The 72,089-nt window shown below is 43.5% G+C and overlaps 1 protein-coding gene across 1 annotated transcript; it reads left to right on the top strand.

Annotated features, from left to right (window-relative positions):
- Positions 1–24,938: 24,938 nt before the first annotated feature.
- On the top strand, positions 24,939–60,180 carry gpr20 (G protein-coupled receptor 20). Its single transcript, XM_067978496.1, has 2 exons — positions 24,939–25,027; positions 56,097–60,180. Exon 2 carries the CDS (start codon positions 56,116–56,118, stop codon positions 57,169–57,171), a length of 1,056 nt encoding a protein of 351 aa, XP_067834597.1. The 5' UTR covers positions 24,939–25,027; positions 56,097–56,115; the 3' UTR covers positions 57,172–60,180.
- The last annotated feature ends 11,909 nt before the right edge of the window (positions 60,181–72,089 follow it).

The following is a 72,089-nucleotide window of genomic DNA, read 5'->3' as shown; positions in this document are numbered from 1 at the left end:
ACCCTCTGGGTGAAAAAATTTCTCCTCAGCTCCCCTCTAATCCTTCTACCAAATACTTTAAATCTATGCCCCCGGTCACTGACCCCTCTGCTAAGGGAAATAGATGCTCCCTATCCACTCTATCTAGTCCCGTCATATTTTTATATACCTCATTAAATCTCCCCTCAGCCTCCTTTGTTCCAAAGAAAACAATCCCAGCCTATCCAATCTTTTATAGAATCATAGAATCATAGAAGTTTACGACATGGAAACAGGCCCTTCGGCCCAACATGTCCATGTCGCCCAGTTTATACCACTAAGCTAGTCCCAATTGCCTGCACTTGGCCCATATCCCTCTATACCCATCTTACCCATTTAACTGTCCAAATGCTTTTGAAAAGACAAAATTGTACCCGCCTCTACTACTGCCTCTGGCAGCTCGTTCCAGACACTCACCACCCTTTGAGTGAAAAAATTTCCCCTCTGGACCCTTTCGTATCTCTCCCCTCTCACCTTAAATCTATGCCCCCTCGTTATAGACTCCCCTACCTTTGGGAAAAGATGACTATCTACTTTATCTATGCCCCTCATTATTTTATAGACTTCTATAAGATCACCCCTAAACCTCCTACTCTCCAGGGAAAAAAGTCTCAGTCTATCCAACCTCTCCCTATAAGTCAAACCATCAAGTCCCAGTAGCATCCTAGTAAATCATTTTTGCACTCTTTCTAGTTTAATAATATCCTTTCTATAATAGGGTGACCAAAACTGTACACAGTATTCCAAGTGTGGCCTTACTAATGTCTTGTACAACTTCCACAAGACATCCCAACTCCTGTATTCAATGTTCTGACCAATGAAACCAAGCATGCTGAATGCCTTCTTCACCACCCTATCCACCTGTGACTCCACTTTCAAGGAGCTATGAACCTGTACTCCTAGATCTCTTTGTTCTATAACTCTCCCCAACGCCCTACCATTAACGGAGTAGGTCCTGGCCCGATTCGATCTACCAAAATGCATCACCTCACATTTATCTAAATTAAACTCCATCTGCCATTCATCAGCCCACTGGCCCAATTTATCAAGATCCCGTTGCAATCCTAGATAACCTTCTTCACTGTCCACAATGCCACCAATCTCGGTGTCACCTGCAAACTTACTAACCATGCCTCCTAAATTCTCATCCAAATCATTAATATAAATAACAAATAACAGCGGACCCAGAACCGATCCCTGAGGCACACCGCTGGTCACAGGCCTCCAGTTTGAAACACAACCCTCTACAACCACCCTCTGTCTTCTGTTGTCAATCCAATTTTGTATCCAATTGGCTACCTCACCTTGGATCCCGTGAGATTTAACCTTATGTAACAACCTACCATGCGGTACCTTGTCAAAGGCTTTGCTAAAGTCCATGTAGACCACGTCTACTGCACAGCCCTCATCTATCTTCTTGGTTACCCCTTCAAAAAACTCAATCAAATTCGTGAGACATGATTTTCCACTCACAAAACCATGCTGACTGTTCCTAATCAGTCCCTGCCTCTCCAAATGCCTGTAGATCCTGTCTCTCAGAATACCCTCGAACAACTTACCCACTACAGATGTCAGGCTCACCGGTCTGTAGTTCCCAGGCTTTTCCCTGCCGCCCTTCTTAAACAAAGGCACAACATTTGCTACCCTCCAATCTTCAGGCACCTCACCTGTAGCTGTCGATGATTCAAATATCTCTGCTGGGGGACCCGCAATTTCCTCCCTAACCTCCCATAACATTTTATCAGGTCCCGGAGATTTATCTACCTTGATACGCGTTAAGACTTCCAGCACCTCCCTCTCTGTAATATGTACACTCCTCAAGACATCACTATTTATTTCCCCAAGTTCCCTAACATCCATGCCTTTCTCAACCGTAAATACCGATGTGAAATATTCATTTAGGATCTCATAACTAAAATTCTCCAGCCCTGGCAACATCCTCGTAAATCTCCTCTGCACCCTCTCTAGTGCAATCACATCTGTAATGTGGTGACCAGAACTGTATGTGGTACCCAAGCTGTGGCCTAACCAAAGTTTTATACAGTTCTACCATAACCTCTCTGCTCTTATATTCTATGCCTCGGCTAATAAAGGAAAGTATCCTGTATGCCTTCTACCTGCCCTGCTACCTTCAGAGATCTGCGGTCATGCACTCCAAGGTCCCTTTGTTCCTCTACGCCTCTCAGTATTCTCCCATTTATTGTGTCCTCCCTTGCCTTGTTTGCCCTCCCCAAATGCATTACCTCACACTTCTCTGGATTGAATTCTATTTGCCACTTTTTTGCCCATCTGATCAGTCCATTGATATCGTCCTGCAGTCTACAACTTTCCTCCTCACTATCAACCACACGGCCAATTTTTGTATCATCTGCAAAGTTCTTGATCAAGCCTCCCACATTCTAGTCCAAATCATTAATATATACCACAAAGCTAGCAATGACATACTTGTCACTACTTATCTCAGTGGCAGCTGGCCAGCGATGGACCTAGAATGTACATCATGAAGACAGAGCATTCTGGGAGGAGTATTCCATATTAAACGCACTTCTTTATGTCATCCTGTCTCCCTCATAGAATCATAAAGCACAGAAGGAGGCCATTCAGCCCATCATGTCTGTGCTGGCTCTTTGAAAGAGCTATCCAATTAGTCCCACTCTTTCCCCGTAGCCCTGCAAATTTCTCCTTTTTAATTATATATCCAATTCCCTTTTGAAAGTTACTATTGAATCTGCTTCCCCACCTTTTCAGGTAGTGCATCTCCCCAAAGATGTAACATTCCATATAAGCAGTGTCTTTTTTTACTTTTAGACCAGATTGGATCCTTTGCTCTTGGTTCAATGTACAGGAACAGAGCACGTGATCATCTCTGGGGCTCGCAATGCTGTGGTTAATAAAGCATCCCCTTTTATATTGCAGATCAGATTTTATAGCACCGCCGTTCCCCGTCCGGAACTGGTGGGAAGTCAGCCGGCAAGGTTTAAATAAGGCCCGGGAGTTAAAATACCCCGAGCCTCATTTCTGGAGCAGTGGGTGAGGTTCTAACTCACACCACTTCTCACCTGCCAAAAACTGGCCAAGAGTTAAAATTGGGACCTCACATAGTGACTGACATTGTGCTAATACGAACTAAATTTGTGGCATATCAGTGCATGATTGAAGCAATATGTGTATCTTTGCTCGTGAACTGTGTGTACTTGCACTGAAATGTGCATTCTAATGTTTCTTTACTTGTCCCATTACCACCCTCCTTGCCTTGCACCATCATCCCTTTTGTTGATTAATCACTCTTGCCCTTCAACCTATCACAGACCTTTCCCTTTTGTTCTTTCCTCCGCTTCATTTCCCTCCCCCCCCCCCCATCCCCCTTCTTTCCTTGGCCCTTTACTTGTTAAATCTTTAACTTTTTCCAGTTCTGACGAAAGGTCATCGACCAGAAACATTAACTCTGCTTCTCTCTCCGCAGATGCTGCCTGACCTGTTGAGTATTCCCAGCATTTTCTGTTTTTGATTGTGCATTCTAACTGTACACCTAACTGTTTTACAGTGTAAAAAGGGCAGTGTTATGATTCAGGGGACTTTTCAAACAGACTAGCAACAGTCAGGAACAACCTGTAAGTTTGCAAAGCATCGGATATTATATCTGCTGCTGTATATACGTTTTGCAACACAACTTCCCAATGTTCATTTTTTCTAAGTTTATACCTTTTTCTCCCACTTCTGAACACGATTCATGCCGGGTATGGTTTCTATGTTCTGATGTTGCTTTGTCTCTTTTTCTACTCTCTCCATTTTTCTATCTCCCTTTCTCGCTTCTCTACTTCTTTCCTCCGACTTTATTGTTTTCACTCTCTTCTATCTCTTCCTTTTTTCTCTTTCTCAGTCCTTTCTTCAGTGCTGTTATTTTTGTTTGCTTTTCTTCCTCTCATTTTCCAACATCTTCAGAGGACGCTTTCAGTTGTGATGGATGTTGGGATAACCCCATCTCTATAGCGTTCTCTTTTCCCTATGGAAAAAAAAGAAAGAAATAGATAGAGAGAAACTTATCCCATTGGCGGAAGGGTCAAGAACCGGAGGACGTAAATTTAAGGTGATTGGCAAAAGAACCAAAGGCGACATGAGGAAAAACTTTTTTACACAGCAGGTGGTTAGGAATGCACTGGCCGAGAGGGCGGTGGAGGCAGATTCAATCATGGCCTTCAAAAGGGAACTGGATAAGGACTTGAAAGGAAAAAATTTGCAGGGCTACAAGGATAGGGCGGGGGAGTGGGACCAGCTGGATTGCTCTTGCAGAGAGCCAACACAGACTCAATGGGCTGAATGGCCTCCTTCCGTGCTGTAACCATTCTATGATTCTATGATTCTATTCTATGAAAGATTAGCATTTATATAGTGCCTTGCATGACCTCAGGACAATGAAGTACTTTCAAAATATAGTCACTGTTGTAATGTAGGAAATGCAGCAGCCAATATGCATAGAGCAAGGTCACAAAAACAGTAATGTGCTAATGACCGGATAATCTGTTCTTTACTGATGTTGGTTAAGGGGTAAATATTGGCTAGGACACCGGGGAGAATTCCCCTGCCCTTCTTTGAAATAGTGCCACGGGATCTTTTATGTCCACCTGAGAGGGCAGATGGGGCCTTGCTTTAACATCTCATCCGAAAGACGGCACCTCCGACAATGCAGCACTCCCTCGGTACTGCACTGGAGTGTCAGCCTGGATTTTGTGCACAAGTCTCTGGAGTGGGACTTGAACCCACAACCTTCTGAGGCGAGACTGCTACCAGTGAGCCACAGCTGACAGTCCCAATTTCTTTCTATGGAGTTGTTACATAGTGTTCTCTTTTTTTCTTTCACTGGAGAGCGAGAGAAAGAAAGAAAAATACGTTGAAATGCCAAACTGGGCATTAGTGGTGAAGGCTGGACAAGAGCCTGTATGCTTGCTGGAACCAGAATGCTTTACACAGACACTTGGGAATTATGCTGGCAGTAACTGTAATACCTGCCTCATCATCATGAAGCTGCAGCTCTCACCGAAATGGATAAAATGTACATAATGTTTAAAGTTATCTCAATGCTACGTCTGCCATTATGTTGTATTTCTGTGTAAAAAAATATTGTAAAAGATAAAAAGTACTATTCACACAGCAGTAAACCTGTATCACTGTATGGGAGACGTCTTCTTTTAAAAAAAACTAATACACATGGTTTCTCTTTTAAGATTTAAAATGAAGTCGCTGTTGGGCTTTGCAGTCCTTATCCATTAAAGGAAGTTCCACAGAGATTCTACCCTGAATGGGGATTGCCCACAGGCAAAGTGTTACTAGCCTTAGCCCAGAAAGACATCCCTACGTTGCTTTGAATAGCTACATCCTGGAGCAAAGTAGAGAAGGATTGTTGCTTTTGCACCTGTATGATGAACAGGCTGCCTTGAAAGGTCACGCATAACATCAACTATGCCCTACCCAACTACATAATATTACCGTAGCTAAACAATGTCTGGTGCCCTTCTAGTTGTTGCCAGGTTCAGCAGATACATAACCTCCTCTTCAAGGCTCTAGTGCTGAGCTTGTGTAACAAGGCCAGTATCTGCCAACTGTGTCTGAGATGGCAACTTCCTGAAAGTTGGAGATGCAGCTGAGTAGGCCCTGGAGAGGATCCGATGACCACCAATGGGCTAGAAGCAGACTATGCACTCTCGTCCCTGAGTAGATACTGTCAGTGGCTGCAAATAGCAACTCCTCATCATTACATCACTCGTCCCAATGCCCTGTCAGTCCCCTCAGAAATAATGGTGGATTCAGCAATGGATAAATGGATATGTGCCCGAGTTCCTGACATGAGTCATAAGCCAGGCGGTGAGGGGATGCTACTTGGCCCCAAATAGCCAGCCTCTAGCCCGATGGTCCAGATGGAAGTATTGAGAACTGGCACAGGATGTAAGCGTCATGACTACTGTCAGGAAACCGGGCACAAACCTGCATAAATTCCTGCCTGTGGTTACAGGTGAGTTGAACATTCAAGGAATGGAAGCCTGTCCTGTTGTAGAACATTGCTAGTTGATGATAGGGAGCACGTAGGGCTACGTGAGTACAGTCTGTGATTCCCTGCGCCTGTGGAAATCCAGCAATTCTGGCAAATCCCACAGCTCTTTCCTCTTGCTTGGCAGCCTTCATGGGGAAGGAGAGGAATTTGTGCCGCTTTGCAAAGAGTGCATCTGTTACCTGCATGGTGGAAGTGTGCACAGCAAACTGACATAATGCTTATTCCCCCTGCTGGAGTCTGGAATGACTCAGAGACATGAACGTTGAAAGCAACAGTGACTGTTACCACCATAGGCCATGCTGTGCATAAACTGATGCTGGGCTCCATAGGCCGTGCTGCTCATGCACTGGTGCTAGGCTCCATAGGCCGTGCTGCTCATGCACTGGTGCTAGGCTCCATAGGCCGTGCTGTGCATGAACTGGTGCTGGGCTCCATAGGCTGTGCTGCTCATGCACTGGTGCTGGACACTGCCTCCCTGCTGAAGCAGAGAAGCCTGACACACTGCTCTTCAGACAGGTTCAAGTAAGATAGTCAATTCCCGAAGAACCGCATGCTGTAATACCTCATCCTGCGCCCTCCCTCCTTCACCCTCTTCTAACAACCAGGCCTTTGCTACCTTCCTTGTTGCTGCTGCTTTTCCTCCTCATTTGGCAGCTTCAAAGGCAACCCAAACAGCATAGCATCTACCACAATTGTGCTGAAGCCAAGATTGCAAAACCCACTCTCCAAACCCAGCCCAAATAATGGAAGAAAATTGCCCCAAAAGCACACCAGCAACCCATAAGGACTATCTAGAGACTTACCTTAATGGAGGTGAGTATTCCCTTAAATATCCGCCATATCCCACCATGATCTGCTGATACGAGGAACTGACAAATCAGGCGCTCCCAGACGCATTGATCGGAAACTGGAGTCAGACAGCTGTAGATGTCATTCTGGAAGAGACCTACAAAGACAGATGAAGTGCCAGTATGGATCATTATCCAAAACTTCTTTTTAAGCACATTAAAATCCTTAAACATTGGTGTTTTGTTTTCATTCCAGTAATACACAATACTTTTATCTACTCATTTGACTGTACTGAGAGATTACATGGAAGGAAAGATTGTAAAGTAAAATTAACAGACATTTTGCTCGGAATAATCTTGAACATCTTTCCAAATCTTTTCTTCTGGCCAAATTAGACTTATTTACGTATTTCACTTCGACAAAGTCCTTTCGACCTTCTGAGCAATGCACTTCAAGCCTTTTTATGTCATCGATTCTTTGCCAACAATCTTGTGATGTTCAACAAAGCTGTTAGGCTTTGTTTTTCAGGCCCCGAAGCAGATCCATTGATGGGTGATTGTGCACAACCTTCCTGTGGGTGTTGGTAACAACTTGACTGTTCCAAAGAATGTATTTAATATTTGACAAGCTGTTTGACAAGAATAAATAACTCGGGCTGGGAGAATCTGTGACCACCTTAATAACTCCATTTTGTGTCTTTACAACCAATAGCATATGATGTTGAATTCATTAGCATACATTTTATTATACAAACAACAACAACTTGCATTGATATTGTGTTTTTAATGTGGAAAAACATCCCAAGGCACTTCACAGGGGCACAATCAAAGAAAGGAGTGCCAAATCAAAGAAGGAAATATTAGGAGTGACCAAAAGCTTGTTCAAAAAGGTGGGGTTAAAGCAGCCTCTTAAAGGGGGAGAGGCAGGTGGAGAGATGGAGGAGTTTGGAGAAGGAATCCCAGAGCATGGAGCCTAGGCAGCTGAAGGCACAATTGCCAATAGTAGGGTGAAGGTGGGGGGAATGCTTAAGAGGCCACACTCAGAGGTCCAGAGTCCTGGGGGCGGGTGGGGGGGGTTGTAAGGCTGGAGAAGGTTACAGAGATTGGGAGGGGCAAGTCCATGAAGGGGTTTAAATATGAGGATAATCATTTTAAATTGGAGGCATTGGGGGACTGGGAGCAAATGTAGGTCAGCAAGGTTAGGTGTGATGGGTGAGCAGGACTTGGTGTGGGATAATATATGGGCAGCAGAGTATTGGATGTGCTGAAGTTTATGGAGGGTGGAAGATGGTAGACCAACCAGGAGAGCACTGGAACAGTCGACTCTGAAGATGACAAAGGCAAGGCTGAGGGTTTCAACAGCAGATGGGCCGAGGCACGGAGGCGGCTGAAGTTACAAAGGTGGAAGAAGCACACAGTCTTTGTGTTGGAGAGGCTTTGGGGTCAAATAGAACACTAAAGTTATATAACAGTCTGGTTCAGCCTGAGACAGTGGTCAGGGAAAAGGATAGATTTGATGACAAAGGTACAGATTTTGGGATAGGAGCCAAAGATGATGGCTTTGATCTTCCCAAAGTTTAAATGAAGGAAATTGCAGCTCATCCAAGACAGGATGTCGGACAAGAACAAGGCAGTGAAGGAGTCGAGAAAGGTAGAGTATCATCAGCGTATACATGGAAGCTGATCCTATGTTTTCAGATGATGTTGCCAAGGGGCGGCGTGTAGATGAGGAAGAGGAAGAGGCCAAGGAAGATCCTTGAGGAAACTCCAGACTTAACAGTGGAAAGAGAAACCACTGCTGGTAATGCTCTGGTTTGAATCAGATAGGTAAAAGTGGAACCAAGAGAGGGCAGTCCTACTGAGCTGGATAACAGAGGACAGGCACTGGAGGTGGATGATGTGGTTGACTGTGTCAAAGGGTGCTGAGAGGTCAAAGAGGACAAGGAGGGATACTGTATCATGATCACAGTCACAGAGGATGTAATTAGATGGGCCAATAGATTTGAATAGAGAGAGAGACTTGCCTTTCACGACCTCAGGATGTCCCAAAGTGCTTTACAGCCAATTAAGTACTTTTGAAGTGTAGTCACTGTTGTAATGTAGGAAATAAACAATTGAAATCTAAATGAGTGTCTTAACTTACCACCACCACTAACTTATATTGCTATTTTATACAAAGCATTTTGCTAGAACCAAAGCAGTAACCGAGACCTATTGCTGCCAGAATGTTATTCAAAGAGCTTTGCCATCCAATCAGATTATAAACCCCTTTGATTTTATCGCATGGAATGCCGTGTTTTACCACAACAAAAGCCTTCATAAACTCACGGTGCCACATGTTGTTGCAAGTGTAGAGAATCCAAGTACATCTGTGTTGGTAAAATGTCCAGGGTACAGTCCAGCTCACCGAGTGTTAACCCACTCATGCATTAGGTGATTATATTCAATGCTACATTTCTGCCTTTAATCCTTCCTTGCAATATCAGTTTTGATTTAGATACAGTCTGTTTCTGGTCAGCCTACATTGTCAATTCATATAAGGGTGCCACTTGAACCATTGCCACGTCAGAATATTAGCCTAGATTTCAGGATCTTAAGGACTAACATCGACATCCAGTGACGCGATGAGGAGAATATTTTTACGCAGCGAGTTGTTATGACCTAGAATGCACTGCCAGAAAGGGCGGTGGCAGCAGGTTCAATAGTAACTTTCAAGAGGGAATTGGATGTGCAGTGAAACCTGTGAATTTCGGACACCTTAGGGACTGGCATCAGCTGTCCTTTTTTTGCAGGTGTCCATATTTTCAAAATGGTCATTGTATGTACTGTAAAAATTTTCCCAACAATCTTGAAGAACCAGCTGAGATTATGATCAGCACCGAATCAGTTGCAACGATGCTAAGAACTTAAGTTTGGAAGTACAACAATGATGTGCCAAGTACAGCACCTGTACAGTGGAACCTACTCCAAATGTCGACAGACAATCGTACCGCTGGGGTCGGGCGCATGCACATCTTCTGGGTCCACGTGGGGTCAGGTACGTGTGCATCTTCTGGCGTGAGTTATCAACAAGGTTGCTTTTGAAAGCAGGGACAGCGGCTGTGGGGTGATTCAAACCCCTATACCGGCCGGGACAAACACAAACTCAGTAACAATCTATCGGTCAACACGATCTTCAGATTCAGATACAGTACGTACTTTGAACATTTTAAAGTGTGACGTCAGGCTGTGTCTTGTGCTTTAAGTTGTAAAAGGGCTTGGTGCATTGCAGGGCTATGAGAAAAGAGCAGAGCAGTGGGACTGTTTGGATAGCTCGTTCAAAGAGCCGGCACGGGCACGATGGGCTGAATGGCCTCCTGCTGTGCTGTATAATTCTATGATTTTTGCAAAAATATTTTTGTGTATTTTGAAATTTTAGTAAGTGCACCACACACAAAATTGTTTGGCCTAATTGAAGCAAAGGATGTGCCACTGCTATCACCTGGAGTGGAAATTGGTGGAAGAGATACTGGAGGACATAGACTGGTCTGCAGCTGGTATTTGTTCTTGGGATGTGGGAAGCGCCAGCAGAGCCGCATTTATTGCCCATCCTTACTTGCCCTGAGAAAGTGGTGGAGGGCCTTTGCCTTAAACCACTGTAGTCGTTCTGATGATTGTGCTCCCACAATGGTGGCAGGTAGAGAATTCCAGGATATTGATCCAGCGACATTGAAGGAATGGCGATATATGTCCAAGTCAGGATGATGTGCGACTTAGAGTAGAACTTGGAGGAGATGCTGAAGTGATTTGGTCGTCACCGGTTTCGGGTGCATGGCACAGTTGCTCTGCCGACTTTGCGCTCGTTTCAGGCAGAAGTCAAGTGTCTACTCCCCCACCCTGTTCCTTGGTGGTAGAGGCCGCAGGGAAGGGAGGTGCTGTTGAATTAACCTTAGTCCTGGATGGTGTTGAGCTTCTTGAGTATTGTTGTGGCTGCACCCATTCAGGTAAGTAGTGATTATTTCATCATGATCCTGACTTGAACCTTTTTACTGGTGGATAGACTTTGAGAGGTCAAGAGGTGAGCCACTTGCCACAGATTATTCAGCCTCTGAACTAATGCTTTGATGCCAAGTTCTCGGGGGGGATAAACAATTTATAAATTTTAGTTGAAGTTTTTACATATTAGCAATATTGACAAGTATTACAAATTGAACCAACGTTAAATTCACTTGGCAAATTGAATTTGATGTTGTACCAATGAATCTCATCTTTGAACCTGGAGACCTCGAGGCTTGAACCAGGAGGCTTTGAGGTTTCCCTTTCAAGGAGAAAATTGAGAAATACTTCTTGCCCCTAACGTAAAGCAAATTCTACCAGCAGAAATAAGTAATACCTTCTTTCTCATCGAGATTCTCAATGCTGCTGACAGCACTCACTTTGTTGGAAGACTAGCACTGACTGTAGGCTGCAGTTAAAGGTCCCTCTTCAGGCTGTTTCTCAAATAAATAAATGCTAAACATGTTTTTATCCTGGCGGTTATAAAGTAAATACAGCCATCAAACTGTTAGCAAGGTACATTGTGATGGAAACCATTTACATAACTATTATACCAAGCAGCATAATTCAGATATAGCTAGTGTTCTCTGACTGTCAGCCATTTGATCCACAATGAAGCCTAGTTCCGAAGTAACTTACAAGTTATGCTTTCACAGCCGTAAGTGGGACTGTGTGTCTGAATTTATCTGTCTCTATATTCTCCATGAAGTTGAGCCTGTTTCCTTTGTTAGCAAAGTTGTTGGGCGACAATGAATTGCTAAGAACAAACTGGGTGATTGTGGCTCAGTTTGAGCAACAATCTGAAACAGTTAAACAAGATGAAGAATTGGACTTCAGTCTACATCGAGCTAGCCTGACCGTCAGCTCAGAGTGAGCTTGCTTCTTGGGGGAGGGAATCGAGAATAAATCTGACAAAGCAATGCGCGGGCATGAGCAATACAGCCCTAAAAAGCAGCCTAACCAACAGTAAGTATAAAACATTTAATCAATACATTATCTTTATTTGGCTTTGCTCCCTTCCTATTACTGTCGCTCCCTTCCTTAAAAGCACTAAATGGTACCTCAATTGCACTCTGTCGAGTGGATTCAGTCTGCGTGATGTAACAGGTGTCTGAATCAGCTGCTTTAGTGGTACCAAAGCTAAAGTTCAAAAGTGTATCCATTTTTGACCAAAATACACGCCAATGCTGATGGATAAACAGATGTATTCTTTCTAACTTAACCCACAGTAACGAGTTGAGTGGTTTTCTGTGCTTTTTTGTATAAGTGTCTTAACTAATTGGTTGTGATTCTAATTCATAGCAAACCTAGCAGTATAAGAAGAGAGTAAATACTATTATTGAGAACTTTTACTTCTTCAGGGCTGGATAAGAAGCTGAAGTTAGAAACTGATCCCACTGGACATCCTATTTGTGACCCTCAGCCACCAGGGAATATGAATTGACATCATTATCTCCAAAGTACATTGTAGATGACTGGGCCGAGCTGTTCCCCTTGACTTTGGCTCCAAACTCAAAAAGGGAGCAGCTAATTCAGATGTCACAGGAACAAGTAAACTGACATAAACAGTAAAATAAAGATAACCTGACGGGAGCAGTGAATATTCCAAAATTAAGAGGTCCCATTTTTTCTCCACCTACTCTGCTGCAGCGATCACATTGTCTGAGAATGTATCCTGGCTAACGACGTCAATTTAGCAATTCACCGCAGTAAATGTAAGTGAGTGAACCATCTTACTCCCATCTTCCACCTCACCCCCTACCTTTCCCAAAAAGGGCATGAAAACATCACATTTCTGAGAGCACTAGGCCTCTCTCGCTCCTATGCCCGTTTCTGGAAATTTTCTTCTCAAATCAAAGCGCATGCTCTTCATGAAAAAGTGTTTCACAATTTTTTTTATTTGTGAACACGTGACGTAGTTCCACAAATCATATTTAAACAAATCATCACACCATTCATACGTGACAGGGTCATGATGATAATGACTTTTCAAACTGTGTTTTATTTAACTTTTTATTGTATTTTCAAGAACGTATATTTATATTTTATGAAGCTATAGTATGTATAGGTGTACATTCACATATATTTTATGAGGTCATTGCACAATTAACATTCACATGGACATTTTGTTACTTCATTGAATATTTAGATGTACAATCACCCATATTTTATGAATGTATATTCCACATGCATAGTTTATGATGTTACCATGATCCTGACTGCATAGTGCATGCTGGAGGAATGTATTACCACATTAGGCTGCCTGCACTAGTAACAATGAAGCACAAGGAGCCAAAGCAGCTTGCTCAGCCCTCAAATCTGGGGTTGCTTAAGGTTGGAGGTGGTGAAGACTGGTCCTGCAAAGTGGTGATTACATTGGTTAGAATTTGTGCCCCCATAGTGAGTGGATGGGTTGCTGCACTGAGGAGATAATCTGTGGTGAGTTGGATCTCCGAGCACAGGCCCCAAACTGCCTGGTATTTCCCCAGTTCCAGACTGAGGCCAAACATCAATCATTCTGATTGGCAGATGTTCCACATGTGCTTCAGCCACATGTTTGTTGTGGGAGGATCTGCACTCTAACACAGAGTACATGCTATATTATAGCTCATATAATACTTCCATGACCTGTAATATAGTTCTTTCTTTCTTTCTTTACATGGATTGAGGGCCATATATAATTTCACAGTTCTATGAATTATGGTAGAAATACTTGGTGACATAAGAACATAAGAATTAGGAGCAGGAGTAGGCCAATCGGCCCCTCGAGCCTGCTCCGCCATTCAATAAGATCATGGCTGATCTGATCCTAACCTCAAATCTAAATTCATGTCCAATTTCCTGCCCGCTCCCCGTAACCCCTAATTCCCTTTACTTCTGGGAAACTGTCTATTTCTGTTTTGAATTTATTTAATGATGTAGCTTCCACAGCTTCCTGGGGCAGCAAATTCCACAGACCGACTACCCTCTGAGTGAAGAAGTTTCTCCTCATCTCAGTTTTGAAAGAGCAGCCCCTTATTCTAAGATTATGTCCCCTCGTTCTAGTTTCACCCATCCTTGGGAACATCCTTACCGCATCCACCCGATCAAGCCCCTTCACAGTCTTATATGTTTCAATAAGATCGCCTCTCATTCTTCTGAACTCCAATGAGTAGAGTCCCAATATACTCAACCTCTCCTCATATGTCCACCCCCTCATCCCCGGGATTAACCGAGTGAACCTTCTTTGTACTGCCTCGAGAGCAAGTATGTATTTTCTTAAGTATGGACACCAAAACTGTATGCAGTATTCCAGGTGCGGTCTCACCAATACCTTATATAACTGCAGCAATACCTCCCTGTTTTTATATTCTATCCCCCTAGCAATAAAAGCCATCATTCCATTGGCCTTCTTGATCACCTGCTGCACCTGCAAACTAACTTTTTGATTTTCTTGCACTAGGACCCCCATATCCCTTTGTACTGCAGTACTTTCCATTTGCTCGCCATTAAGATAATAACTTGCTCTCCGATTTTTCCTGCCATAGTGCATAACCTCACATTTTCCAATATTGTATTGCATCTGCCAAATCTCCGCCCACTCACCCAGCCTGTCTATATTCCCTTGTAGGTTTTTTATGTCCTCCTCACTCTCTACTTTCCCTCCCATCTTTGTATCATCTGCAAACTTTGATATGTTACACTCGGTCCCCTCCTCCAAATCGTTAATATAGATTGTAAAGAGTTGGGGACCCAGCACCGACCCCTGCGGAACACCACTGGCTACAGGTTGCCAGTCCGAGAATGAACCATTTATCCCAACTCTCTGCTTCCTGTTAGATAACCAATCCTCCACCCATGCCAGAATATTACCCCCAATCCAGTGATTCTTTATCTTGAGCAATAATCTTTTATGTGGCACCTTGTCGAATGCCTTCTGGAAGTCCAAATACACTACGTCCACTGGTTCTCCTTTATCCACCCTGTACGTTATATCCTCAAAGAACTCAAGCAAATTTGTCAGACATGACTTCCCCTTTGTAAAGCCATGCTGACTTTGTCCTATTAAATTATGTTTATTCAAATGTTCTGCTACTGTCTCCTTAATAATAGACTCCAAAATTTTACCCACCACAGATGTTAGGCTAACTGGTCTATAATTTCCAGCCTTCTGCCTACTACCCTTTTTAAATAAGGGTGTTACATTGGCAGTTTTCCAATCTGCCGGGACCTTTGCCGAGTCCAGAGAATTTTGGAAAATTATTACCAAAGCATCCACAATCCCTACTGCCACTTCCCTCAAGACCCTAGGATGTAAGCCATCAGGTCCAGGGGATTTATCCGCCTTGGGTACGGTAGCATAGTGGTTATGTTACTGGACGAGTAATCCATGAGACCTGGACTAAAATCCAGAATCATGAGTTCAAATCCTGCCATGGCAGTTGGCGAATTTAAATTCAATTAATTAAAAATTCAATTAATTAAATAAAAATCTGGAATTAAAATACTAGTATCAGTAATGATGGCCATGAAACTACCGGATTGTCGTAAAAACCCATCTGGTTCACTAATGCCCTTCAGGGAAGGAAACCTGCCGTCCTTACCCGGTCTGGCCTGCATGTGACTCCAGACCCACAGCAATGTGGTTGATTCTTAATTGCCCTCTGAAATGGCCTAGCAAGCCACTCAGTTGTAAAACCTCACTACGAAAAGTCACAATAAGAATAAAACCGGACGGACCACCCGGCATCGGACCACTAGGCACCGGACACGACAACGGCAAAACACCAAGCCCAGTCGACCCTGCAAGGTCCTCCTTACTAACATCTGGGGACTTGTGCCAAAATTGGGAGAGCTGTCCCACAGACCAGTCAAGCAACAGCCTGACATAGCCATACTCAGAAAATCGATACCTTTCAGCCAATGTCCCAGACTCTTCCATCACCATCCCTGGGTATGTCCTGTCCCACCGGCAGGACAGACCCACCAGAGGTGGCGGTACAGTGATATACAGTCAGGAGGGAGTGGCCCTGGGAGTTCTCAACATTGACTCTGGACCCCATGAAATCTCATGGCATCAGGTCAAACATGGGCAAGGAAACCTCATGCTGATTACCACCTACCATCCTCCACTCAGCTGATGAATCAGTCCTCCTCCATGTTGAGCACCACTTGGAGGAAGCACTGAGGGTAGCAAGGGCACAGAATGTACTCTGGGTGGGGGACTTCAATGTCCATCACCAAGAGTGGCTCGGTAGCACCACTACTGACCGAGCTGGCCGAGCCCTGAAGGACATAGCTGCTAGACTGGGCCTGCGGCAGGTGGTGAGCGAACCAACACGAGGGAAAAACTTACTTGACCTCGTCCTCACCAATCTACCTGTCGCAAATGCATCTGTCCATGACAGTATTGGTAGGAGTGACCACCGCACAGTCCTCGTGGAGATGAAGTCCCGTCTTCGCACTGAGGACACCATCCAACGTCTTGTGTGGCACTACCACCGTGCTAAATGGGATAGATCAAGCAGCTCAAAACTGGGCATCCATGAGGCGCTGTGGGCCATCAGCAGCAGCAGAATTGTATTCCAGCACAATCTGTAACCTCATGGCCCGGCATATTCCTCACTCTACCATTACCAACAAGCCAGGTGATCAACCCTGGCTCAATGAGGAGTGTAGAAGAGCATGCCAGGAGCAGCACCAGGCGTACCTAAAAATGAGGTGCCAACCTGGTGAAACTACAACTCAGGACAACATGCATGCTAAACAGCGGAAGCAACATGCTATAGACAGAGCTAAGCGATTGCACAACCAACGGATCAGATCAAAGCTCTGCAGTCCTGCCACATCCAGTCGTGAATGGTGGTGGACAATTAAACAACTAACGGGAGGAGGAGGCTCTGCAAACATCCCCATCCTCAATGATGGCGGAGTCCAGCACGTGAGTGCAAAAGATAAGGCTGAAGCGTTTGCAACAATCTTCAGCCAGAAGTGCCGAGTGGATGATCCATCTCAGCCTCCTCCCGATATCCCCACCATCACGGAAGCCAGTCTTCGGCCAATTCGATTCACTCCACGTGATATCAAGAAGCGGCTGAATGCACTGGATACAGCAAAGGCTATGGGCCCCGACAACATCCCAGTTGTAGTGCTGAAGACTTGTGCTCCAGAACTAGCTGCGCCTCTAGCCAAGCTGTTCCAGTACAGCTACAACACTGGCATCTACCCAACAATGTGGAAAATTGCCCAGGTATGTCCTGTCCACAAAGAGCAGGACAAATCCAATCCGGCCAATTACCGCCCCATCAGTCTCCTCTCAATCACCAGCAAAGTGATGGAAGGTGTCGTCGACAGTGCTATCAAGCGGCACTTACTCACCAATAACTTGCTCACAGATGCTCAGTTTGGGTTCCGCCAGGACCACTCAGCTCCAGACCTCATTACAGCCTTGGTCCAAACATGAACAAAAGAGCTGAATTCCAGAGGTGAGGTGAGAGTGACTGCCCTTGACATCAAGGCAGCATTTGACCGAGTGTGGCACCAAGGAGCTCTAGTAAAATTGAAGTCAATGGGAATCAGGGGGAAAACTCTCCAGTGGCTGGAGTCATACCTAGCACAAAGGAAGATGGTAGTGGTTGTTGGAGGCCAATCATCTCAGCCCCAGGACATTGCTGCAGGAGTTCCTCAGGGCAGTGTCCTAGGCCCAACCATCTTCAGCTGCTTCATCAATGACCTTCCCTCCATCATAAGGTCAGAAATGGGGATGTTCGCTGATGACTGCACAGTGTTCAGTTCCATTCGCAACCCCTCAAATAATGAAGCAGTCCGAGCCCGCATGCAGCAAGACCTGGACAACATCCAGGCTTGGGCTCATAAGTGGCAAGTAACATTCGCGCCAGATAAGTGCCAGGCAATGACCATCTCCAACAAGAGAGAGTCTAACCACCTCCCCTTGACATTCAACGGCATTACCATCGCCGAATCCCCCACCATCAACATCCTGGGGGTCACCATTGACCAGAAACTTAACTGGACCAGCCATATAAATACTGTGGCTACGAGAGCAGGTCAGAGGCTGGGTATTCTGCGGTGAGTGACTCACCTCCTGACTCCCCAAAGCCTTTCCACCATCTACAAGGCACAAGTCAGGAGTGTGATGGAATACTCTCCACTTGCCTGGATGAGTGCAGCTCCAACAACACTCAAGAAGCACGACACCATCCAGGACAAAGCAGCCCGCTTGATTGGCACCCCATCCACCACCCTAAACATTCACTCCCTTCACCACCGGCGCACTGTAGCTGCAGTGTGTACCATCCACAGGATGCACTGCAGCAACTCGCCAAGGCTTCTTCGACAGCACCTCCCAAACCCGCGACCTCTACCACCTAGAAGGACAAGAGCAGCAGGCACATGGGAACAACACCACCTGCACGTTCCCCTCCAAGTCACACACCATCCCGACTTGGAAATATATCGCCGTTCCTTCATTGTCGCTGGGTCAAAATCCTGGAACTCCCTTCCTAACAGCACTGTGGGAGAACCGTCACCACACGGACTGCAGCGGTTCACCTTCTCAAGGGCAATTAGGGATGGGCAATAAATGCTGGCCTTGCCAGCGACGCCCACATCCCGTGAACGAATAAAAAAAATAAAAATAAAAAAATTTACTGAGTACCAATTCCTTCGTGATTTTAATCGTATTTAGCTCCTCCCCACTGAGAGCCCCCTGTTTGTCCAGTGTTGGGATATTCTTAGTGTCCTCTACCGTAAAGACTGAAACAAAATATTTGTTCAGCATTTTTGCCATCTCCATGTTTCCCACCATTAATTTCCCGGTCTCATCCTCTAAAGGACCTACGTTTGCCTTAGCCACCCTTTTTCTTTTTATATAACTATAGAAACTCTTGCTATCTGTTTTTATATTTTTTGCTAATTTATTTTCCCTTTCTTAATCAATCCTTTCGATACTTTTTGCTGTCTTTTGAAGACTTCCCAATCTTCTATCCTCCCACTAAGTTTGGCTACCTTATATGTCCTTGTTTTTAGTCGGATACTATCCTTAATTTCTTTACTTAGCCACGGATGGCTGTCATTTCTTTTACACCCTTTTTTCCTCAGTGGAATATATATTTTTTGAAAGTTGCAAAATAACTCCTTAAATGAACACCTCTGCTCATGTACCGTCTTACCCGTTAATCTATTTTCCCAGTCCACTTTAATCAATTCTGCTCTCATACCTTCATAGTCTCCTTTATTCAAGCTCAGTACGCTTGTTTGAGAACCAACCTTCTCACCCTCTAATTGGATATGGAATGTAACCATGTTATGGTCACTCATTCCAAGGGGATCCTTAACTAGGACATTATTAATTAATCCTGGCTCATTACACAGGACCAGGTCCAAGGTTGCTTGCCCCCTTGTTGGTTCAGTTGCATACTGCTCAAGAAATCCATCCCTAATACACTCAATAAACTCTTCCTCAAGGCTACCCTGCCCAATTTGATTTGTCCAGTTAATATGATAGTTAAAATCCCCCATAATTATAGCTGTTCCCTTATTACATGCCCCGACTATTTCCTGATTAATACTTCTTCCAGCAGAGTTGCAACTATTAGGAGGCCTATATACTACGCCCACGAGTGTGTTTTGCCCCTTATTATTCCTTATCTCTACCCAAACTGTTTCATTATCCTGATCCTTTGTCCCAATATCTTTTCTCTGTATTACAGTGATTCCTTCCCTTATTAACATAGCCACCCCACCTCCCCTTCCTTCCTGCCTGTCCTTCCTGATTGTTAAATACCCTGGCATATTTAATTCCCAGTCGTTGTCACCCTGCAGCCATGTTTCTGTAATGGCCACAAGATCATACGCATACGTAGTTATTTGTGCCGTTAACTCGTCCATTTTGTTACGAATGTTACGTGCATTCAGATAAAGAACTTTCAAATATGTTTTGTGACACTTAGTTCCTGCTTTTTCCTTTTTTAACACTTTATCTTTTACTCCATACCTTCTGTCCCTTCCTGACACGCTTTCCTCTGTCTCCCTGCTCAGGTTCCCAACCCCCTGCCACAGCTTTGATGCTGGGTTAATCGCCTTACACCTTCTAGTTTTCATTTTATCTGTCGTGCCTAAAGTACCTAAAGTGCCTAAAGTACACTTTCTTTCCGCTGCTCTACGCTTTTCCCTTTCACTTGTTCTTGAACAACTGTTTGTACTATTTGTATTGTAGATTTCCCCTGGGTCTTCCCCTCTCTTGCTGCTCTCAACTTTATTCCCTTCTGACTCCCCGCTCAGGTTCCCATCCCCCTGCCACTCTAGTTTAAACCTTCCCCAACAGCACTAGCAAACACCCCCGCGAGGACATTTGTCCCGGTCCTGCTCGGGTGTAACCCGTCACGCTTGTACAGGTCCCACCTTCCCCAGAACCGGTCCCAATGTCCCAGGAATCTAAATCCCTCCCTCCTACACCATCCCTGCAGCCACGCATTCATCCTGTCTATTCTCCTGTTCCTATACTCACTAGCACGTGGCACCGGTAGTAATCCTGAGATCACTACCTTTGAAGTCCTGCTTTTTAATTTATCTCCTAACTCCTTAAATTCACCTTGCAGGACCTCATCCCTTTTTTTACCTATGTCGTTGGTACCAATATGGACCACGACTACTGGCTGTTCACCCTCCCCCTCCAGAATGCCCTGCAGCCGCTCCGTGACATCCTTGACCCTAGCACCAGGGAGGCAACATACCATCCTGGAGTCACGTTTGCGGCCGCAGAAACACCAATCTGTTCCCCTTACAATGGAATCCCCTATCACTATAGCCCTGCCACTCTTCTTCCTCCCCTCCTGTGCAGCAGAGCCACCCGTGGTGCCCCGAACCTGGCTCTTGCTGCTTTCCCCTGATAAGCCATCTCCCCCAACAGTATCCAAAGCAGAATATCAGTTTGAGAGGGAGATAGCCCCAGGGGACTCCTGCTCTACCTGCCTAGTCCTTTTACTCTGCCTGGCGGTCACCCATTTCCTTTCTGCCTGCGTATTCTTTACCTGCGGTGAGACCACCTCACTGAACGTGCTATCCACGATAGTCTCAGCATCGCGGGGCTGCAATCATTGGAAGGGATATAATGCCTGGACTTTGCTTTTCCCTCAAAGGATAACTAGAAAAAGAGTTACTGTATTTTTCACCTGGGTAAATCTTTAAATAAAACTTAACAAAGCATTTTCATGCTCGAGCAAACTCTTTTCATGCAAAATAGAGCAAACATGTATGGTTGTACCTCCCAAATACAAAAGCACAGAAATGTCATGTTCTGCTTTTATACTTTGATCTCATAGAAGATGCAAGGCTAGCTGATGATTGAAATTTTAAAAAAATCACACTGGTGCAATAGGTAATATTATCTGAGGTTGGGATTAAAACATATTGGGGTTAAAAAATATTGTGTAGATTTAAGGAGTTTCACTCTGCATCCCCAGAGTGCTGAAGAAAATAGGGGATGGATTATGCAAGCCATTGGATCTTTGAAGTCTTTGAGCAAGTTCTGCTGGACTGGAAGGAGACTCATGGTCCCATTATTTACGAAGGGGAAGAAATCAGACCCTGCAAACTAATGGCGAAGGTATGGAGTTTGTGGTGGGAGCTGAACACAATGGCATCAGTCTTCCCAATGTTTAGCTGGATTAAATTGTGGCTCATACAAGACGGCATGTTGGACAAGCAGTCGAACAGCACAGAGTCAAGCCAGCCTCGCCAGCCAACGCCATCACCCTAGTCAACAAGCACCAGCTCAGAGGTTAGCACCCCAGGTGGGACAAATATGAAGGAGGTCTGCACAAGTGAAGCTCACATCACAAGTGAGCAACATCTGTCAGTCGTGAAAAGGACAGCGGAGGACACAGCTGGCCAGAGGGCGAGCCGGGGGGCGAGCACTGTTGAAGAGGATGAAGACTTCAGTGCTCCAGCCTTTAAGGGAAAGATCTTGGAAGTGCGTCTTCATTTCATCTGCAGTAGATGCCTTGGACAACCTGCTGAAGAGCTGCCGTGTCATGGCTGAGAGTATGGAGGAGGTCCCATCTCGCATGTGCAGCGTTCTGGTGCAAGGCATGGCTTCTCTTCAGTCTACCATGGAGCAAGCGGTGTCCTCTGTGGAAGCTGCAATGAGGCCTGCAATGCCAGATACCTGCTCGCCAGCAATGGCAGCGTTGATTGAAGGTGATACTGCTGCCACTGGAGCTCTGATCTCCACTGCCCCCTCCAGCCTGGAAAGGCTGTCCAGCAGTGTAGATCCATGAGGGAATCGAAGGATAGGGGCTTTGATCTGATCACAGACCTTCTGCAGGCTGTTATGATGCTAATCATTGTAAGTACTGCAGTGCCACTTTAACACTCATGCTGCCCTATTTTTCCCTCAACCAACATAAAAACAAAGCAGGTTTTAATCAACCAAAATCTGTTTTGTTTTTATGTTGGTTGAGGGAAAAATATTGGCCAGGACATCGCGAGAACTTCCTGCTCTTCTTCAAATTGTCCCATGGGATCTTTTACATCCACCTGAGCAGGCAATCTGGGCTTCAGTTTAACTTCTCACCCCAAAGGCAGCATCTCCAACAATGCAGCACTCCTTCAGTAATGTACTAAATTGTCAGCCAAGATTATGTGCTTGAATCCATAACAGGACAAGAATGCACAAGCTTCTTTCTGACTGGGGCTACAGAGGCTGTAGGTTCAAGTTTTACTAAAGCTCAGAGGAGCCACAAGGATAGGTCAATCAGTGTGGTTTTAACAGTGATGAGATAATATTGCAAAACAGTCTAATGTACCTGTAGGTCCAATAGTCTGAAAATAATCTCCATATCATTTTAACACCATGGAGGCAAAATTGGACCTCATTGCACCTGTTTTTCACAGGGGGGTGTAGAAGCGTCTCTGGAGACTGGCATTAGGCTACTTGAAAATGCTAATAAAGGGCCCAACGCCTGTTTTCGGACCCATTTCAGAGATTTGTTTACCCTGAACACAGCAGGCGTCCGATCTCCTCCGTTCAGGAAGAAACAGTGCACATGCAGCCTAACGAGCGGTCCTTAAAGGGACCGCTGGAGGCCATCACCAAAAAGGAAAGTTTTATTTAAAAATACTTACTTTAATGTGGAGCCGAGAGTAGTAGGCGTGCCCTTCCTGGCTCCTAAGCACTATATATATATATTTATATATAAAAATGTGTGTAGAGCCACACACACACACATATATATATAAAATTGCAAACCTTTTTCTGGGTCCTTATTTTGTTTTTATAAATGTTTAGTCATGGATTATATTTAGGATTAGGACTTAAATTAATGCTTACACTATTTTTAAAGTTACAGTCTCATAAATTAGGCAAAAAGGAATAAATGGAATGCAGGGGATGAGGGAGGGAGTTGGTTTTGTTGGAATCTAAAAGCAGCACTTTGCCCTCTGTTCAGGATCATATACTATCTTTGTATGGCAACAATTACTTGCCTATTATTTTTCGCAAGCAATTTCTATAAACATGTTTTATTTTTAGAGCCACAGTGCGCTCGCATTGACCGGTTTCTGAGTGCTTTAAAAACGGAGTAGACAAAGGGACAGGATTTAATCCTTGTGCCCAATTTCCATCAGGTGGCTGTGAACCCTTAGTGTTGGTGACGTAAACTTGGGAAAAACCAAACCACCCCATGTTTCAATTGTGTGCACGAACGGATGAGTGGGAGGGGTGATAGGTATCTGTGGGAATATTAGGAGTAATTTCGTGACTTTGCCTGTTGGAAACATGCATTGGAAATTTGAGCTGCGTACGATTTTCCAACTTTAATTAAAATGGTTGGACAATCCCAGGCAGCAATGTCCCCGAACTAATATGCGGTTCCAGTAGACGAGGCTCTCATTGGGAGCGCAAATTACTCCTACTAACCGAACAAATCAACTCGCAGCTGGGCAGCCATTCACTGCATCCTACTGTAGGGGCTTAGATAGAAAAAGAACAGGATACCTAAGCCAATAAAACATAACCATTAAAAATGATATAATTCCAACAAATTGATTTTTTTAATGAGAAACCTAAGTGAAGAAGCAAGGCTCATAGTAGAGGAGACCATCAAAGATAAAAAGTAGGAGAGAGAGAATAAGGTAAATGAAGAATTGCTAGTGATGTGATGCTAATTAGGGGGTAATTTTAACCTAACCTGGCCATTGGAAAACCCACAGGATCGGGTGGAACACCAGTTTTACACCCCGCTCAATATTACTCTCCATTGCCTTTAACAGAGAGTAAAATCAGGCGGGGTGTAAAACCAGCATTCCACCCGATCCCGTCAGTTTCCCCATGGGCAGGTTAGGTTAAAATTGCCTCCTTAAGTTTGATTTTTGAAAGCTTAACGGTTGTATGAAGAAGGGAATACTCTAGGAGGCAAAGAGTTTCAAAGTCTTGAGGTCCTGGGAAAGGATGAGTTAGATTAGGAGACATTGCATCAACTGTTGTTTGGGCTGTTAAAAGTTGAAGGTTTATTTTTAAATTTGCATAGTGATACAGTTTGTGCTGTAGTTAAATTTAAATTAGCTTTCAGCAAAGTCAAACATTTTTAACAATGGATATTTTTGGTGATGCAAATATATCCTGCACACTTCTGTACACAAACTTGGCAAAATCTCATGCAGACCAGGTTGCCATGAAAACTGTGTCACTTTAAGGATTATAATTTGTGTTCAGAGTCTCAGATTCCTTTTCTGTACAGCTCCTTACAATTGAAGACTATATATGGAGTTCATTATGATTTTTTAAATCCAAACTGTGTGGTAACAATTTCAATTTTTGTCAATTTTTTTTCACTTATTGCTCTTGAATCACATTTAAATTTTATTTGGAATCATATCTTGTGGCTTTTTTTGTTGTTTAACTTTATTTTATCTAATCCTTTTACAGTTCTTGTGAGTCAGTGAATTGTCTGCAGTTCGCTACATTTTACCAAAGTAGTGTAGACTTGAAGTAAAAGGAAAGATCTGACGTCAACTCCCTCTAAATCATGCCCTGAGTTCCTCTGAGCCGGCCAAAGGCAAGTCCAAAACGATACAGAGTGTCACATCACTAAAGCATCTGAAATACAGAAGGAACCAGCTGCTCTCACTGAAGTCGACTGTAAGTAGGTTCTCTTAATGTTCATTTTCTAAGAAAAGTTTTAAAAAGATAATCAAGGAATGTGATTTTACACTTTTCCTTTATTTAAACTGAGGCTCCTAAACTGACATTCTCTTATTATACTGAGAGATGTGCATTCGTATTCCTTAATGATTTAAATTAAACTTTTTAACAGATACAATAAGTAGTACTTTGGTGCATGTTATGTCTGTTTTAAGGTATGTATATTTATTTTGCCAGTGATTACACGGTGTAGCACCAGAATTTCAATGTTAAACATGCTGATAGTGATATTTTGGTTACCATTTCTTTGGTTATAGAACTGGGGTGTTTTAGTAAAATGAATATACTAAAGTAATGGATTCACAGTTAGGTTTACGATATCATGGACATTTGCACCAATTCATTTTCTGTGTAATCTCTCACCTCGGTTAACTCGTTCAGCATTGACTTTCTCAGGGGCCACAAATCGTTAATAATACTGTCTATTGCTTCTCATGCTGTTCATTTTTGTTACAAATATACTTTTTTAAATGTTTCATTTAAGAGTAACATCTTTGTAGAACAATTTTCCGTTAGTGATAGCAGTGAGGTAAGTGATCTCCTGAGCACTTTGTAATTTTTCCTTTCACTCTGTGCAAAATTGAATGAGGCACTGAGTGTCTAATCTTTTGGGTAAGCAGTATGGAACAGACCGAATCATTTGTTAGAACCACAACAACTTACATTCTTATAGCACCCTCATGTAGAAGAAATATCTCAGGGTGTTTTTCAAGGGGGAGAGGAGAAGCCAAGCATGACATGGGAAGGACAAAGGGAAAACCAAAAATCACAATCCAAGAGATTGGTTTTTAATATGCTTTTGAAAGAAGGAGAAAGGTAACATGGCAAAGTGGTTTAGGGAGACAGTTCCAAACAGCAGGGTTAAGCCACTGATGGTGGAGCAAAGGGAATAGAAAGTGCTCAATAATCCAAGGTCGAGTGCACAGGCTGGTACTTATGGTGGTAGAAGATAAAATGGAATAAAACCGTGGAGGAGTATAAAAATGAAGATGAGGACTTTGAAATCGGTGCACTGGGAGGGGGAAGGAACTAGAGGAGCTTGCCAAGTACAGGGATAATCAGTGTGCAGACCTTTGTGTGAGGGTGAATTTGAGCACTAAGTTCTGAATTAAGTGGAGGTTCTACAGGAGGAGAGGTTAGTGTGGGCAGGATTTGAGAAATCAATTTTGGAGATGGCAAATGCATGGATTAGAATTTTAGCGGCAGCGTGAAAGAAACATGTTCAGAAGTAAATGATTTCCAGAGTTAGAAAAATAGAACCTTTGTGACTTTTTTTAACAAAAGTCAGCTCAAGATCAGTCACGGTTGCGGACCACCTGGTTCAGCCTGAAGGGCAGTCGAGGAGGTTGAGGAAGCCATAGCCAGAGGCACACAGATGCTAGCAGGGACTGAAAAAGATTGCGTCAGTTTGCTTGAGTTGAATTGAAGGAAATTTTGGTCATCCGTGGTTTAATGTTGGGCTGACGGTCTCATAATACAGCAAGAGCCTTGGATTGGATGATGGTGGTTGAAGAGGTAGAATTGGGTGTAATCAGAATACATGTGATAGCTGGTGGATGATGCTAATAATGGATACCATGAATAAGCAAGGGATCAAGGTTGGAGCCCTGGGTCACATTGTAGATAACTGTGCTAAGAACATAAGAACATCAGAAATAGGAGTAAGCCATACGGCCCCTCGAGCCTGCTCCGCCATTCACTAAGATCATGGCTGAATTCCCGCCCTATCCCCATATCCCTTGATTCCCTTAGTGTCCAAATATCCATCAATCTTAATCTTGAATATACACAACAACTGAGCATCCACAACCCTCTGGGGTAGAGAATTCCATAGATTCACAACCCTCTGAGTGAAGAAATTTTTCCTCATCTTGGTCCTAAATGGCCGATCCCATATCTTGAGACTATGACCTCTAGTTCTAGACTCTCCAGCCAGCGGAAACAGCCTCTCAGCAATAGATAAACATTTCTCGGAAAGGAGCAGCCAAAGGGTTCCAGGCAACTGGAGTCTTTCTCAGAATTAAGAAGGTGTCTTATCCACGGAACATTGTTTTGCCTCCACATCTGTTGTGTCTGGGTCAAAACCGTAACCAACTAGAATGTCAAAAATGTCTACTTATATTGGCTTTTGAGAAGCCAATCTGTGGGATAGTGCAGGAGGAGAAACCATCCATGGCTGCATTGTGACAAATAGGAATAGAACCAGGAGAACAGAATGCTGTGAAGATGGAGCATGAAGTCGTGGTCGTAGAAAGGAAAAGAGTAGTCCAGAGTGTTAACAGTAATGAATTTGGGAGGTTGAGGAAGGATAATGAGGCATGCTCGTGGTCATACAGGATGTTATCGGTGACTTGGACCGTAGCAGTCCAGGTGCTAGGGGTGGGAGGGAAACTGGATTAGAAGTATTCAAAAAGGGGGTGCTAGGAGAGATGGCTACAGCATAGATTCATGATCACATTTACTAGGACCTTGAACAGAAAGGCCAGCTTGGAGATGGAGCAACAGCTTGAGGGAGTTGAGGGGTTGAAGCTAAGTTGGTTTAAAAGGTGGGGGGAGTGGGGTAATGACAGTAATTTTGAAAAAGGTGAGGATAGTAGCAGGGGCTAGGGAGAGGTTGGTAACACGAGTGAGAATGAGACCAGTTTAGGTCAGAAATTGGGCCTGTGGAAAGGAAGCAGGTTTCATGGAGGAAATGAGTTTGATAAGATCTGAGAATGAGACGGGGAAGAAAAGAGAGGGGGAGTGGAGGCTGAGTTTAGAATAGTATATGGAGGTGGAGAGGAGACAGAGGGAGCTTGGCTAAAGTTCTCACTTTAGAGCTGGAGAAGCACATGAGCTCCTTACTTTGGTGTCAGAGGTGAAAATGGAGAGGAACGGAGAGGAGGCAATTGATGTTGGAGAAGAAGAATTTGAGGTTGTTCTTACCCTCTAGGATGATCCTAGAGTAATGAGAGATCCTGGAATGACAGTCATAGAGAGGGAGCAGTAGTGATGTTTGTATATAACAGAAATGGTTGCTTCAATGTCGAACATTGGGAACAATTGGAACTTAAAGTTTTAAAAAATAATAATCAGGGATTTGCTCCTTCAGAATGTCACACACACTGCTTGGGCTGTATACACAAGACTATAAAATAGATATTGCATTACTTTGAATCCCATTATTGAAAATATACTTGTTTCTCATGCTGAAAGTGCTTGTGTATGTTTTATGGTGCCTCTCAAGTGTGAAATTCACAAGTTGATGTGAAGATAATTTCTGCTCTGTATTTTTACTTTTTAATATAAGATCCTTGGAATAACATGCATATTGTAAAATGGTCAGTACAGTAACACAGTATACACACTATAGAGTCCGGATCATAAGCTGTCCAAAGGTCCGTAATAAAAGAGTTCTTGTATTACTGTACTTAACGTTCTCTCTTCCACACACACACCAATAAATACATACACGAATATATGCACTCAATTTCTCTCCTCACTCTTACTATCTCTTTCACTCATCACTCTGTCTTTCGCATACACTCAATCACTCCATTTTCTCTCACTCAATCATACTTTTCTCTCTTGTACACACTCAGTTTCGCCTTCTCTCATTATTGCACTCTTCCTCTCTCTCGCTCAATTGCACCACCTTTTACACACACTCAATCTCTCTCCTTTTCTCTTATACTCTCCCTTTCTCCTTTTCTCTTACACTCTTTTCCCCTTTCTCTTCTTTCACACTCAGTTATGCTCTTTCTCACCTTGCAAAGACTAGCATGACCATGATCAGGAACAGTGGAACTGTTTTCATAGGAATATAGAAACTGCTATTCGGAAAAAGACCAAGATCCATCTAGTTCGCCTTCTACCATCCTGGTGGTTGCATGAAACGACTAACTGGAGTGTTAATGCAAGGCTGGCACAAAAATACCATCAAAATAGATTAAAAATGTTTTTAAAAGCCTATAGGAACAATTTACTACCTGGAGGAATGAAACTCCACAGTTTCATTGTTCCCTTTCTGGGCCTCCAAGGTTGAGTGATATATCAGGATCATAAATCACCTCATTTACAGGGTCTGTACGACATGAATTACCAGCCCTAAATGGCTGCAGTGAGAATAATTCATATTAACAGTGTAAATCCAGCAATTTCATGACACACAACGGAGAGGCTCACGGCGAGGTTGCAATTTTGTCGGTTTTGTCGAGGGCAAATCGTCCAGCAAATTGTGGTGAATCGAAACGCATGGCATGTCTTTTCTCCGCCACAAATTGCTGGATATTTTAGGAACTAATAATTCCATGCGCCGTGAACGCGCCATTATTTTTCCAGCAATTTCTGGGCCGATATGCGTACTTTTCAAGGTTTATACCTTCATAGTTACAGGAAAGATGTGTTAAAGGGGCCACAATCTTCATGTAAAAGCTTCTACATGTGTTTTCGAACAGTAGCACAAGTTACATCAAAATGTCTCACTGTCCCTCAAAAAATATTATCATATCACTTGCATGTGACATCAGTACGATGAACATACCATGCAGCTGTTTGGTCACACTCTGCAGAGCTGGGCTAAAATAAGCTGACAAAGGGAGCTGAAAGCAAGTTTTCTTTTATTTTAATGTCATTTTGGAATTCATTTGTTACACACGAGCTCCATTTGCCTTTTGCACAAGTCATGTCATCTGACGGATCATTTCCTGCTTGTGGTCAAAGTTATCTTAGGGATAATCTCACTATTCTCAAAGACTGAAAGAAGTGATTATCAGCTGAAATAAAGCAGATGTATTAAGGGCTGATGTAGCAGCTGGAAAGGGGAAGGAATGAGAAGGAAACAAATGTAGGAACTGGAAATCATGTTACAAAGAAATTCACATGCTCTTATATTTATAGAAATCTATATAATAAGTTGCAACAGGGACTCAAGCACCACTGCCTGACTCTCTCAGACAACAGTGTAACTGCCTCTTAGAATCGTATTATGGGCCAGAAATTCCTGGAAGTCCCTTGCAGTGGAGGGCAGTGGAGAAGAACTCCTGCCATCTTATTGCCAGGTATCCCAAATCCCGGGGATGAGGTCATCTGCAAAGCCAGGACGGGCATGTTGCACCTCAGGGCGGGTCAGTGGCGCAGTCCCCAAACCGCTGACAGAATGTCAAAGTGGTGGCAGAGAGGAGACCCCGAAGAAAATGATCCTCTTGTGTTCTTCTGCTCTCAGTGGAGCAAGCAAGTCTCTTGGGGAAGTTAATCAATGCCCTCTGGAATCGATTTCGTTTCCCTTTTAAACAGGCCTCATTGGGACTCATGTCAGTTCTCAGCTAGTATGAGTCTGGCTGAAGTGGTCATGGAGGTCGGAATTCCCAGGGTAGCCCAGGAACTCCCGCTGGACATAAAGGAGGGCAGGCGAAAAATCCACCAATGGATCCCCCACCGAAAAATGGCAGAGCGGAATACACAGGGCGGAATCTCGGTAGAAACCGGGTTCCACCTTATTCTCCGGCCCCCAATCCGGAGATCCTCCAGGATTTCATCTTAGCCCCAGTTGAAAATCTGGCGCCTTAGAATTTTATAGCACAGAAGGAGACCATTTGGCCCACTGCACTGTGCCGACTCTTTCAAAGAGCTGTTCATTTGGTTCCATTCCCCTGCTCTTTCCCAATACCTTGTAAATTTTTATTTTTCAAATATTGATTCACTTCCCCTTTAAAACCTATTATGGATTCTATTTCCATCACTATTTCTGGCGGGACATTCCACGTTGTAGCAACCCTCTATAGAAAAAAAATTCTTCTAACCTCTCCCTTCATTCTTTCGATGATGATGTTAGGATTGTGCCCCCTAGACTTTTTTTAAACCTCTTCTACAATGCTTCCTGTAATAAAACAAAACTACAAACACACTCTACACTATCCCAAATAGTTACTTTTTGTTTAATTTCCTTTCGGGTCAGCTTCCAACTGAGAAAATTGACCTGCTATATATTAATTCCAAGCTCAGGCCAAGGGATGTCTTCTCACAGCCTTTGTTCGACCATAACTGACCTTGAACATGGGTTTTCTGTTTCCTTTTTGTTCATTCTTACACCAAGAAGTAGATTCTCGCCAAACTACCCTGGCAATTATCCCTGCTGATCTCAAAAGTATCATCATCTCAACCAGAATAGAGTGAATAAATCGCTGAAATGTCCAAACTAACTTTCATTTTCTAAAGCACACTGGTCCAGACACCTTATCTGAATCATAATCTATACCTCCCAGCATTGCTGCCTGTGAATTTAACCCCTTGAAAGCTCAGAACATAAGAACATAAAAATTGGAGCAGGAGTAGGCCATACGGCCCCTTGAGCCTGCTTCTCCATTCAAAAAGATCATGGCTGATCTTTGACCTCAATTCCACTTTCCCGCCCGATCCCCATATCACTTGATTTCCCTAGAGTCCAAAAATCTATCTATCTCAGCCTTGAATATATTCAATGACTCAGCATCCACAGCCCTCTGGGGTAGAGAATTCCAAAGATTCACAACCCTCTGAGTGAAGAAATTCCTCCTCTTCTCAATCTTAAATGGCCGACCTCTTATCCTGAGACTATACCCCCTAGTTCTAGACTCTCCAGCCAGGGAAAACAACCTCTTAGTATCTACCCTGTCAAGCTCCCTCAGAATCTTGTATGTTTCAATGAAATCACCTCTCATTCTTTTAAATTCCAGAGAGCATAGGCCCATTCTACTCAATCTCTCCTCATAGGGCAACCCTCTCATCCCAGGAATCAATCTAGTGAACCTTTATTGCACCGCCTCTAAGGCAAGCATATCCTTCCTTAGATAAGTACTCCAGATGAGGTCTCACCAAAGCCCTGTACAATTGTAGTAAGACTTCCTTACTCTCATACTCCAACCCCCTTGTAATAAAGGCCAACATACCATTTGCCTTCCTAATTGCTTACTGTGCCTACATGTTGTTAAGTTTTGAATAGTAACATTTCTAATATATATTACATCAAAGTCCCCCCATGGTGGCATAGTCAGAATTCCCAAATTGTGACGGAACCAAAATTGATTTGAGTGTGCAATTGATTTGCTACAGTGATAGTCATGTTTCATTGTCTCATTGTAATACATCTGATATTACCACAAGCTAATAATTTACTGTAGACTTGACTGTTAGGGAACTTAGACTGTTACTAATATCATAATATGTAGAGGTTAATTCAGACCAATAGCAAGGCACAAGGCAATAATTGAATCAAGAGATTCCATAAAACACTTAGGAAGGGAACAACTACAAGGCCTCTTGCCTCTGAGGTAGTAGGTTATGGGTTCAAGCCCCATTCTAGAGACTTGAGCACAAAATCTAGGCTGATACTTCTAAGGGATTGCTGCACTCTCTATCATAGGTGCTGTCTTTTGAATGAGACGTTAAACCGAGGCCCCGTCTACCTTCTCAGGTAGGATGTAAAAGATCTTGCAGCAGTATTCAAAGAAGAGGAGCAGAGTTCTTCTGGTGTCCTAATCAATGGTCATTTATCACATTGCTGATTGTGAGACCTTGGCTTGTGCAGTTTGGCTGCTGTGTTTATCAACAAAACAACAGTGACTTCAAAAGTACTTCATTGGTTGTGAAATGCTTTGGAATGTCCTGAAGTCATGAAAGGCGTGTTAGTTATTTTGCTATCATGACCTATCAAATGGCTGTGTATCGTAACCTCAATCATATTGTTAGAAGACACTTGATTCATGTCCCTGCCAAATTAAAAATTACTTAATGGATTAATCATTTTGAGAATTTCAAACTAAATTACATTAAATAAAAACAGAAAATGCTGGAAAAGCTCAGCAAGTCAGGCAGCATCTGTGGAGAAAGAAACACAGTTATTGTTTCATAACTCTGTTTCTTTCTCCACAGATGCTGCCTGACTTGCTGAGCTTTTCCAGCATTTTCTGTTTTTATTTCAGATTTCCAGCATCTGCAGCATTTTGCTTTTGATTAAATGACAATAAAGTCTGGAGTCTGTAATTTTTCAGCCTATTCATAGATCAAGTATCCAAGCTCTCCACAAATCGGCATATTAGCAACCACAAGACATTCAACTTCATTACTCCCATGGCTCCTGAAGCTACTGATTCATGTTTTCCAGGCACTGACTGCCCTTCAGTACATCACCCAGTAGACATTCCTTCCGTTTGTATCTAGATGGCAAGTTGGCTATTGATCATGAGGGTAACACAGCAAGACCCGGACCTATCCTTATCCAATGCCCACAAACATCACCAGTCAGCAGAAGTCACTGAACAACTAAAGATGACAACGATTTCTCATGGAATGAGTATCAACATTGTACTAATCCCAGACATCACTTCTCCCCATAATACTAATCCAGGTCAACAGGTGTGGTGCTAGCTTGGCTATGATTTTAGGCCCTCAATGATACTATCATTGAGCCAGTAGGGCTCAAGGGAAGAATATGCAAGACCGACTCCCTCCCACTTTTGCTGTGGCTTGCCCATACGCCCTGTGGAGCTGGGTAGTGGCAGGATACTGCTACTTCTGTCGCCTGTTGCAATTTCCTGACCAATGTCACCTTTTCCCAATGTGTAATTCCAAGCCCTTCAAGCAACCCTGTCCCTATATTGTAAATGTTAATGTAACTCAATAAATAATCTGCATTATAGGATACTGGCCAAAATACAGGAAAAGGTGGTAAACTTGTAAAGATGTGGGTAAAATAGACCAGGTGGTAGCCCGCCATCTTAATAAGCCTTGATGGAGAACATTAAGGTATATTCATCTAATTCTTAGGTATTTAGAATATAGTCTAGAAATAACTGTTAATAATAAAAACAGATGAACACAACAATATTTTAACAGAGGCATTGATTACTGCCTCAGTTAAAATGGCAGGTGTTGGGATGTCATATGAAGGAGTTGTGTTTGCCTACTATTATCATCAATGGTAATTTCTAGTCTTATATCATTTTTGGAAGATGGGAATTCTCACCCATAACTCCCCAAATAAGGAGAAGCTGATCTCGGTAACAGGGCCCTGTGAGGGAAACAGCAAGCAATAGTGAGGTATTAGCACTAATAGGAAGGAAAATTCAAAGGGTAAGTCCCCAGCTTCTTTAAAGTGCTTTCTAGTAACTAATTCTAAAGTGTAATTTGCAGTGGTATGGGAGCAGGGTCTTGTAGACCAGATGGAATAGTATGTAGCACTGTGGAAATCTAAATGGGGGTAGGGAGGGGGGGAAACAACTAAACTGGGAAACTATAAAAAACTAAAACTTCCCAGCATTCAATCAGCACGCACAGGGTTAACCTGAGCAGTGTTTGTTAACAATTATTTTATGATTTTAGAAAATCGCTACTAAAAGGTTGATGACCCTTTAAAGTTTAAGCCTGACAGATGGTTTGGGAAACATTCCCAACTTTTGCACTTGGCAGAACTTCTCTTAACAATTTCTAAAAAAAAAATTTTAAACTTGTTTTAAGTTTTGTACAGTTTAAAACGATTAATAAAACTTGTTTTTTAAAGACAAGGATGTCTTAACCCTCTGGGAGCTAAATAAAAATGAAATAGCATTACGCATCCTTTATTACTAACTGTCACATCCAGGCTTCAGGATATCGTTCATTATATCTATTATATGTTTTATATTTTATCTCTTCATCTTCAGCAATAATGTCTCCCCTGCGCCTCCTGATCAGAACATTTCCTGTGGTAGATATCATCCAACTAAAAGGGAATTGGAAAAGGCATGAATATAAAACAACAGTGGGAAACAGGACAAGAGTAGTTAGCACCAGCTGAAGAGCTATCAGCAACACAAGTGCGATGGGCTGAAGGGCTTCTTTCACGGTATCATTTCTATGGCCGGGAAATTCCTTGAAGGTGCTCAATGCTACTTTCTCAACTGAAGTTAACTCATGTTAATAGCAGGTTCAACTTTGCAAGGTCTGACCATCCAGGTTCCTCAATAGCTCATTTGATAAAGCTGCTATCTGATATAGAAGTAAGCCATATGGACCTGTAAGGTCCTAAATATAATCCCTGGTATATGCTGCCAGCTGGAGCCTACCATAATAGGGTTATTGGAGTGAGAAATTGAGCCCGGGTTTCTGGACCTGTGTTATCCAGTGAGATAGTTTAGTCATATGCATTTGAAATAAATGCTGGGTACAGTAGTGTAGTGGTTGTGTTACTGGACTCGTAATCTTGAGGCTAGGACCAATAATCCAGGGAACATAAGTTCAAATCCCACCACAGCAGTTTGAGAATTTGAATTCAGTTAAGAAAAAATTAGAAGTAAAAAGCTGGTATCAGTAAATGTGCCCATGAAGCTATTGGATTGTTGTAAAAACCCAACTGGTTCACTAATGCCCTTTAGGGAAGGAAACATGCTGTCTTTATCCAGTCTGGCCTATATGTGAGTCCAGTCTGACATCAACATGGCTGACTCTTAACTACCCTCTGAAATATCCTGGCAAACCACTCAGTTGTAGCAAATCACTACAAGGAAAAAGGCCCATCACCACCAATAAATGGGCAATAAATGCCGGCCTTGCCAACGACACCACACCCGAGAATGAATTTTTAAAAACATGACTTTAAGCTAAGTAAAACACAAGCAAAAACATAATTTGAGGAGCTACTATATTATTATACCATATTATACTAAGAGTTGTTAACAACTTCTTTACCCAGAGAACGGGTAACCACATGGAGTAGCTGAGGTGAATAGCATAGATGCATTTAAGGGCACGCTAGATAAGTACATGAGGGAGAAAGGAATAGAAGGGTATTCTGATAGAGTTAAATGAAGTAGGGAAGGAGGAGGCCTGTGTGGATCATAAACACTGGCATAGACCAGGCCAGATGGCCTGTTTCTGTGTTGTAAATTTTATGTAATTCCATGTAAAACATAAAACTGATCATCACTTAGCCAATTGGACATAGACACAAATATAAATTCCTGATACAACAAGAACTGTGTACAGTTCTGGTCACCCTATTATAGAAAGGATATTATTAAACTAGAAAGAGTGCAGAAAAGATTTACTAGGATGCTACCGGGACTTGATGGTTTGACTTATAGGGAGAGGTTGGATAGACTGGGACTTTTTTCCCTGGAGAGTAGGAGGTTAAGGGGTGATCTTATAGAAGTCTATAAAATAATGAGGGGCATAGATAAGGTAGATAGTCAAAATCTTTTCCCAAAGGTAGGGGAGTCTATAATGAGGGGACATAGATTTAAGGAGAGAGGGGAGAGATACAAAAAGGTCCAGAGGGGCAATTTTTTCACTCAAAGGGTGGTGGGTGTCTGGAACGAGCTGCCAGAGGCAGTAGTAGAGGCGGGTACAATTTTGTCTTTTAAAAAGCATTTGGACAGTTACATGGGTAAGATGGGTATAGAGGGATATGGGCCAAGTGCAGGCAATTGGGACTAGCTTAGTGGTATAAACTGGGCGACATGGACATGTTGGGCCGAAGGGCCTGTTTCCATGTTGTAAACTTCTATGACTCTATGACTCTATAAGATATGGCTTTGGTGGTTTGACACGAGGTGTCACAAGAACATATTAAAATGATCCTTGCTGGCCTTCACTGGCTTCCTATCATCCAGTATAGTTCAAAAGCTTTCAAAATCTTTGTTCTCATTTACAAAAATCTCCACAGATTCACCCCATTCAATCTCTGCAACCTCCTCCAGCCCTCTATCCCAGCGCGCACCCTCCCCTCTTCTAAGCCTGGACTATTGTGCATTCCCCCGTTTTCCTCTGCACCATTAGTGGCAATGCATTTAACCATCATGACCCTGCACTCTGAATTTGCCTTGCTACCTCGCCCCACCTTTAAAAGACTTCTCAAAAGCTACCTCAGTGACTACCCTTTAGTTGGCTTTCCTATCCTTCTCCCAGTTCCTGCTCATGTCTTCCCCTTCCCCCTTTGTGAAGAACCTTAGGATGCTTCGCTGTGTTAAAGGCACTACATAAATTGTGTAATTGATGGAGAAAAGTAGATGAAGGGTTAGGTTGTTGGAGATATTACTGAGCTTGAAGCCCACCCTACATGATGCTATTTTCAGCACTTGGATATTACGAAAGGTGAACTTTCCAAAGAAGTTTCAGTTCTCAGTGACATCAAGGTGTACAACACATTTTTTTCCTACAGGCAAATAGGACAATTCAGGAGGCCCAAGTATTATAGCCACTAGTTCTGTAACCATATCAGGCACCATTCTATTATATCTCTAATAACCACAAAATGCCCTATACACACTGAAAGTCAATTCTCTAACATATTGGGGTCAAACTGCAAGTTGACTCAAGATGTTGATAATAAATTAATGTAACTCGACTAGAGCTACAACCCCATCACTCTGTAGAGAGTCTGCTTTTAGTCAACTTAGCACGAAGTAGTATTAGAATTTATTTGGCTGGTGAATGAGGACACAGAGACAAGAGCTTAGATTTTTCTGCAACGGTGAGATTTACAGCGTACATCGCCAATCTCGCCGTCTGGCACACCGATCTTGCAGTCTGGGGCACCGATCTTGCTGTCTGGAACGCCGATCTCATTGTCTGGCATGTCAATCTTGCCGTCTGGGGCACTGATCTTGCTGTCTGGGGCGCCGATCTCACTATCTAGCGTGCCGATCTCGATCTGGTGCGCCAATCGCCATCTGGCATTGCCAATCTCGCCATCTGGCATTGCCGATCTTGTCGATTGGGGCACACATTACACCGTTGCTAACTTGCTCCAAATGTTGCTGGTTTTCTAATTAGAATACGCTGCAGTGAGCAGAGCGCTGAGTGAGGCATTCAGCACTGATCTTAGACTTGAAGTGATGGTACATTCACCATCCAGAGCAGAGGGAAGTTTTAATTAATGGAAGTGTAACTTCTTAAATTATCTTTGATCCACAATTATTTTAAGTCATAATGTCCCTTTACAAGTTTTGAGATTTTTGTCAGTTTCACTGCTGTGTGAGATCTATGAATTCAGGTCACTCCAAGTTGCTACATTATATCCCTGGAATGTTGTGATTTGATTGAGGTTTTTAGGATTTTAAAAGGAATTGATAGGGTAGATAGAGAGAAACTTTTCCTGCTGGTGGGGTAGTCGAGGACAATTGGACATAGCCTTAAAATCAGAGCCAGGCCATTCAGGAGAGAAGTTAAGAAACACTTCTTCACACAGAGGGTGGTAGAAGGGTGGAACTCGCTCCCACAAAAAACAGTAGATGCTAACTTAATTAATAATTTTAAACCTGAGATCACTAGATTTTTGCGAACCAAGGGTATTAAAGGACATGGAGCCAAGGCGGGTAGATGGAGTTAGGTTACAGATCAGCCATGATCTCATTGAATGGCAGAACAGGCTCGAGGGGCTGAATGGCCTTCGCCTGTTCCTATGTTCCTACCTTCATATAATTTATTAATAATTAAGGAATAAAATAATGATTGACTTTTATGTGGATTACGAGGGCACAGAATGAGCTGAGCAAGCTAACTTTGAATTTTTAACGCGTTGAAAAGTTCTGATCATTATTTCGGTTTGAATGAGACTAAAGATCAGAACACCTTGTGGACAGCAAAAATTTACATATTGACAGTCTGGGGTAGAAATTCATCTGGGCCTGTTTTCGGATAAAGAATCGCGCTGTGCAGCCGACAGGCATGGCCCAATCACGTGGGTGCAACCAGGAAGCAAAATTGGTGCAGGTCCCTCATTATCACAAAATAGGCGAGCTGCCAGTGCTACCAACGCTATTGGGGACAGGAAAATTGGGCAACTCTCACCACATTTAAAGGCAGCCTGTACTTCTTGAAGGCAGCAGGCAAGTTACAGAAATGGCAGGCTGAGGAGAAGCTGGAAGGGCCCCCCCCCCACCACCGGTTTTCGGTTGCTGCATTGGAGGTGTTGGTGGAGGAGGTGCGCAGGGGCAGGGACATCCTCTTCCCACCAGGCATTAGGAAGGTCTCAAGTCAAGCTGCTCAGCAGCAGTGACAGAGCAGGTTAGTGCTGGGAAATCACCCCATTGACCTGACTGCAATGCTGCAAGGAGTTTACTGACCTGACCAGGGTTGCCAAGATAAGACCCGTAACTCAGATCTCACATTACTCTCCGCTTAACCCTGCACTACCTGAAGCCCCAACCCTCCCGCTTACCGGCATTCTCCTCTATTCACTGCATCACACTTTATTCCACCTCCTTCTGCTCCTAATGCCACACTCTGGACCTGCTACTCTCCTCACTACTATTACCCTCACTTCCTCAAGCCTCTGCCAACTTTCACATACCAGTACCACTATTCTCCCTTGACATCAACATCCTCAAATCATCTCACTAGGCTACCACTAATACTATCCCTTGTTTCTGATAACAGGGAGCAGGTGAGGACAGGAGGAGTGACAGCCTCCACTAACATCCTCTCCCCAGTCGATGAAGAGATCATGGTTTCATCAGGCACCTGGCAAGTGGTGAAGCTGGAGAATGGGTCCTGCAGGGTTCTTGGCCACTTTGGTGCAAATCCCCAGGAAAATCTGTGCCAATAATAATTAAATTTAGCTTGTGTCGTACTCATCTTAAAATCATGTGCACAATTCAATCCGATTATGACATAAGGACTGGTTGGTGCATTGTGTTAGGACACGTCCTTTTGTCTTTGGGCCCTGGGTTTGAATTCATCCAGGGCTAATTGGGTGGAAGTGTCCTCTCTGTTAGCTGTCGGGCCATGATTTTGGGTAGCCTCCAAATATTTCTAAGTGACCATGACCCATAACTGTGTATGTTACTTCATCCCCCTCGTATTGTTCACAGTATCATAGTAGGTACAGCACAGGAGGAGGTTATTCAGCCCATCGTATCTGTGCCGGCTCTTTGAGAGATCTTTCCAATTAGTCCCACTCCCCTGCTCTTTGCCCATAGCCCTGTAAATGTTTTCCTTCATGTATTTATCTTATTCCTCTTTGAAAGTTACTATTGAATCTGCTTCCATCACACTTTCAGGCAGTGCATTTCAGATCATAGCACTCCCTGCGTAAAAATGTTACCTCATGTCGCCTTTGGCTCTTTTGCCGATCACCATAAATCTGCATCCTCTGGTTACCAACCCTTCTGCCATTGGAAACAGTTTCTCTTTATTTACTCGACCAAAATTGTTCATGATCTATCAAATCTCCCCTTAACCTTCTCTGTTCTAAGGAGAACAACCCCAGCTTCTCCAGTCTCTCCACATAACTGAAGTCCCTCATCCCTGGTACCATTCCAGTAAATCTCTTCTGCTCCCTCTCTAAGGCCTTGACTTCCTAAAGTGTGGTGCCCAGAATTGAACACAATACTCTAGCTGACGTCTAACCAGTGTTTTATGAAGGTTTAGCATAACGCCCTTGCTTTTGTACTCTATGCCTCTATTAATAATGCCCTTAATCCCATATGCTTTCTTAACAGCCTTCTCAACTTGTCCTGCCACCTTCAAAGATTTGTGTATGTGCACCCACTCTGTTCCTGAACCCCCTTTAAAATTGTACCATTTCGTTTATATTGCCTCTCCTCATTCTCCCTACCAAAATGCATCACTTCACACTTCTCTGCATTAAATTTCATCTGCCATGTGTCAGCCCATTTCACCAGTCTGTCTATGTCCTCCTGAAGTCTGTTACTATCCTCTACATTGTTTACTACATTTCCGAGTTTCGTGTCATCTACAAACTTTGAAATTATACTCTCTATACCCAAATCCAGGTCATTAATACATATCAAAAAGAGCTGTGGTCCTAATACTGACCCCTGGGGAACACCACTGTATACTTCCCTCCAGTCTGAAAAACAACCATTCACCACTATTCTCTGCTTTCTGTCCCCTAGCCAGTTTTGTATCCATGCTGCCACTGCCCCTTTAATCCCATGGGCTTTAATTTTGCTAACGTCTATTATGTGGTACTTTATCAAATGTCTTTTGAAAGTCCCTGTACACAACATCAACCGCATTACTCTCATCAACCCTCTCCATTAATTCATCAAAGAACTCAATCAAGTTAGTCAATCATGATTTTTCATTAACAAATCCGTGCTGACTTTCATTTATTAGCCCATACTTTTCCAAATGCCAATTAATTTTGTCCCAGATTATTGTCTCTAAAAGTTTCCCCACCATCGACGTTGTTGATCTCTCTAAAATCTTCTCAACAATATCCAACAGCACGTGTCTTGAAAAAGAAACAGAATAGACAAAAACAAACAATAATATGTTAGAATGGAGCTTAAAGTATAATTTTTAACAAAGGGTAATAATGACACGACTCATTCTGAATGAGTCTCAAAAGAGCGTCAAGACCAAGTTTGCACTGGGTATGAATTTCCCCCTCTTTTGTTTCAATGGCAGTAAATTGCTGATACTAGAGGGCTTGACAGGATAGATGCTGCGAGACTATTTCCCCAAGCTGGAAAGTCTAGAACTAGAGGGCAGAGTCTCAGGATAAGGGGTCAGGCATTTAGGACTGAGATGAGATGGAATTTCTTCACTCTGAGGTTTCTGAATCTTTGGAATTCTCTACCCCAGAGGGCTGTGGTTGCTTAGTCGTTGAGAGCGATAGATTTTTGGACTCTAAGGAAATCAAGGGATATGGGGATCAGGCAGGAAAGTGGAGTTGAGGTCGAAAATCAGCCATGATCTTAATGAATGGTGGAGCAGGCTCGAGGGGTCATGTGGCCTACTCCTGCTCCTATTTCTTATGATACGTAGAGTGAGACATATTAAAAAAATATAGCCAGTATTAATGTGTTGTTCCCTATTTTTTATTGCTCAGCATCCCATAATATAGAACCAGAGAAAAGATACAGCACAGAAGGGGGCCATTCAGCCCATCGTGTCCACGTCGGCTTGAAGAACAACCAGGTGCCCATTCTAATCCCACCTCCCAGCACCCGGTCCGTAGCCCTGCAGCTTACAGCACTTTAGGTGCAGGTCCAGGTACTTTTTAAAAGAGTGAGGGTCCCTGCCTCTACCACCAATTCGGACAGCAAATTCCATACACCCACCCCCTCTGGGTAAAAAGGTTTTTCCTCAAGTCCCCTCTAATCCTTCCGCCAATCAGCTTGTCCTCTCAAATCTATGTCCTCCAGTTCTTGAACTCTCCGCTAGGGGAAACAGGTACTTCCTGTCTACTCTATCTGGGCCCCTCATAATTTTGTACACCTCAATCAAGTCACCCCTCAGCCTCCTCTGCTCCAAGGAAATCAACCCCAGCCTATCCAATCTCTCCTCGCAGCTGCAATTTTCAAGCCCTGGCAACATTCTTGTAAACCTTCTCTCTCTTCAGAGCAATTATGTCCTTCCCATAATGTGGTGACCAGAACTGCACACAATACTCCAGCTGTGGCCTTACCAGCGTTTTATACAGTTCCATCATTACATCCCTGCTTTTGTATTCTATACCTCGGCTAATAATGGAGAGCATTCCGTATGCCTTCTTCACAACCTTATCTACCTGTACTGCCACCTTCAGGGACCTTGCACATGCACTCCAAGGTCTCTCACTTCCGCTACCCCTCAATATATTCCCGTTTACTGCATATTCCCTTTTACTGTTTGCCCTCCCTAAATGCATTACCTCACACTTCTCCGGGTTGAACTCCATTTACCACTTTTCCGCCCATTCCACCAACCCAATGATATCTTCTTGGAGTCTATAGCTAGCCTCTTCATTATCAACTACACGGCCAATTTTTGAGTTGTAGGAACATAGGAACATAGGAACAGGAGTAGGCCATTCAGCCCCTCGTGCCTGCTCTGCCATTTGATAAGATCATGTCTGATCTGTGATCTAACTCCATATACCTGCCTTTGGCCCATATCCCCTAATACCTTTGGTTGCCAAAAAGCCATCTATCTCAGATTTAAATTTAGCAATTGAGCTAGTATCAATTGCCGTTTGCGGAAGAGAGTTCCAAACTTCTACAACCCTTTGTGTGTAGAAATGTTTTCTAATCTCACTCCTGAAAGGTCTGGCTCTAATTTTTAGACTGTGCCCCCTACTTCTAAAATCCCCAACCAGCGGAAATAGTTTCTCTCTATCCACCCTATCTGTTCCCCTTAATATCTGATAAACTTCGATCAGATCACCCCTTAACCTTCGAAACTCCAGAAAATACAACCCCAATTTGTGTAATCTCTCCTCGTAACTTAACCCTTGAAGTCCGGGTATCATTCTAGTAATCCTACGCTGCACTCCCTCCAAGGCCAATAAGTCCTTCCGAAGGTGCGGTGCCCAGAACTGCTCACAGTACTCCAGGTGCGGTCTAACCAGGGTTTTGTATAGCTGCAGCATAACTTCTTCCCCCTTGTACTCTAGTCCTCTAGATATAAAGGCCAGCATTCCATTTGCCTTCTTGATTATTTTTTGCACCTGTTCATGACACTTCAATGATCTATGTACCTGAACCCCTAAGTCCCTTTGGACCCATCCATTGTTTTTAACTTTTTACCATTTAGAAAGTACCCTGTTCTATCCTTTTTTGATCCAAAGTGGATGACCTCACATTTGTCTACATTGAATTCCATATGCCACAGTTTTGTCCATTCACCTAATCTATCAATATCGCTTTGTAATTTTATGTTTTCATCTACACTGCTTACAATGCCACCAATCTTTGTGTCATCGGCAAACTTAGATATGACACTTTCTATGCCTTCATCTAAGTTGTTAATAAATATTGTGAATAACTGAGGCCCCAAGACAGATCCCTGCGGGACTCCACTAGTCACATCCTGCCAATGTGAGTACCTTCCCATTATCCCTACTCTCTGTCGCCTTTCGCTCAGCCAACTTCCTAACCAAGTCTGTACTTTTCCCTCAATTCCATGGGCTTCTATCTTAGCTAACAGTCTCTTATGTGGGACCTTATCAAATGCCTTCTGGATTTGTCTGCAAATTTGCCAATCATGCCCCCTACATTCAAGTCCAAATCATTAATAAATACCACAAACAGCAAGGGACCCAACAGTGAGCCCTGTGGCACATCACTGAAAACAGATTTCCATTTGCAAAGACATCCATCGACTTTTACCCTTTGTTTCCTGTTACTGAGCCAATTTTGGAACCAATTCGCCACATTTCCCTGCATCCCATGGGCTTTTACCTTTCTGACCAGTCTGCCATGTGGGACCTTGTCAAATGCCTTACTAAAATCCATGTAGACAACATCCACTGCACTACCCTCATCAATCCTCCTTGTCACTTCCTCAAATAATTTAATCCGATTTGTAAGGCATGACCTTCCCTGAACAAATCCATGCTGACTATCCCTGATTAAACCATGCCTTTCCAAGTGACAGTTTATCCTACCACTCAGTATTGATTCTAATAGTTTGCCCACCACCGAGATAAGACTGACCGGCCTATAATTGTTCGGCCTTTCCCTCGTACCCTTTTTAAACAATGGTGCTACATTTGCAGTCTTCCAATCCTCCGGTACTTCCCCTGTATCTAGTGAGGATTGGAAAATGATCCTCAGAGCATCCGCTATTTCCTCCCTGGATTCCTTCCATCACCGAGGAAACAATCCATCTGGCCCTGGTGACTTATCAACTTTCAAGGATTCCAGTCCCTCTAGTACTTCCTCTCTATTTATGTTTACCTTATCCACTATTTCACACCTCTCCTCTTTAACTACTACGTCCGGATCATCCTTTTCCTTTGTGAATACGGAGACAAAATATTCATTTAAAACCCCACCCATATCCTCTGCTTCTACACACAAGTTACCCTGATCATCCCTGATAGGTCCCACCTTTTCCTTAGCTATCTTCTTGTTCTCAATGTACTGATAAAACATCTTTGGGTTTTCTTTAATCTTACTAGCTAATATTTTTTCATGCCCTCTCTTTGCTTTCCTTATTTCCTTTTTTACGTCATCCCTGTACTTTCTATACTCCTCTAGGCTTTCTGCAGTATTTACTTTTCTGTGACAGTCATAAGCTTTCTTTTTCTGCTTTATCTTGCCCCGTATACTTCGAGACAACTAGGGGGCTCTAAATTTGGCAGTGCCACCCTTTATCTTTGAGGGGACATGTCTGCATTGTACCCATAGAATTTCACTTTCTAGTGCCTCCCAGTGGCTTGCCACTGATTTCTCCTCAAGTAGTTGTGTCCAGTCCACTTCTGCCAAATCACCTCTTAGTTCTGTAAAATTTGCCTTCCCCCAATTTAAAACGTTTACTCCAGATGTAACTCTGTCCTTTTCCATAATAATGCTAAAACTAACTGAATTGTGGTCACTATCCTCAATATGGTCACCCACTGTCACTTCACCCACTTGCCCATCTTCATTTCCCAGGACTAAATCTGGAATTGCATCCCCTCTTGTTGGGCTTGTCGCGTACTGGCTAAAAAAGTTCTCCTGGACACCGATCAAGAATTTTGCACCCTCTGTGCCCCTCACACTGTTTGACTCCCAGTTGATGTTGGGGTAGTTGAAGTCCCCTACTATTATTGCCCTCTTATTTTTGCACTCAGAAATTTGCCTACATATTTGTTCTTCTATCTCCCTTTCGCTATTCGGGGGGCCTGTAGTACACTCCTAGTAGTGTGACTGCCCCTTTTTTATTTCTTAGCTCAACCCATATGGCCTCGATTGATGATCCATTTAGCATATCATCCCTTCTCACAACTGTAATTGATTCTTTAACCAATAATGGTACTCCCCCTCCTTTTTTTATCACCCACTCTATCCTGCCTGAAAACTTCATATCCAGAGATATTGAGCAGCCAATTATCCCCCTCTTTAAGCCAGGTTTCCATCATAGCAATGATATCATGCTGCCATGTGTCTATCTGTGCCCTTAGCTCATCTGCTTTGTTTGTAATACTCCTTTCATTGAAGTATATACCCTTTAACCCTGTCAAATTCCTGTGCTGAACACTATTTAACCTTTGCTTCTTTTGCCTTTCTGAATCACTAACTACGTCACTAACTGCTTTTCAACTTCCTGTTTCCTGGTCTGAATTTGTCCTATCAGTACCTGCCCTTTGGTTCCCATCCCCCTGCCATACTAGTTTAAACCCTCCCCAACAGAACTAGCAAATGTCCCCGTGAGGATATTGGTCCCGGTTCTGCTTGGGTGCAATCCGTTCAGCTTGTACAGGTCCCGCCTTTCTCAGAATTGGTCCCAATGCCTCAGGAATTTAAACCCCTCCCTCCTACACCATCTCTCAAGCCACGCATTCATCTGGTCTATTCTCCTATTTCTGCTCTTGCTAGCACGTGGCACTGGGAGTAATCCTGAGATTACTACCTTAGAGGTCCTGCTTTTTAATTTATTTCCTATCTCCCAATATTCTGCTTGCAGGACCTCATCCCTTTTTTTACTGATGTCGTTGGTTCCAATATGGACCACGATCTCTGGCTGTTCACCCTCCCCCTTCAGAATGTCCTGCAGCCGCTCCGTGACATCTTTGACCCTAGCACCAGGGAGGCAACATACCATCCTGTCGTCACGTCTGGTGCTGCAGAAACGCCTATCTGTTCCCCTTACGATGGAATCCCCTATCACTATTGCTCTCCCATTCTTTTTCCTCCCCTCCTGTGCAGCTGAGTGACTCGTGGTGCCACGGTCTTGGCTCTTGCTGCTTTCCCCGGATAAGCCATCTCCCCCAACAATATCCAAAGCGGTATATCTGTTTGAGAGGGAGATGGCCCCAGGGGACTCCTGCTCTACCTGCCTAGTCCTTTTACTCTGCCTGGCGGTCACCCATTTCCTTTCCGCAGGCATAATCTTTACCTGCGGTGTGACCACCTCACTGAACGTGCTATCCACGATAATCTCAGCATTGTGGATGCTCCACAGTGAATCCACCTGCAGCTCCAGCTCCAAAATGCGGCTAGCCAGTAGCTGCAGTTGGACACATTTCCTGCACACATGGTCGCCAGGGACACTGGTAGTGTCCATGACTTCCCACATAGTGCAGGAGGAGCATATCACGGGTGCGAGCTCTGCTGCCATGACTTGCCTTAGATTAAGCTCATTAGTTACTCCCTTTAAGGAGTTTACTCCTTTAAATTACTCTTAATTTAGAGAATGTTAACTACACCAGGGACCTTGAGTCACTAAAAAACATTGCTTGCTATAAGACCTGCAGACCTTACCTTTCTTTTTACTTTAGTTACTGCACTGTAGAATAGTAGAAATACTCACCTGAACCTATTTACCAATCAGCTGCCTCCCCTGCGCCGCATCACTTTTTCACTGGTGACGTCACCTCTGGAACTCCGCCGCTGGTCTCAGTGAGGGTCTCAGTGTCGGCCTCTCCGCCGCTGGTCTCAGTGAGGGTCTCAGTGTAGGTCTCTCCGCCGCTGGTCTCAGTGAGGGTCTCAGTGTAGGCCTCTCCGCCGCTGGTCTCAGTGAGGGTCTCAGTGTAGGTCTCTCCGCCGCTGGTCTCAGTGAGGGTCTCAGTGTAGGCCTCTCCGCCGCTGGTCTCAGTCAGGGTCTCAGTGTAGGCCTCTCCGCCGCTGGTCTCAGTGAGGGTCTCAGTGTAGGTCTCTCCGCCGCTGGTCTCAGTCAGGGTCTCAGTGTAGGCCTCTCCGCCATCGGTCTCAGTGAGTGTCTCAGTGTAGGTCTCTCCGCCACTGGTCTCAGTGAGGGTCTCAGTGTAGGCCTCTCCGCCACTGGTCTCAGTGAGGGTCTCAGTGTAGGCCTCTCCGCCACTGGTCTCAGTGAGGGTCTCAGTGTAGGCCTCTCCGCCATCGGTCTCAGTGAGTGTCTCAGTGTAGGTCTCTCCGCCACTGGTCTCAGTGAGGGTCTCAGTGTAGGCCTCTCCGCCGCTGGTCTCAGTGAGGGTCTCAGTGTAGGTCTCTCCGCCGCTGGTCTCAGTCAGGGTCTCAGTGTAGGCCTCTCCGCCATCGGTCTCAGTGAGTGTCTCAGTGTAGGTCTCTCCGCCACTGGTCTCAGTGAGGGTCTCAGTGTAGGCCTCTCCGCCACTGGTCTCAGTGAGGGTCTCAGTGTAGGCCTCTCCGCCACTGGTCTCAGTGAGGGTCTCAGTGTAGGCCTCTCCGCCATCGGTCTCAGTGAGTGTCTCAGTGTAGGTCTCTCCGCCACTGGTCTCAGTGAGGGTCTCAGTGTAGGTCTCTCCGCCGCTGGTCTCAGTGAGGGTCTCAGTGTAGGCCTCTCCGCCGCTGGTCTCAGTGAGGGTCTCAGTGTCGGCCTCTCCGCCGCTGGTCTCAGTGAGGGTCTCAGTGTAGGCCTCTCCGCCGCTGGTCTCAGTGAGGGTCTCAGTGTCGGCCTCTCCGCTGCCTCGCCGCTTTTAAACTTGGCGTCGCTCTGGTGCTCCTCCCAGGTTCTGTGGCCCTGAAGAAACTGGAATGGAGAGAAATAGCTGTGTAGAGACACTAATAGCTTGCAACATGGGAGATTTAAAAACAATGAAAGTTTCCTTCAAGTTTGAATAATTAATGCATTAATAGGATTTAAATGATCTATAGAGGGAGATATTGTAACATTTAAATAGTCAATATAGACAAGTGGTATTTCTTTACAGGTGGTTTATATTGGTGGTCCAACAATATTGCATGGAATGGTCTTGCTCTGATCATACGTGTGAGTTGTTCAAGTAGTTCCTCACAGAGAGAGAGGGTAAAATCTGGAGGTGAGTTGCACACCCTATAGCAGCCAGCCCAAGGACAGCATTAGCAAATCGTTGTTAGCAAGTCAGCTGTCTGCTGAGATGGAGAATTGGACACATTGCAGGGAGGAAAACCTGAAAAAGATAGGAAATAATTTTTAAAATTAGGCCAAAAACCTCTCTAGAAACTTTAATCCAATTGATAATCATAGAGATTAACAAAGTCTAAGCAATTTAAAAATAAAAGATGTTTCCTCTTTACATTTATATTGTCACAGTTTCCTGCAATGTAAGCAGACTCGAGAGGCTGCCTTAAGTATATTAATACACACATTGAGAGATCAGCGCATCACTGCCAACTAGTCTGGAGCACCCATTCTACTGAGGTTGCAGCAGTACTCTTACTTTCCCACAAAGTCTGTGTGCTATTATAGTTGTAAAGGATATTCCACGGTATTTTATGTGGGAAATGGAGAAGAAAGCTAATTGAAGCACAAAGAGTGCTTCAGTCAACTTAATGCCTCCTATATCAGCATTGCACTTGATGGAACATTCAATATGATTATAAAGAGACAATGGTCACTTTCGGTGGCTTTTATCACACATTAGTGCCTACTGGCTCAGTCAATTGGATCACTCTCTTAATTTAATGAACCTACTCATTTGTGCCAGCTTTAGCATTGGGGCTGCACTGACTGCTCCAATTGAATAGTTATAGCAAGTTTCAACATACAATCAAATGCTAAGATGGGCTGATCAGAACAGGGAGAAATTGATTGTTTGATTTTATAAGCATGATATTACAGTAGCTCATCTCGGGGCTACTACAAGAAGTTTGGTTATCCTTTTTAAGTTTTTTTTAATGAAGTGCAACTACCTTATTTTAATACTGAAAACTAATTTCCGTTAATAAACTTTGTTTTATCTTTACATAGAATTACATAGAATTTACAGCACAGAAACAGACCATTCGGCCCAATAGTTCAATGCAGGTGTTTATGCTCCACATGAGCCTCCTCCCACCTCTCTTCATCTAACCCTATCAGCATATCCTTCTATTCCTTTCTCCCTCATGTACTTATCTCGCTTCCCCTTAAATGCATCTATGCTATTCGCCTCAACACCAGTGCATTCGTTTCAAAATTTCCCGGTTATATCCACACTTTACTCACACGGTACTTTCAGGAACACACATGGATACAAGAGAGTGAGTTTTGTGAGACGATGGGCCCTGTACACAGCCAGTACATATCAGGAAATCATGGGATCTCAAAAAATCTACCCTTCTGTGTAGTTGTACCTACTGGTCTAGAAATGTTACAAACTCTGGGACCAGAGTGTTTCATTGGATTCCTGCCATTATAAACAGAATTTGAACATTTGAACTGTTATCGCCGGGCAGAAAATGTATGAAAGCGAATCGGCAGCCCATTTTACACCTCGCCTGATTCTATCAAAAGGACCCCTAGCCTGAATAAATTAACATTCATACAGATTTTTGTCTTGGGGTGAGGGAGGGGTGACCCCTTTACCTACCATTACCATGTGTGCCCTGTTATAAAAATGTAGGTTTTTTTTGGATAGTCGCTCCTGTCACTCTGTCACATTGAAAATCAGGTCCCCAGACTAACCCAGTAAACGGTTTGCAAGAACTTTTGTTCGCTTAGGTCTCCGAGCAGATAGCCTGATGGGAGGAACCGGGCCATATTCAAACAGAATGGTACTGGGCTAAGTTTCTTTGATGATTTGCTCCAGATACCAGGCAGTTTCTGAGCAGGCGGGTGCAGGATCTGTGGCGGGGAGCTGTTCCATCAACTCTCCAGCTTCTGACATCACTTTCTGTGCTGGAAGCAATGGCAGTCATTGAATACACCTGCCCATATTTCGCACTGGGCAAGGCAGCACTTAAAACTTCAAAGCCTCCACTCTGACTGCTGAGCAATTCATGTAAATTGGTGAGATAACATATTCTCATCATTATTCTATAATTTCCATACATTGTTCAACAAGGAGAGCAGTAGCAAGGCAAATAGGTTTAGATGTATTTTCACGATTGTACATGTGCAGATTTGACACCAGATTAGGGAAGTAATATTTAGTATCATTGCCTAGTAAAATGTAGGGGCCCCAAACTGAACCTTTACATGCCCCGAACCACCCCAGGCAATGGCCGCTCCTGGGGACATCTCATCCGAAGGATTGCACTGCTGACAATGCAGCATTTACTCAGTGTTGCACTGAAATGTCAGCCTAAGTTATGTGCCCAAGTCCAGGAGTGGGGCTTGAACTCACAACCTTCTAACTCAGTCAAAAGTGTCAACAGACACAAGTTGACACATTATAATTTATATAACACATCTGCAAGCTCAAATGAGGCTATTCAATCGCAAGGCAAGCAGATTTAGTTATGATCTTAAGTGTTTATTTTAAATCTATTTTAATTGGGAATAAAATTAAAACTTTTAAATTCGTGGTTATTTTTGCAAATTGTGCTGTAAATCAGCATAGCTCTATCTGAGTTTTAATGTACCTTCAAGTAACAAAACTGCGCAAATAATTCTATTTCAAAGAGATAGCAATTGTTTGGGAAAAATCGATAACTTGGAAGATGTAACCCTCTTTCAGAAAATCATGACTCTGTGGAATGAGGGCCGCATCGTCCACATTTTATATTATTAGTCTTCTTTAACATATAGGTGATCCCCCACTAATTTTTCCCACTGCGTAGAAAATGGACCTCATTTCCCCACATTTTATGGACATAAAACAGGCACAACATGGTCCAAATGTCGGAACCAACGTCCTGTGCCCCAGGGGCGCCTGAAAGATCTCCTACCAGATATTAGGTTGGGCTATGCTTCAGGCGTCCCCGGCAGCCTCCTAAAACAAGTGTTAGGCCCACTTCCATATGTAAATGAGGGACTTAACACCTGTTTCAGGCCCCCTCTGTGAAATTGGATTCCGACGAGTGGAGCTTGCTCCAGACCTACTCTGCTCGGGATTCTTCAGCGGTCATTCCGGCCTAACCAACGACCGCCACCAAAAGCTTTGTTTTATTTTTTGAAAATCTGTTCCTGTGGAGCTCGGAGAAGCAGAAGTGCTCTCCCCCACCCCCCACCCCTGACTCCACAGATATCGTGCTCACCTTCTCCCCACCCCCTCATTGCCGCTCCACGCCCCCTCCCAGGAATTACCTTAGGGCCACTGCCAGCGAGGCAATCCATCTAGTTAAAATGGGCTAACTGCCCGTGGAAGTGCGACAGGAGCCCTCAGCTCGTCCAGATTATTTAGATGAGGCCTGAGGCTTAATATTGGTGCGAGCCTCGGGCCTCCTGTTTCGGCATGTGTCGTGGCCGCCTTCGCCGCCTGAAACCAGGTGCCGATGAATTTCTATCCCATTAAATCTTGAAAGTGCTGACTTGTTCTGGAGTAATTCTGCACAACCACCAGCCACCCTCCAGCACGTCATTCAAGGGGGCCAATTCTTCCTGAATGAACTTTGATACTGAGGGGGAATTTTTCAGGGTTTGCCTTCACGGCGGAGACCCAATTGTAGCAGCCAACAGCGACTTTGGCTGATATTAACAAACTTAGCACAGACTGCGATCTCTGGGTCTGGTCTGTAAGGCTTGGCACCACAGAGAGTGATACGTTTACCTACTAGCCCTCAGGGCTCTATATTTACAGGACCTCACCTCTTAATGTTCGCTGCGATGTAGGAAATGCTTACCTGCCACATTATGCTGCCTTGTCTATTCTGGGAAACTTTAATGCAGACAGACTCTTTGTAAACAGAGGCAATGGCTTCTGACAGACCAAGAAAGTTGTACTGTTTAAATTGCCGCAGTACTAAAAGTTAAACAGGGAAATTAAAATTTCCTTTTTAGGGAAGTCTGGTATGTGGATTTGTACGTGAACACTTGAACATCCAAAACTCTTTAATCCAAACAAAAAAAAATAAACCTTGGCTGTAGCTAGTAAAATCTGAGTAACGAACAAAAGCACCCAAACTTTAAAGTGATCCTGAACATGTGTACATGGAGACTTGTTGAAAAAAATACTAAGTACTGGGGAGCACAAGCTTCAGCCCAGGATGATGAAAAGTGTGAGCTGTTTGCTACTCCTTGCTGTGCAGTGCACATTGCCCATAGCTACAAGCTGTGTGGACTACACAGCAGGCCTGTATCACAAGACAAGGGCCGATTCTATGGTTGGGTTATCCTGGTGGGGGCAGTGTTAACAGTGAGTGCTGGTCGAGAAATCAATGTTGCCTGCAGTGCCTGATGTTCCATGCATTGAAATTCGTGGACAGAAAATTAATCATGGCCCATGATTTTCCAATTAGTGCTCTCTGTGAGCGTCACTCCACATAGGGAGTGGCTGGCCGCAGTCCTATTGTGTACACATGCAAGACATATGTCCGTCTTTCAAATAAGATGTTAAACCAAGGCTGCCCTCTGAGGTGGATGTACAAGATCCCATGACAGGGGTGTTCTCCCCGGTGTCCTGGTCAATATTTATCCCTCAACCAACACCTAAAACAGATTATCTGGTAATTATCTCATTGCTGTTTGTGGGAGCTTGCTATGCGCAAATTGGCTGCTACATTTCCTACATTACAACAGTGACTACACTTAAATAAGTACTACGTTGGTTGTAAAGCACTTTGGGACGTCCTGAGGTCATAAAAAGCACTATGTAAATGCAAGTTCTTTCTTTTAAGGGATTAGAATACAATGCGCCAGCAATCCTTATTTTTAAAATTTATTATGTTTTTTCCCCATACACCATAATTTTCATTATTGGTACTTTTCTCCAGTTCCCTCCCTTCTGTTTTTCCTCTCATGGCACTAATTTTCAGTCATCTTACATTATGCCTGTGGATAAATTGCTGCAGGGCACGGATCTTTTTGCAACTGCCGCAAGCACTGGGCAAGAGGAGACGCCAACACTGTGACATTAGATTGAGGAGATTGGCAAAGTGGGTTACAAAAACAGCAACTTGCATTCATGTAAAACCTTTAACGTAACAAAATGCACGAAGGCACTACACAGTCGGGAGTCAGATCTGAGAAAGAAGTAGGAAGGCAATTAAGGAAGATGGCGAAAGACACAAAGAGGTAGGTTTTAAGAAGGCTTTTGAAGGTGGGGAAATAAGCCACAGGGCAGAGGAATTTAGTGAGTGAGTTCCACAGTGCAGCGGCAAACCAGCTGAAGGCTCTGCCACCAATGATAGAATGGAGGATGGAGACGGACTAGATTAGGAGTTCCAAAAGCGAAGGCAGCGAACAGGTATGTAGGGCTGCAGGGGTTTGGAGCTGTAGGCAGAGCGATGCTACCAAGGGGTTTGTGGATGAGAATTTTGAAGTCAATTACACTGCGGGATGAGGAGCCAGTGGAGGTCAGCAAATATAGGAATGATAGATGAGCAGGACTTTGTGTGGGATAGGATGTGGTCAGTGGAGTTCTGTTGAGCTGAAATGATTGTAGAGTGGAGCTTGCAAAGTCAGCAAAGAGGGTGGAGGAAAAGCTGAACCTGGGAGTGGCATAGCGATGGAGGCAGAGAGGACAATATTTCAAGGGTGGAAGTAAACAGGTTTGGTGATAGATTGGATGTGCATCACTCTGGGGTGGACTCAAATCCTGGTCCATTATCAAGACCACCTGCTTCCACCTCTGAACTATTGTACGTTTCTCACCCTATCTCATCACTACCATTGCAGCTGAAACCCTCTTTCATCCCTTTCTCACCTCCAGATTTGAAGCACAGCTCAGGACGTCAAGGTTGTACGCAATGATGTTGATCTTGAGTGAACATGCAGTAAAGGGGTAAGGTCAGAGGTTAAGATGCAGAGTTTTTAGCGAAGACCCAAAAGGATGGCTTTGGTCTTGCCGGTGCTGAACTACAAGTTTTGGCTCACCGAGACATGATGCTGGACAGACAGTCAGATAGCACAGAGACATCTGTGAAAGCAAGGGTGATGGTGAGCGGTAAAGATGGCTATTGTCAGTAGAAAGCTGATCCCACGCTTATGTCACTATGGGGCAACAAGTACATTTACCCATCACCTCTGGGTCCAGGATTTGAATCCATCCCAGATTTATGGGATGAAAGTTTTCTCTGTCTGCTGCTGTACTACATAAAATAAATTTGGCCAGTCTCAATCCAATTCCTAATGGGCCTGAGAGTAAACATGATGGGAAAAAGTTTCCACTAGATTGCGTTGGTTTTATCGGTGCAATCCAGCCGAATCAGCACAAAAGATCGAGCAATTTCCACATACACTGGGCATAAATTGCATCCAGCGTAATTTATGTTTCCGCAATCTTTTGCACTGATTCAAAAATCGTTGCGCTGAGGCCGGCCCCGCCCACAAAACTGGCCACGCCCCCAATCGAAATAGCGAGGACGGTGAGTTTCCGCTGAATGCGCCCGTTTGCGGCCATTCGAGGAGGGTCTTCAAATTAAGCTAGTTTTCTTAGGCACACAGGCAATAGCAGGCTCGTTTTAAATGTTTTTACATATTAAAAAATATTTAATTTATTAAGAAACTGACTAGTGTACACCAATGAAAGTAGTAAATGGTTCAGTTTAGTTTTTTCAAGTCATTTTCAGTGATTTAAAATCAGGTTACTCACAGGTGGAGGACTGCACATTATTATTAAAAGTGCTTATTTTTTGTGATAAACCCATTTTCAGCTGTATTAATAAAACTGATCCAGGTTACCACTCTTAAATACATCAATGAATATTTTTTATTGCAAAGAAAAAGAAATAAACGATTACGTTCTGTTAAGCTGCCGGATTGTGCTGATTCATGGAAGGTTCTACGTTTGTGATTATGTTAATACATTTTAGCAGAAACTCGAACTGTAACCCAGACAGTGCAATTTTCGGGCGCACTTTGTGCCCAATTGCTGATTGTGCCCAAAGCGGGAAACCCTGCCCCGTAATTTGGCATTAGTTGGCAAACATTCACTCAAAGAGGTTCCAGTGGTGGTGTGAAAATGAAACTTCACGCTATTAAAGGGTTCTATTGGTTTTATGTTGTTTCATTTTTAGTGTGAAACTTTCTGAAGTTTGTGAAAAGTTTTGATGTTTAGATAGTTAATATCGAACAATGGATAAACAGTAAGAAAACATGGGGGGTAATTTTGAACTTCAGCACCCTGGGTGGTGATCTGGTGGAGCAGGTCACCCTACCATTGGAGAACCCACCCAACTTACTCAATGGAATGAAAATCGGACCGGTTCTACAATGGGCGGACGTTCTGCCCAGGTGGCAATGGTCAAATTGACCCCCATTGAGTGCTGGTTATTGGGTGGATGGCACTGCCTTCATGATCCCAGCTGTACATTCCATACTTTTTAGTTGCGCTAAAATGATTTCTGTCTTGTTGCAGGTCACCCAAAAGTTCAGCCATGCAGACTGCAACAGTTGATCCAAATCTTGCCAATGTGACCACGACTAGCTCTGGCAACGTGACTCACACCCACAAGGAGCCCTATCTACATAAACTAGCGCATCTCGATGAAGCTCTATACAATGATTACTACAGTCTGTGGCTGGCCTTGATGATAATCAATGTCCTCATATTTGTAGTTGGCATTGTACTCAACAGTGTTGCATTGTATGTATTCTGTTTTCGTACCAAGACTAAAACAACATCTGTCATCTACACGATAAACCTTGTAATCACGGATTTGATGGTGGGTTTCTCCTTACCCACCAGGATAATAATGTATTACAGTGGTGGCAAATGCCTGACGTGCTCTTTTGTGCACATTTTCAGCTATTTTGTGAACATGTACTGCAGCATACTGTTCCTAACCTGCATCTGCGTGGACAGGTATCTGGCAATAGTCCAAGTGGAAGCATCACGCAAATGGAGGAACCCCCACTATGCCAAAGGGATTTGCGTTTTCATCTGGCTCTTCGCCATCATTGTCACCTACTCTATACTCTCCACAGCAATCAAGTATGCCTCTTGTTGTCTGTCCAAGCTCTTCGCTCTGACAGTGTTTGAGTACTTTTTGCCTTTAGTGATCATCACAGTCTTCACCATAAGGATCATGTGTGCCCTGGCCAAGCCAAACTTGATGCAGCAGAGCAGGGAAAGGCGTATGAGAGCTGTCCAGCTTCTGGTCACTGTCCTGGTTATTTTCATGATCTGTTTCACGCCCTTTCATGTCCGTCAGGTTGTGGTCTACGTCAACCCAGACATGCCCCTTCACATCAGCCTAATCGTATACCACGTCACAGTGACCCTGAGTAGCCTCAACAGCTGCTTGGACCCCATTGTCTACTGCTTTGTCACTAACAACTTCCAGTCCACCGTCAGGAACATCTTTGTCAAGGCTGAGCCTGAACAAACCAGCGGAGATGTAATCAGCATGCAGAAGAGCTCGAAAGTATCCACAGCAAAGTCGGTAGTTGCAAACATGATGAATGGCCCTGCACTGGACAGCGAACAATGAACAGAACATGGGACATCTTTGCTGTTCAAATACGAAGATGAGGCCTTTCACGTCTCAAGATTTTGTCTTAACTTTGCTTTGCATTACATTTTGTGTCTTGATGTTCATAATACATCATTTTGTACAGTTAAGGTGAAATTTACTGAAGGTCTCCTTTACCAGAAAAGAGTGGCAGGCCTGTTTTTTTTTTGTTTAGGTTATGCTCCATTAGTTGTAAGACAATATGGTGTTAGCAGACAAAGGAAAGAGAAACAAAGTCTTGATGTTTGGTTCATTGGTTTATAATATGGGACAGAAACCCTTGGCCCTCAACCAAATACAATGGAAAATCTTTGTTCTCCTTGTAAAAACAGAAATGTGGTTTTCAGTGACTTCAACAGTGTTTACAGGCCTATCTGCTCTATCTTTCCATTCTTACAACTTCACCTCAGGTGATGTGTGTGTGACTTGTCTGAAAAATGTTGAATATATTTTGTGAAACTTTCTCTAATTTATTAACTTCAAACATGTGCCTAAAATTTCATAAAGCTGTGTAGATATAAGATGGCCGCTGGAGTTGTCTTCGGGTAGACAGGGGTGATGATTTTAGCACATTCAGACCTCCATTTTCTGGGAATCCCCCTTCACCTGGCTCAATGTTTTAGATATACAAAAGAATGAAAGGGCTGGACTGTGTGCCTAGCGATAGATTATTTCGGTTTGACAGACTGGGGGGATCCAGGCGGTCATGCATTTAAAATACGCAAGAGTGGGAATAGGCTAGATGTTAGGCGGTTCTTCTTTTCCCAGAGAGTAGTGAAGTTTTTGAATGCATTGCCAGCTGGGTGCTGACTCTCTGCACGCCTTCAAAAGGGGAGCTGGGCCAGTTTGTGACTGAGACGAAGCTCCAATCGTCCTAGCATCCACAGCTTTTTGCGGGAGTGAGTTCCAGATTTCTACCACCCTTTGTTTGAAAAAGTATTTCCTGATTTCACTCCTGAATGGCCTTGCTCTAATTTTAAGATTATGTCCCCTTGTTCTTGATTCCCCCACAAGAGGAAATAGTTTCTCTGTATCTACCCAATCAAATCCTTTAAACATTTGAAACACCTCAATCTTCTATATTCATGGGGATATAAGCCAAGTTTATGCAACCTGGCCTCATAATTTAACCCTCTAAGCCCCAGTATCATTCTGGTGAACCTGCGTGGCACCCCCTCCAAGGCCAATATATCCTTCCTGAGGTGCAATGCCCAAAACTGAACTCAGTACTCCAGATGGGATCCGACTAAGGCTCTATACAACTGAAGCATACCTTCCTCCCTGTTACATTCCAGCCCTTTGACTTAAAGGCCAATATTCTATTAGCCTTTTTGATTGCTATTTGTACCTGCCTACTAGCTTGTGTATGTGTACTTGTGTGAAATTAGATTTTTTTTGTGTGTCACTCAGGGCCTGATGTTTGCACTGGAGCCAAAGGAGGATGCTTAGGAGAAAGGATGCCTTTCAGATCGCATGTGCATTGATATACAGTTGTATTAGTCCAATAAGAGACAATTATATCACTGAGCAGTGAAATCACTTTACACTGTTGTGGTCCTGGGGCACTATTCTTCTGAGGCAGAGAATAGTCCTTTCTCCAGCCACCGACTCCGCCCTCTCCCTGGCCACTGTCTGAGGCTGAACCAGACCATTCGCAACCTTGGCATTCTATTTGACCCTGAGGTGAGCTTCCAACCCTATATCCGTTCCATCACCAAGACCACCTACTTCTACCTCCATAACATCGCCTGTCTCCCCCCCTGCCTCTGCTTATCTGTGCTGAATCCTCATCCATGCCTTTGTTACCTCTAGACTCAACTATTCCAATGCTCAACTGGCCGACCTCCAATCTACCACCTTCCATAAACTTGAGCTCATCCAAAACTCTACTGCCCGTATCCTAACTCGCACCAAGTCCCGTTCACCCATCATCCCTGTGCTCGCTGACCTACATTGGCTCCCGGTCCAGCAACACCTCAATTTTAAAATTCTCATCTTTGTTTTCAAGCGCCTCCATGGCCTCGCCCCTCCTTATCTCTGTAACCTCCTCCAGCCCAACAACCCCCTGAGATCTCTGCATTCCTCCAATTCTGGCCTCTTGCACATCCCCGATTTTAATCGCTCCACCATTGGCGGCCATGCTTTCAGCTGCCTAGGCCCTAAGCTCTGGGATTCCCTCCCTAAATCTCTCTGCTTCTATACTTCTCTCTCTTCCTTTAAGACGCTCCTTAAAACCTACCTCTTTGACCAAGCTTTTAGCCACCTATCCTAATATCTCCTTATGTGGCTCGGTCTCAAATTTTGTTTGATAATCGCTCCTGTGAAGCATCTTGGGATGTTTTACTACATTAAAGGCGCTATATAAATGCAAGTTTTTGTTGTTGTTGAAATGGGGAAATCTTAAGTTGGGGACAAGATAATGGAGTAATTTAATAGCAGTGATATACGAGGATTTCAGTTCTCCTTTGGTAGTAGAGTGGCACTGTCATTTAGAGTCATAGAGTCATAGAGTCATAGAGTTATACAGCACGGATAGTGGCCCTTCGGCCCATCGTGTCCGCGCCGGCCATCAAGCCCTGTCTACTCTAATCCCATATTCCAGCATTTGGTCCGTAGCCTTGTATGCTATGGCATTTCAAGTGCTCATCCAAATGCTTCTTGAATGTTGTGAGGGTTCCTGCCTCCACAACCCTTTCAGGCAGTGAGTTCCAGACTCCAACCACCCTCTGGGTGAAAAAGTTCTTTCTCAAATCCCCTCTAAACCTCCCGCCTTTTACCTTGAATCTATGTCCCCTTGTTATAGAACCCTCAACGAAGGGAAAAAGCTCCTTAGTATCCATCCTATCTGTGCCCCTCATAATTTTGTACACCTCAATCATGTCCCCCCTCAGCCTCCTCTGCTCCAAGGAAAACAAACCCAATCTTCCCAGTCTCTCATCATAGCTGAAGCGCTCCAGCCCTGGTAACATCCTGGTGAATCTCCTCTGCACCCTCTCCAAAGCGATCACATCCTTCCTGTAGTGTGGCGACCAGAACTGCACACAGTACTCCAGCTGTGGCCTAACCAGTGTTTTATACAGCTCCATCATAACCTCCTTGCTCTTATATTCTATGCCTCGGCTAATAAAGGCAAGTATCCCATATGCCTTCTTTACCACCTTATCTACCTGTTCCGCCGCCTTCAGGGATCTGTAAACTTGCACACCAAGATCCCTCTGACCCTCTGTCTTGCCTAGGGTCCTCCCAATTGAGTTCCGATGATGTTCATTTTGTTTCCCAAACTCTTAAAGCAGGATTGAATCCATGGCCCACGGACCTACCCCCTCAGTTGCAGTAAGAATGCAAGAAGATATTAGTGAAGTATCAAACCAGGCGTATGGCAAAATGAGCCAGCTATTCATTATATATTTTTGTTACTAACATAAGTTCTGTTACATTAGCAATGTTGGACAATGTATCAGATGAAAGTATTTGCATTTCCCTTTCCTTCTCCTGTTAAGCCTTGTCCTGACGCATCTTATCCTGCCAACAGAGCAGCCACTTTGAGCTGCAAACATTTCTGCAACCACTCTCAATGCAGGAGGCACAATTCAAATAATTCCAGACGTTAGTTTTACCTGCATCACACTCCTGCCATTCTGGGCACTTGTTATTATTCAGTGATCCATTCAGTGGCCTAGCTGAAAGCTGATAAAACAATGTTAGACCTTGTTTAAATGTCCAAGTATCCAGTGGAAAACTGATATTCCGAATTAGTCACTGTAGAAAGGGACAATGCGTTCCAAATTGGACAGCCCATTAATATAATAAAAATACAGGTCGGTGCACTATTGATGTTCTGCCACCAGGTGCCATCAGCAATAAATGGAAAAATTACATTTAGTAACCATGCTAAATATATCAAGGGACAAAACAATATTAACCTTTGACCCCCCCCCCCCCCCCACACACACACACACACACACAGATGACTTCACTGGTTCAGTTGTTGTCAGACTGCAGGGTGCACTAAACTAATTTACTCATGGGCAGCAAGGGTTAGGATGCATGTCTATGATACAGTCCTAGTAATCTTTAGAATCCAGACTTTTGATTGGATAGAGAGCTAAGAGTTTCCTTAAACTTTCCAGCTGTCTAAGAGTTAATGCACCAACATTTTCACCACTCTGATTTCCTCAGTCCAGGAAAGATAAGTATGGGAATCTAAATTGACAATTTCGCAATCAGAGATCTCGCAATGGGACTAAATGAAGTTTACACGATGCAGGCAGCTTGTAACGTCTGAAGCTGAGAGCTTACGGTGAGGAGGTAAGTACCATGCTGCTTTCGCTATCATGCCACTCATTTGCTGAGAATATCGAGCACTCCATTCAAATACTACAAAATAAGTGAGTAAAAATTTTTAAAAGGAAGAACTGCAAATACTAGAAATCTGAAGTAAAAACAGCAAATCCTGTAAAGGTCAGGCAGCATCTACAAAGAGAAGGCAAGTTAATGTTATGGGTGTGGACCCTTCATCAGAACAATATAAATACATTGAGTATAGCCATGAACATTTTCTCAAAGCCAAAATTCATACGGGGCAAGTTTGACATAGAATTTATTGTGAAGGGATTTATATGTTTTAAATAAATATAACAATGTTTAATAATCTTATGTTTATAAGAGTTATATTTGTTGACTTTTGTACATAGTCTGTAAGATACATGTGTGAACCGTTTGATGTGAACTCACAGGAAACATAAATGTAGAAAAGTAATGATTCATTTTTGACTTGGCAACAAGATGTCTAAACTTTCAAAGAATTGTATCTGTTAGAAATGTTTAAGTTTATAATACATCAATTATCAGGCTGTAGCACTTTGCACGTTGGGCTAGAATGTAATCAATGTAGGCTACCTTATGTGCTCTGCAGTTTATGTATACAACTTTCACTGCAAATCAAAGAGCGTTGACCCTCTTCTGTGACTGTTAAGCCTTGCGGCATTTAAAGGATATTGCTTGGTATCAGTGTTAATGCCAATGTATTTGAAGTTTAAGTACTAGACATCTTTTTAAAATGTTTTATCGACTTATGTCAATATTAACTTTTCAATATTCTCCCCAAATTTTATATGATATTCAGGAGGTGTCAGAATGATCAAAACATCAGTGTGGTGTTGGCAAACTCTACTGAAATATATTGAAGCATTCACTATTGACATTGAAAGCCTCCAGCTTGGCTCAGTTAGTAACACTCTTAACTCCAAGTCTAAAGGCCATAGATTCAAGTCTCACTCCACAGGTACTGAACTTCAGACCATACACTAAATCAATGTCCTGTCCCTGTAATTCGTGTGGACGTTAAAGATCCCATGGCATTATTTGAAAAAGAGCAGCAAGTTCCCTTGATGTCCTTGCCAACATTCCTCCCTCAATCAACACGACCATTGAAAATGCAACAAATTTTCCTCTGTAGAAGTATTAAGGAAATATATATTGTCAAAATATAAGTAATGTAAGTTTCTGAATCAGCCACTTAATGCTCCAGAATTATTACATATCAGTAGAACTCCATACACACTTCACTAGTTCATCAACAAATACTACAACAGGACCAACCATTGATGTAAAATATGTCATGTATATATTAAGGAGAAGCTATGCTATTGCTAGTGCAAGTTGTGTACACATGGCTAATTTACAGTTGAATTAATAAAGTTATATTTATGTTACCATTTCTTTAAAGAGTATTGAAATTTGATTTTAAAACATCTGACAGGAAGTTGCATGGTAACTAAACCTCTTCGCCTCTCTCCCTCTCCTCTTTTAAGAGGCCCCTTAAAACTTACCTCTTTGACCAAGACCTGTCCTTATATTTCCTTATGTGGCTCAGTGTCAAATTTTGTTTGATGAAGTGCCTTGGGACGTTTTACTACGTTAAAGGCGCTATCTAAATGCAAGTTGTTGTTGTTGGTATAGGTGCCAATGCAAGACAGCATTCAGACAGACCAAGTGGCTCGGGTACTAACCAATACTGAGCTATGAAGGAGGGATTTTTTTTGGACATATTGCTCATAGTCAATAGTCTCAGTTTCCAGCATAACCATGCCCCAATATTAACAGAAAGGCTCTCTTTTGTAATTTATATTTTTACAAGCAATAATCGGGCATTTTTCTTTCACCTGAAAGGAGAAATATTGCCAAGACACAGAATAAAGAATAATCTGCCCAGCAGGCAAGTGTAACTTAAAAAAAGTACTGAAATGGCCCCTGATTCCTACAAATCGAACATCTGCAATCCTGCCACATAATTCCGACAGAATATTTTTTTTCTTCAAAAACAAGAATCAAGAGCTTTTTTTCTGGACTTCAACCTGAAAATCAACAACTATTGCCAATCCCAAGCTCCTCATCAACATCATATTCCCACACCAGCAGTAAGTCATTAATGCTCGCGTGGGCACGCAGCAGAAAAAAGTGATGGACTGAGCCATACAGATGTGGAAGGTCAAAGGTTTGACTCTCAGTCTGTGCTGCATTAGATGGCCTCAGGCGGTCTCAGTGGGGTCTAAATTTAACATTGTTAACCCCGAGTTAAAAATTGGAGCTTTTATACATAGCCCTCAAGCCTCCACGATACGCACTATGTGGCTCACAAAGATAAAAAGCTTGGGCACGTCTAATCCAGCACATGCTCCAGCAACTCTGCCTCAGCACGTGAAGGTTAAGTCTGCATTTAAACTTCTGCACATTATAGACCGAGTGTTGGGTAATAACACAACCTGATCAAAAGCTTTAAAACTTTCAGTGTAATCAGTGTAAAAGGTATATTGGACGCAGAATTCTTAAAATGCTTTCAAGAGAACTTTTTTAGCCAGTACGTAGCAAGCCCAACAAGAGAGGGGCAGTTCTGGACTTTGTTTCAGGGAATGAAGCTGAGCAGATGGAAGGAGCATCAGTGAGAGAGCATTTTGGTGGTAGTGATCATAATTTAGTTAGATTTAGAGTAGTTATGAAAAAGGACAAAGATAGAACAGGAGTAAAAGTTCTAAATTGGGGAAAGGCCAATTTTACTAAGCTGAGAAGTAATTTAGCAAAAATGGACTGGAAAAAGCTACTTGAAGGTAAATCAGTGTCAGTGCAGTGGGAGGCATTCAAGGGGGAGATTCAAGGGGTTCAGAGAAAATATGTTCCCACAAAGAAAAAGGGTGGCACTCCCAAATCTAGAGTCCCCTGAATGTCAAGAAGCATGCAGGGTAGGATAAGGCAAAAACGGGAAGCTTATTTCAGATACCGAAAGCTCAATGCTGCAGAAAGCCTAGAGGAGTATAGAAAGTGCAGGGGTGACATTAAAAAGGAAATTGGGAAAGCAAAGAGAGGGCGTGAAAGAATCTTGGCAAGTAAAATCAAGGAAAACACAAAGATGTTTTATAAATTCATAAAGAGCAAGAGGATAACTAAGGAAAGAGTAGGGCCTATTAGAGACCAAAAGGGTAACCTGTGTGTGGAGGCAGAAGATGTGGGTATGGTTCTTAATGAATACTTTGCGTCTGACTTCACAAAAGAGGGGGGCGATGCAGACATTGTAGTTAAGGAGGAGGAGTGTGAAATATTGGATGGAATAAACATAGTGAGAGAGGAAGTATTAAAGGATTTAGCATCTTTGAAAGTAGATAAATCGCCAAGCCTGGATGAAATGTTTCCCAGGATATTAAGAGAAGCAATGGAGGAAATAGCAGAGGCTCTGACCATCATTTTCCGATCCTCCCTGACTACAGGAATGGTGCCGGAGGATTGGAAGACCGCTAACATTGTGCCATTGTTTAAAAAGGGAAAAAAACATAGACCGAGTAATTGTAGGCCAGTCAGTCTAACCTCGGTGGTGGGCAAATTATTGGAATCAATTCTGAGGGACAGCATAAATCGTCATTTGGAAAGGCACAGATTAATCAAGGACAGTCAGCATGGATTTGTCTGACTAACTTGATGGAATTTTTTGAGCAGGTAACAAGGAGGGTCAATGAGAGTAACATGTTTGATGTAATGTACGTAGATTTTAGCAAGGCTTTTGACAAGGTCTCACGTGGCAGACTGGTCATAAAAGTAAAAGCCCATGGGATTCAAGGGAAAGTGGCTAGTTGGATCCAAATTTGGCTCAGTGGCAGGAAGCAAAGGAACATAGGAACATAGGAACAGGAGTAGGCCATTCAGCCCCTCGTGCCTGCTCTGCCATTTGATAAGATCATGGCTGATCTGTGATCTAACTCCATATACCTGCCTTTGGCCCATATCCCTTAATACCTTTGGTTGCCAAAAAGCTATCTATCTCACATTTAAATTTAGCAATTGAGCTAGTATCAATTGCCATTTGTGGAAGAGAGTTCCAAACTTCTACCACCCTTTGTGAGTAGAAATGTTTTCTAATCTCGCTCCTGAAAGGTCTGGCTCTAATTTTTAGACTGTGCCCCCTACTCCTAGAATACCCAACCAGCGGAAATAGTTTCTCTCTATCCACCCTATCTGTTCCCCTTAATATCTTATAAACTTCAATCAGATCACCCCTTAACTTCCAAACTCACGAGAATACAACCCCAATTTGTGTAATCTCTCCTCGTAACTTAACCCTTGAAGTCCGGGTATCATTCTAATAAACCTACGCTGCACTCCCTCCAAGGCCAATATATCCTTCCGAAGGTGCGGTGCCCAGAACTGCTCACAGTACTCCAGGTGCGGTCTAACCAGGGTTTTGTATAGCTGCAGCATAACTTCTGCCCCCTTGTACTCTAGTCCTCTAGATATAAAGGCCAGCATTCCATTCGCCTTCTTGATTATTTTCTGCACCTGTTCATGACACTTCAATGATCTATGTACCTGAACCCCTAAGTACCTTTGGACATCCACTGTTTTTAACTTTTTACCATTTAGAAAGTACCCTGTTCTATCCTTTATTGATCCAAAGTGGATGACCTCACATTTGTCTGCATTGAATTCCATTTGCCACAGTTTTGCCCATTCAACTAATCTATCAATATCGCTTTGTAATTTTATGTTTTCATCTACACTGCTTACAATGCCACCAATCTTTGTGTCTTCAGCAAACTTAGATATGAGACTTTCTATGCCTTCATCTAAGTCGTTAATAAATATTGTGAATAATTGAGGCCCCAAGACAGATCCCTGCGGGACTCCACTAGTCACATCCTGTCAATGTGAGTACCTACCCATTATCCCTACTCTCTGTCGCCTTTCGCTCAGCCAACTTCCTAACCAAGTCCGTACTTTTGTAATGGGTAATGGTTGACGGGTGTTTTTGTGACTGGAAGGCTGTTTCCAGTGGGGTTCCGCAAGGCTCAGTACTAGGTCCCTTGCTTTTTGTTGTGTATATATTAATGATTTGGACTTGAATGTGGGGGGCTTGATCAAGAAGTTTGCAGATGATATGGCCGTGTGGTTGATAGTGAGGAGGAAAACTGTAGACTGCAGGAAGATATCAATGGACTGGTCAGGTTTGCAGAAAAGTGGCAAATGGAGTTCGATCCAGAGAAGTCTGAGGTAATGCATTTGGGGAGGGCAAACAAGGCAAGGGAATACACAATAAATGGGAGGAAGCTGAGAGGTGTAGAGGAACAAAGGGACCTTGGAGTGCATGTCCACAGATCCCTGAAGGTAGCAGGACAGGTAGATAAGGTGGTTAAAAAGGCATACGGGATGCTTTCCTTTATTAGCCGAGGCACAGAATATAAGAGCAGGAAGGTCATGCTAGAACTGTATAAAACATTGGTTGGGCCACAGCTTGAGTAGTGTGTAGAGTTCTGGTCACTACATTACAGGAAAGGTGTGATTGCTCTGGAGAGGGTACAGAGGAGATTTATGAGGATGTTGCCAGGACTGGAGAATTTTAGCTATGAGAAAAGATTGGATAGGCTGGGATTGTTTTCTTTGGAACAAAGGAGGCTGAGGTGAGATTTAATTGAGGTATATATAATTATGACGGGACTAGATAGAGTGGATAGGGAGGACCTATTTCCCTTAGCAGAGGATTCAGTGACCAGGGGGCATAGGTTTAAAGTAATTGGTAGAAGGTTTAGAGGGGAGCTGAGGAGAATTTTTTTCACCCAGAGGGTGGTAGGGGTCTGGAACTCACTGCCTGAAAGGGTGGTAGAGGCAGAAACCCTCAACTCATCTAAAAAGTACTTGGATGTGCACTTGAAGTGCCATTATCTATAGGGCTACGGACCAAGTGCTGGAAAGTGAGATTAAGCTGGATAGCTCTTTTTCGGCCGGCATGGACAGGATGGGACAAATGGCCTCCTTCTGTGCCGTAACTTTCTATGACTCTATGAAATGTTCCATGTTGGAATAGGAGACTGAGATATGACTGAAGAATGTGAAGAGGCCAATGAGTTGATTGTATGCTTCAATCAACTCACTGACCTGTGTCCTAACACGAAACCTGTGTGCTTACAAATAATGGACAGCAGGCTGTTCACACAAAATCCCAATCCCATTAAGAGTATCCAAGGTATGACTTATTTTTTTCCTGTTTTTCTCTGCTTTTCTCTTTGAGGTACAGTCCAATTGTGCTCGCTGCAGTCCGATACCTTATCTAAGTAGGCATTCTTCATACACCAGTGCCCGCAGACTGTTGAGCTATGGAGGACAGCAGATAAACAATCCATTTAAGAGTCTCTTTCAATTTTTCTAATTCCCCCCACCCCCACCAGCCCTTTTCTCACCTCCTCTCCAGAAGACGCTGACTCTCGTTGAGCTATGGTTTCATGGCCCTCTGTCACCCAAGTGGTTAAACTTCAGTTTGGGTTTTCTGAGAGTTTTGTGCCCAATTTCAGGTGGTTCCAGGGCAGATTGGAGCACAAAATAAGACAAGGAGGTGTTAAGCCAGATCCCCATCCCAGAAAATGCTGTTTGCAAGTTTTCACTGGAAGTTACATTGCCTGAGGAAGTATTGACCAAATTTGGATGGGCAAATTAAAATGACTTGAAGTCCGCCGTTCAGTTATGAGAGTCGGATACATGTTTGCCACCTAATATTGAACATGCCAGTATTAATAGACATCTTACTCTCAGTGTCCAACCCAGCGGCACTGCCCTCACTTAGTTCCACCCTTACCTATCCAATCACCTTCTCTTCCCACCCTCACATGACCACGGACATCTCCCAAGTGTCCGTCCTAGGCTCTTTCTTCTTCCTTATCTACATATTGCTCCTTGTGACATCAACTGATCGCTAATTGCCCATCGTCTTTGCCCTAACCATAGAGCCCCAGCCATTCATGAAGTCGATATTGGAGGAACAGAGGACACAATATCACTTAGTTTAAACGACACCCCACTCTATGTAACTGACCACATCATATCTGCCGTCAATATGTTCCAAAGGGAGGTTCAGACAAAATCAGAATAAAAATAGAGGGCATGTCCCTCACAGAATCATAGAATCATAGAAAGGTTACGGCATGGCAGGAGGCCATTCGGCCCTTCAAGTCCATGCCAGCTCTGTGCAAGGGCAATCCAGCTAGTCCCATTCCCCCGCCCTATCCCTGTAGCCCTGCAAATTTTTTTCCTTTCAAGTACTTAACCAGTTCCCTTTTGAAGGCCATGATTGAATCTGCCTCCACCACCCCCTCAGGCAGTGCATTCCAGATCATAACCACTCGCTGTGTAAAAAGGTTTTTCCTCATGTCACCTTTGGTTCTTTTGCCAATCACCTTAAATCTATGTCGTCTGGTTCTTGATCTTTACCCTTTCGCCAATGGGAACAGTTTCTCTCTATCTACTCTGCCTGGACTCTTCATGATTTTGAATACCTCTATCAAATCTCCTCGCAACCTTCTCTGTTCCAAGGAGAACAACCCCAGCTTCTCCAGTCTATCATGTAACCATAGTCCCTCATCCCTGGAATCATTCAAGTGAACAGGATATCCCCACATATGTCCATAAATCCTATCCCGTTGCATGGTTAGAATCAGGTTTCAAATATCTAGAATTAATAGTTAATTCTCAAAGTCATCAGCCTGTACAAATGAAACTTTCTCCCTCTCCATCCTAGCCCCAATCTCTGACACTACATGTAGGCAGTCCAACATCAAGCAATCTTAGCTTGGATTTGGCCACTCTGGGACACAGAGACCAGGGCCTCCCAATACACAGCCTGCTGCTCATAGACTCTAAGAAAAGGCCAATAGGGGTCCAGAAACATCTCACAATAACAACACTGTCAGTGTGCAAAGACTCATTCGATCCTTTCCCCAATCTGGTACAATGGGCAATTCACAGATGCATTCACCACTGGATGAGAAAGCCATTACCAAGCTAGAGTGAGGCTAGGTTATGCCCTACCAATGAGGTATCAGCCCTAACTCAGTAGTAGCATTCACACCTCAGAGTTAGATGGCTGTGGGTTCAAGCCCCACTCCAGAGACAGGAGCACGTAATCTGGGCTGACACTCCAATGCAGTAGTGAGGGAGTGCTGCACTGTTGGAGGTACTGTCTTTTGGACGAGATGTTAAACTGAGGCCCCATCCGTCCTCTCAGGTAAATGCCCATGGCACTATTCGAGGAAGAACAGGGAGTTCTCCCAGTATCTTGGCATTTATCTGTCAATCAATAATCACTAAAACAGATTCTCTGGTCATTCGCCTCATTGCTGTTTCGGCTCCACATTTCACTACATTACAACAGTGACTATACTTCAAAAGTACTTCATTGGCAGCAAAGCGCTTTAGGGTGTCCTAAGGTCACGAAAGGTGCTATATAAATGCAAGTACTTTCTTCTTTCTTTCACCCCTTAATTAAGCATATCCTCCAGGATCTAGTCACACTCCCAAAGTCTCCATGAGCCAGACCCCTAGAACTTTATCCTCATTCTCTGATGGGCCCCCACAAACACATCTCCAACCTAGCCTGCACCATGTAAAAGGCAACACAGAAAACCTGAAAGGGGCAAGGAATGGGACCTAGCATGTCACATAATAAAGGAACAATGGAGAAATGTATAGAAGGAGACCCTCAAAACTAGCTCCTACAGCAGAATGAATGCGGGATAGCTCAAGATAATACCGAAACCCATAGATGCGCATAGTGGTTAAACAAGACGAAGCAAAGTTTGGATTTGGTTACATTTTGAAATACAACAGTATTTATTTTGTAATGGTCGCCAAAAATAACTAAAGAAAATCGTTCAATTTCAAGATTATTTTTCCTCAACCTTGAAATATCCAAGAATAATATTAAAAACCAACTGACAATAATACGTTCAAAAAATGTAAATCAGTAACAGGAAAACTGAACCCAGTAATTGCCTTGCTCCAGTTTTTCTTCACACAATTCAAAAGAACATCAATTTTTATATGAACAATCTAGTGTGTTTTTATGCTTTTAATTTTAATATCTTAAACTTTTATAGCCCTCCAAAAGCAATTTATTGTGAAAATTTAAACTTTTAAGATATTCAAACATAAAAGGTACTGCATGAGTGCAAGTATTAAAGAAAGAATTTCCAAATATACATTTTTCACAATCTCAATGCACGTTACAGCCAATTAGTTACTTTTTTGAAGCTTAGTCATTGTTGTTTTGTAGGCAAACCCAATAGCCAGTTTGCACACAGAAAGGTCCCAAAAACAGCTATGAGATAAATGACCAATTAATCTGTGTTGGCTGAGGGGTAAATGTTGGTCAGGGTAGCAGGAGAATTCTCCTGCCCTTCTTCGAATAGTGCTATAAGACTTTTTACATCCACCTGAGTTAGCAGATGGGGCCACGGTTTAACATTTCATCTGAACACTGACAGTGTAGCACTCCCTCAGTGATGCACTGAAATGTCAGCCTAGATTGCGTGCTCAAGCCCTGCAGTGAGGCTTGAACCCACAACCTCCTAACTCAGAGGTGAGGGCCATGCTGACACCATTATTGCAACAATGCCTGAAAGTGGTCTCCGAATTTGCTGATGTTAATCATTTTTCAAAGTTTGTTTGTTTGTTTCTCAACCCTCCTCCCTGACTGAGTGTTATGGCCTGGAAGATGCATCGATGGTTCCACCAAAGACTCTATTTTTGACTTTCCTTCTCGGACGTACACAAGAGCAGGCTGGAGTGACTGGCTTCCAGTTTCCCCTCCCATCCTGTGAGGAAACATCTAGGTGCCTTACCACAACACCACCGCTGAAATTGGACAATCTTCATGTGGCAAAGCACCAGCTTGAATCCCAACTTTCCATAGGGTCTCACGTCAGTACTCCATTACTCTGCATCACGGTGCACATTCCCCTCCCTAAACCCCCTTTAACTTAATGTTACTTTTTGCTTTATATTTCCCTGGGCCACATTTCCAGACAGGCAGACTGGCCTGCTCCCAGAACTTTGCCAGTGTGCTTTTCAGCCAGGTGGTGGGGGGGAGGGTGCTGAATCAATTTCTGACTCTATCCTCATTCCTCTGGGACACTTCCACTTTGAGAAACAAAAACAATCTTGAAATACGATTTTCACCATTAAAAGAAGTTTTTTTTGGCAACATTACCATCGCAAGCTAGTTCCCAAAGGACTGAAACTGTAGGTCTAGGCTGCCACCTGCAGGAGAAAACCTGTACCACAGAAATCAATCCAACAATTTGAATTTGTTCACATTCCATCAATGTGCTTGTGAAACAACAACTCAGGCATTAACGGGGATCTCAGTAGCAATAATGGAGCGAAAAGAAAAATACACCTTAAAGGCATGTGGGACACAGAATATCCTATGAGCAAGTGCTTAAAGACAGCAGGTGCATCATATGCAATGTGTTTTCGATATTATGAGTATTTTAAGATAATTGGCAAAAGAACCAGGGGGGAGATGAGGAGAATTTTTTTTTATGCAGCGAGTTGTTATGATCTGGAATGCACTGCCTGAAAGGGCG

Source organism: Heptranchias perlo, chromosome 3, assembly GCF_035084215.1.
Source record: "Heptranchias perlo isolate sHepPer1 chromosome 3, sHepPer1.hap1, whole genome shotgun sequence".
Taxonomy (NCBI): domain Eukaryota; kingdom Metazoa; phylum Chordata; class Chondrichthyes; order Hexanchiformes; family Hexanchidae; genus Heptranchias; species Heptranchias perlo.
The sequence above is the reverse complement of the archived record's forward strand: the minus strand, read 5'-3'. Positions and strand labels throughout refer to the sequence as shown.

Excerpts from the sequence above, each read along its gene's own strand:
- gpr20 (XM_067978496.1), top strand. The coding sequence starts at position 56,116 with ATGCAGACTGCAACAGTTGATCCAAATCTTGCCAATGTGACCACGACT.